This window comes from Dendropsophus ebraccatus, chromosome 5 (assembly GCF_027789765.1).
Source record: "Dendropsophus ebraccatus isolate aDenEbr1 chromosome 5, aDenEbr1.pat, whole genome shotgun sequence".
In the NCBI taxonomy this organism is placed as follows: domain Eukaryota; kingdom Metazoa; phylum Chordata; class Amphibia; order Anura; family Hylidae; genus Dendropsophus; species Dendropsophus ebraccatus.
The window spans coordinates 154,411,037-154,483,125 of record NC_091458.1 but is presented as its reverse complement, the minus strand read 5'-3'; the positions used below and the strand labels follow the sequence as shown (position 1 = coordinate 154,483,125).

Sequence of the window (72,089 nt, the reverse complement as noted above, 5' to 3'; positions counted from 1 at the left end):
CTGACTTCTTATGTCTCCTTAGTGTATGTGTCCATAATAAGACATTTAAATTTTGAACCCCGCAAAGATCACAGCATCGCAGAATATGTTGATGCTATGTAAGCAAGAGGAATAAATAATTAATTCTGTTGATGTACACAGATAAAACGAAGCACAATCTGATCTTACTATGCCATAACCAAGAATAATAAAAAGACAATTCCTACAATAAAAATTTAAACTAGTGAAAATAAAATATGATGAATGTTGTACGAGCTCATAATATGTTGTTTGCCCTTGAGACATATTTTATTGTCTACTATATAAGTGGATTTATAACCTGGAAATAAAGGATCATTTTCAGCATTATAGTTTCCTTATTGCTTCTCATTCCTCTGCTTTCAAAAAGTTATTTACTGTTGGTTACCACATGAGGACTAACAGCTCCCTTATAAACTTGCATAGAGATGAGCCAGCATGGTATTTGATCGAGTATCGAGTATCGGCGGCTGAGCGTAATGCATTTTCGTCTGACTGCGTCTTCGTATTCATGGAGACCCAACCTTCTGGAATAACAGAGGATGCTATCCAGAAGGTCCAATTGTGACATGTATACTTGAAACCACATGGGAGAGGGAGAATATATTTACCAGAGCAGTCTCCTAGCTGTCTTCACGATGGCAGCTGATTGACTTAATGGCAATAGTGAAGAGAGAGGGAAGACTGGAGCCGTAGGTATAATTTCCCTGCTCTCCTTCCAACCAAAAGAGCACATTCTGACCCATAGGAGGCTAACTTAACCCCCTTACGGGATAGACTGTTACTTTCAGATTAACCAGGTACCCTCTGCTCTGCCAAGGGGGGGGGGGGGGGCAACTGGTTAAATACTCAAGTCTCCCATTGATTTCAATGGGGCTTTTTACTCAAATTAAGTACACGCTCATCATCACTTGCAATCTACAGTACAAGTGATCTGTAGAAGTAATCTAAGTAAAGTACAAGTCTGCATCGGAGGTCTCAGATGGCATCAAATTTACCAAAAATTAGCTAACTTGCTGAGCTATTTGCTCTGGTAAAATTACAGATACCATGATGGAAACCGGATGGAGCCCATTTTCATTTTTTTTTTTTTTTATTCACTCCTTTATTAAATTTGACATAATTACATAAAATAAATAGACCAACCCCCCCCTCCCACACACACAATTATACAAAGACATGTAAACCCACTCACCCCCATTTTCATTTTGATGAAATAGATAGATAGAATAATAGATCAATTTTTCTATCTAGATTTGCTTTATTTTTATCCTAAGGACATGTGTAAGGGACCCCAGGCCCTCAAGAAACAGACAGACACTATGACCCCTAGTTCTAGGCCCCCCTAATACTGTCTCTGTCTACTTTCTGGTATTGCACTAGCCCACAAGCGATAAGTTGGCGGAAGTCCCTAAACTGGGTAAGTAAAACATAGAATGAGATGAGACAGACAAACACACTAAGGAATAATCAGGCAAGTAAAGGTCAAACCGGAAACAGCAGAACAGTAAAAAAAAACAGGAGGCAAAACGGAAGTCAGAAGTGCAGGCAAAGAGGTCAGAATACCAACCAGCTCAAGCTACAAGAGACTATAACAAGCAAGGTCCCAGAACACAAGTGGACTTATGGGATGTTAAGTCCCAGACCAGGGCGTGATTGGACCATCCCTCTGACATCCAGACCACACAGAGCAAAGACTGACAAGGAATGGAGATGAGTGGTGAAGGCAACTTGATGAGTAGTATAGTGCAACCTGTCATTCAAAATACATAAAGTGCTGGAATAAGATAGAGTTCAGACTGGTGCAAGGCAATAGAGATGAGCGAATCAGTCAGAAATTTGTTTAGCGAAGTTTGCAAATATTCGTGCGCACTTGCAAATCAACACAAACAAATTTTTATTAAAACAGGCAAACTATAGTAGCTACAATACTGGGACTATTACAGAGTAGCGATTTTTTTCAACACCTGTCAAAATGGGAAAATTTCAATTTAAAAAAATGGACAGTAGTGGAAATTGGAGGATCAGCGTCGTAATATCAATGTTCTCCCAGGACAGCCATGGATATTGGTAAATGAGCACCCAGCGAGGTATTAGGATTCACTGTGACTTGGTATAACGCACACCCAGCACCCAGTGACTTGGTATAATGTACACCCAGCACCCAGTGACTTGGTATAATGTACACCTAGCACCCAGTGACTTCCTATAATGTACACCCAGCACCCAGTGACTTCCTATAATGTACACCCAGCACCCAGTGACTTCCTATAATGCACACCCAGCACCCAGTGACTTGGTATAATATACACCCAGCACCCAGTGACTTAGTATAATATACACCCAGCACCCAGTGACTTCCTATAATGCACACCCAGCACCCAGTGACTTTCTATAATGCACACCCAGCACCCAGTGACTTCCTATAATGTACACCCAGCACCCAGTGACTTCCTATAATGCACACCCAGCACCCAGTGACTTGGTATAATATACACCCAGCACCCAGTGACTTTGTATAATATACACCCAGCACCCAGTGACTTCCTATAATGCACACCCAGCGACTTGGTATAATATACACCCAGCACCCAGTGACTTGGTATAATATACACCCAGCACCCAGTGACTTCCTATAATGTACACCCAGCACCCAGTGACTTCCTATAATGCACACCCAGCACCCAGTGACTTGGTATAATATACACCCAGCACCCAGTGACTTCCTATAATGCACACCCAGCACCCAGTGACTTGGTATAATATACACCCAGCACCCAGTGACTTCCTATAATGTACACCCAGCACCCAGTGACTTCCTATAATGCACACCCAGCACCCAGTGACTTGGTATAATATACACCCAGCACCCAGTGACTTCCTATAATGCACACCCAGCACCCAGTGACTTTCTATAATGCACACCCAGCACCCAGTGACTTCCTATAATGTACACCCAGCACCCAGTGACTTCCTATAATGTACACCCAGCACCCAGTGACTTCCTATAATGCACACCCAGCACCCAGTGACTTGGTATAATATACACCCAGCACCCAGTGACTTCCTATAATGCACACCCAGCACCCAGTGACTTGGTATAATATACACCCAGCACCCAGTGACTTTGTATAATATACACCCAGCACCCAGTGACTTCCTATAATGTACACCCAGCACCCAGTGACTTCCTATAATGCACACCCAGCACCCAGTGACTTGGTATAATATACACCCAGCACCCAGTGACTTCCTATAATGCACACCCAGCACCCAGTGACTTGGTATAATATACACCCAGCACCCAGTGACTTTGTATAATATACACCCAGCACCCAGTGACTTCCTATAATGCACACCCAGCACCCAGTGACTTCCTATAATGCACACCCAGCACCCAGTGACTTCCTATAATGCACACCCAGCACCCAGTGACTTGGTATAATGTACACCCAGCACCCAGTGACTTCCTATAATGTACACCCAGCACCCAGTGACTTCCTATAATGTACACCCAGCACCCAGTGACTTCCTATAATGCACACCCAGCACCCAGTGACTTCCTATAATGCACACCCAGCACCCAGTGACTTGGTATAATATACACCCAGCACCCAGTGACTTCCTATAATGCACACCCAGCACCCAGTGACTTGGTATAATATACACCCAGCACCCAGTGACTTTGTATAATATACACCCAGCACCCAGTGACTTCCTATAATGTACACCCAGCACCCAGTGACTTCCTATAATACACACCCAGCACCCAGTGACTTCCTATAATATACACCCAGCACCCAGTGACTTCCTATAATGCACACCCAGCACCCAGTGACTTGGTATAATATACACCCAGCACCCAGTGACTTTGTATAATATACACCCAGCACCCAGTGACTTTCTATAATGCACACCCAGCACCCAGTGACTTGGTATAATACACACCCAGCACCCAGTGACTTGGTATAATGTACACCTAGCACCCAGTGACTTCCTATAATGTACACCCAGCACCCAGTGACTTCCTATAATGTACACCCAGCACCCAGTGACTTGGTATAATATACACCCAGCACCCAGTGACTTGGTATAATATACACCCAGCACCCAGTGACTTGGTATAATGTACACCTAGCACCCAGTGACTTCCTATAATGTACACCCAGCACCCAGTGACTTCCTATAATGTACACCCAGCACCCAGTGACTTCCTATAATATACACCCAGCACCCAGTGACTTTGTATAATATACACCCAGCACCCAGTGACTTCCTATAATGTACACCCAGCACCCAGTGACTTCCTATAATGCACACCCAGCACCCAGTGACTTGGTATAATATACACCCAGCACCCAGTGACTTCCTATAATGCACACCCAGCACCCAGTGACTTGGTATAATGCACACCCAGCACCCAGTGACTTCCTATAATGCACACCCAGCACCCAGTGACTTCCTATAATGCACGCTCAGCACCCAGTGACTCGGTATAATGAACAATAGTCATCCAGTTACTTGGTATACTGCACAATGGCTTCACTGCTCCCACAGTAAACCACCCACAATCCACCCGCCTCTCCTCTCTGTCCCTATCTCTCTGTATTTGGGGAGGAGGAATCCTCTATCCGAGTATCACATCGGCAGTAATGTGTTGGAAAAGACTTCAGAAGAGAAGGATTTAGGGGTAGTGACATCAGACAGCCTTAAAATGAGTTACCAGTGCAACCAGGCAGTGGGGAATGCTAATCGTATGCTGGGGTGTATAGCTAGAGGTATAACCAGTAGGAAGAAGGAGATTGTGATCCCGCTGTATAGAGCTCTGGTGACATCACATCTGGAATACTGTGTCCAGTTCTGGAGACCTCATCTAAAAAAGGACATTGATAAAATTAAACGGGTCCAAAGACGGGATACAAAAATGGTGGAGGGTGTGAGGCATAAACCATATCAGGAAAGACTTAAAGATTTGAATCTGTATAGTCTGGAGGAAAGAAGGGATAGGGGGGATGTGATTGAAACCTTTAAGTATGTTACAGGACTAAGGCCTTATTCACACGTTCCGTAATTTACGGATCCGTATTTACGGATCCGAGTTAGTGCACATTGAAGTCTATTGGGCTATTCACACGATCAGTAGCAGAAATGGATAAAAATCAATCTGTAAAAAAAAAGGACATGTCCTTGTGCGGACCGGGTGCGGACCCATTTTTTTTTGCGGATCCTCTCATTGAAATCAATTGGTTGCGGATTGTTTACGGATTGTAACATGTTGGCATCCGTATTCCCGCAAAAAAATCCGGATGAAGTGCATTGAAAAGTAATGAGTAGTAAAAAAATGGAATTACGGAAATACGGATGGAATACGGATGGATTACGGATGGAATACGGATGTCCAATCCGCAATTTCTCACGGGTTGTTTCAGGACCAGAAAAAAATACTGAACGTGTGCATAAGGCCTAAATAAGGTTCAGGAGGGAAGTGTTTTTAGTAAAAAAAAACTGAGCTCAAGAACAAGAGGACACAGTGAGAGATTAGTTGGGGGAAAGATCAGAAGCAATGTGAGAAAATATTATTTTACTGAAAGAGTAGTAGATACCTGGAACAAACTTCCAGTAGAGGTGGTTGGTAAATCTACAATAACAGAATTTAAACACGCCTGGGATAGACATATATCTATCCTAAGATAATAAGAAAGAAAGTACTAAAAGGGCAGACTAGCTGGACCCAGTAGTCTTTTCCTGCCAACAATCTTCTATGTTTCTATGTATTTCTCCCCTCTTTGTCCCTATCTCTGTATTTCTGTCCTCTCCTCTCTGTCCCTATATCTCTCTGTATTTCTCTCCTCTTTGTCCCCATATCTCTGTATTTCTCTCCCTCCTCTCTGTCCCTATCTCTCTGTATTTCTCTCCTCTCCTCTCTGTCCCTATCTCTCTGTATTTCTCTCCCTCCTCTCCTCTCTGTCCCTATCTCTCTGTATTTCCCTCATCTCCTCTCTGTCCCTATCTCTCTGTATTTCCCTCATCTCCTCTCTGTCCCTATCTCTCTGTATTTCCCTCCTCTCCTCTCCTCTCTGTCCCTATCTCTCTGTATTTCCCTCCTCTCCTCTCTGTCCCTATCTCTCTGTATTTCCCTCCTCTCCTCTCTGTCCCTATCTCTCTGTATTTCCCTCCTCTCCTCTCTGTCCCTATCTCTCTGTATTTCCCTCTTCTCCTCTCCTTTCTGTCCCTATCTCTCTGTATTTCTCTCCTCTCTGTCCCTATCTCTCTGTATTTCTCTCCTCTCCTCTCTGTCCCTATATCTCTGTATTTCTCTCCCTCCTCTCCTCTCTGTCCCTATCTCTCTGTATTTCTCTCCTCTCTGTCCCTATCTCTCTGTATTTCTCTCCCTCCTCTCCTCTCTGTCCTTAGCTCTCTGTATCTCCCTCCTCTCCTCTCTGTCCCTATCTCTCTGTATTTCTCTCCTCTCCTCTCTGTCCCTATCTCTCTGTGTCTCCCTCCTCTCCTCTCTGTCCCTATCTCTCTGTATTTCTCTCCTCTCTGTCCCTATTTTTCTGTATTTCCCTCCTCTCCTCTCTGTCCCTATCTCTCTGTATTTCCCTCCTCTCCTCTCTGTCCCTATCTCTCTGTATTTCCCTCCTCTCCTCTCCTCTCCTCTCTGTCCCTATCTCTCTGTATTTCTCTCCTCTCTGTCCCTATCTCTCTGTATTTCTCTCCTCTCCTCTCTGTCCCTATATCTCTGTATTTCTCTCCCTCCTCTCCTCTCTGTCCCTATCTCTCTGTATTTCTCTGCTCTCTGTCCCTATCTCTCTGTATTTCTCTCCCTCCTCTCCTCTCTGTCCCTATCTCTCTATATTTCTCTCCTCTCTGTCCCTATCTCTCTGTATTTCTCTCCCTCCTCTCCTCTCTGTCCCTATCTCTCTGTATTTCTCTCCCTCCTCTCTGCCCCCATCTCTCTGTATTTCTCTCCTCTCCTCTCTGTCCCTATCTCTCTGTATCTCCCTCTCTCTCCTCTCTGTCCCTATCTCTCTGTATTTCCCTCCTCTCCTCTCTGTCCCTATCTCTCTGTATTTCCCTCCTCTCCTCTCTTTCCCTATCTCTCTGTATTTCTCTCCTCTCCTCTCTGTCCCTATCTCTCTGTATTTCCCTCCTCTCCTCTCTGTCCCTATCTCTCTGTATTTCCCTCTTCTCCTCTCCTCTCTGTCCCTATCTCTCTGTATTTCTCTCCTCTCTGTCCCTATCTCTCTGTATTTCTCTCCTCTCTGTCCCTATCTCTCTGTATTTCTCTTCTCTCCTCTCTGTCCCTATCTCTCTGTATTTCTCTCCTCTCCTCTCTGTCCCTATCTCTCTGTATTTCCCTCCTCTCCTCTCTGTCCCTATCTCTCTGTATTTCCCTCCTCTCCTCTCTGTCCCTATCTCTCTGTATTTCCCTCCTCTCCTCTCCTCTCCTCTCCTCTCTGTCCCTATCTCTCTGTATTTCTCTCCTCTCTGTCCCTATATCTCTGTATTTCTCTCCCTCCTCTCCTCTCTGTCCCTATCTCTCTGTATTTCTCTGCTCTCTGTCCCTATCTCTCTGTATTTCTCTCCCTTGTCTCCTCTCTGTCCTTAGCTCTCTGTATTCCTCTCCTCTCTGTCCCTATCTCTCTGTATTTCTCTCCCTCCTCTCTGCCCCCATCTCTCTGTATCTCCCTCCTCTCCTCTCTGTCCCTATCTCTCTGTATTTCTCTCCTCTCTGTCCCTATTTTTCTGTATTTCCCTCCTCTCCTCTCTGTCCCTATCTCTCTGTATTTCCCTCCTCTCCTCTCTGTCCCTATCTCTCTGTATTTCCCTCCTCTCCTCTCCTCTCTGTCCCTATCTCTCTGTATTTCTCTCCTCTCTGTCCCTATCTCTCTGTATTTCTCTCCTCTCCTCTCTGTCCCTATATCTCTGTATTTCTCTCCCTCCTCTCCTCTCTGTCCCTATCTCTCTGTATTTCTCTGCTCTCTGTCCCTATCTCTCTGTATTTCTCTCCCTCCTCTCCTCTCTGTCCCTATCTCTCTATATTTCTCTCCTCTCTGTCCCTATCTCTCTGTATTTCTCTCCCTCCTCTCCTCTCTGTCCCTATCTCTCTGTATTTCTCTCCCTCCTCTCTGCCCCCATCTCTCTGTATTTCTCTCCTCTCCTCTCTGTCCCTATCTCTCTGTATCTCCCTCCTCTCCTCTCTGTCCCTATCTCTCTGTATTTCCCTCCTCTCCTCTCTGTCCCTATCTCTCTGTATTTCCCTCCTCTCCTCTCCTCTCCTCTCTTTCCCTATCTCTCTGTATTTCTCTCCTCTCCTCTCTGTCCCTATCTCTCTGTATTTCCCTCCTCTCCTCTCTGTCCCTATCTCTCTGTATTTCCCTCTTCTCCTCTCCTCTCTGTCCCTATCTCTCTGTATTTCTCTCCTCTCTGTCCCTATCTCTCTGTATTTCTCTCCTCTCTGTCCCTATCTCTCTGTATTTCCCTCCTCTCCTCTCTGTCCCTATCTCTCTGTATTTCCCTCCTCTCCTCTCTGTCCCTATCTCTCTGTATTTCCCTCCTCTCCTCTCCTCTCCTCTCCTCTCTGTCCCTATCTCTCTGTATTTCTCTCCTCTCTGTCCCTATCTCTCTGTATTTCTCTCCTCTCCTCTCTGTCCCTATATCTCTGTATTTCTCTCCCTCCTCTCCTCTCTGTCCCTATCTCTCTGTATTTCTCTGCTCTCTGTCCCTATCTCTCTGTATTTCTCTCCCTCCTCTCCTCTCTGTCCCTATCTCTCTATATTTCTCTCCTCTCTGTCCCTATCTCTCTGTATTTCTCTCCCTCCTCTCCTCTCTGTCCCTATCTCTCTGTATTTCTCTCCCTCCTCTCTGCCCCCATCTCTCTGTATTTCTCTCCTCTCCTCTCTGTCCCTATCTCTCTGTATCTCCCTCCTCTCCTCTCTGTCCCTATCTCTCTGTATTTCCCTCCTCTCCTCTCCTCTCCTCTCTTTCCCTATCTCTCTGTATTTCTCTCCTCTCCTCTCTGTCCCTATCTCTCTGTATTTCCCTCCTCTCCTCTCTGTCCCTATCTCTCTGTATTTCCCTCTTCTCCTCTCCTCTCTGTCCCTATCTCTCTGTATTTCTCTCCTCTCTGTCCCTATCTCTCTGTATTTCTCTCCTCTCTGTCCCTATCTCTCTGTATTTCTCTTCTCTCCTCTCTGTCCCTATCTCTCTGTATTTCTCTCCTCTCCTCTCTGTCCCTATCTCTCTGTATTTCCCTCCTCTCCTCTCTGTCCCTATCTCTCTGTATTTCCCTCCTCTCCTCTCTGTCCCTATCTCTCTGTATTTCCCTCCTCTCCTCTCCTCTCCTCTCTGTCCCTATCTCTCTGTATTTCTCTCCTCTCTGTCCCTATATCTCTGTATTTCTCTCCCTCCTCTCCTCTCTGTCCCTATCTCTCTGTATTTCTCTGCTCTCTGTCCCTATCTCTCTGTATTTCTCTCCCTTCTCTCCTCTCTGTCCTTAGCTCTCTGTATTCCTCTCCTCTCTGTCCCTATCTCTCTGTATTTCTCTCCCTCCTCTCTGCCCCCATCTCTCTGTATTTCTCTCCTCTCCTCTCTGTCCCTATCTCTCTGTATCTCTCTCCTCTCCTCTCTGTCCCTATCTCTCTGTATTTCTCTCCTCTCCTCTCCTCTCTGTCCCTATCTCTCTGTATTTCTCTCTCTCCCTCCTCTCTGTCCCTATCTCTCCGTATCTCCCTCCTCTCCTCTCTGTCCCTATCTCTCTGTATTTCTCTCCTCTCCTCTCTGTCCCTATCTCTCTGTATTTCTCTCCTCTTCTCTCTGTCCCTATCTCTCTGTATTTCTCTCCTCTCCTCTCTGTCCCTATCTCTCTGTATTTCTCTACCTCCTCTCCCCTCTTTCCCTATCTCTCTCTGTATTCCTCTCCTCTCTGTCCCTATCTCTCTGTAGCAACCTGCTCTCCACAATACACAGCCGACTGGCCGCCTCCAGGAAGCCAATCACCTTATATAGAGGGGGAGGAGCTGACATCACAGTGGGGTTTGCAGCTGATTGGACAGGTGCTAGGATTTATGAATAATCTCTTGCTCCCGCCAAAAGACAGTTCTGTTTATTGAATTTGCGAAGCGAATCTGGCGAATCGCTACGAAGCTAATTTAATGCCTGATTTGCTGCGAATCGGAATTCGTCAGATTCGCTTCACTCATCTTTACAAGGAAACATACACACTGAATCATGGTCAACAGTACAGTCTCAGCCATACTTTACGGGCAGAGAACAGCACTAAGATTGTGGACATAACAGCATTTCTATATATAACATCAGATATTTAAGTAACTTGCAAGCTGGAGTTGTCCACCTTAAAGTATAACAAATGGTCCGTGAGTCATTTTGTAAATCAATAAACTAAATTCCCTCATAATATCAATGTTAAAGATTTCCATACATTTCAAATGGACATTGACTTGTCACAACAGTTTTGTACATTTAATGGGCACCTGTCGATATAACTTTCAAATTCTAAATCAACAGAGATGAGGTTCAGGTTGACAACTGGCTAGTTACTATTGATGTAAAGGGTATGCAGCGTGAATGCACCCCCCCCATACAAAAATTCCTAAATGCCGAATTTCGAAGAACTTTTTGTACACTGTTGAGTTATTTCACCAATATGCTAAAGTTTAGTATAGATCTTTTGGACAATATTGTTTGCGTATGGGTAGGGCATTTTTTTAAATATGCCCAGTGAGGGAGTGGTTGGAAACATAAGATCCACTTACCTCCTCTTCTCTAGCACTGATGCCTGCAGTCTGCTGCTCCAGACCCTGACCACTTACTAGTTGTGAGAAGGGACCTGGAACATGAGGTGGCAGGCCTACTCGGCCATGTTATTGTTTTCACCTAACCCCTGCCTATAAAAAAAAGGGTCCTGCCCGGAGTTCCCCTTTAACACCTAGACGATCCAGGATGTAACTGTACTAGGAGTTCAGAGGGGGGCCGCGCGGTCTGACCGCTGTGCCCGCTACTCAGGCATTTAGATGCAGCTTTCAAAGTTGACAGCTGCATCTAAATGCTTGTTTTTCCCCATACTTTGTGGTCTAGTGGCAGGACCGCCCCCCCCCCCCCACAATGAGATCGCTGAGGAGCGGTCCCTGCTTCCTATCCGGCTTTGGGTCTGCGTAATAATGGGGATGATTATGGCTTGGCAATCTATTGCTCTTGGCTGCAGAAGCCGAGAGCAATAGAACACTGATCTCATTAATCTATGCAGTATATCTATATTGCATAGATCTCAATGAGAGATCAGTGTAGTTATACTAGAAGTCCCCCAGGCGGAATAACCCTTACCCTAGGGGGACTTCTAGTGTGTGTGTGTGTGTGTTTTTTTTAATTAATAAAACATCCCCTCCCCTATTAAATGTCTGAATCACCCCCCTTTTCCCACTTTATAATTAAAAATAAATAAACAAACACGTTTGGTATCGCCACGTGCATATTCCCCTGAACTATTAAATTATCATATTTCTCATATTGCACGGTAAACGACGTAAGCGGTAAAAAATTGCAAAGTGCAAATCAAAAAGTCACATAAATGTAATCAAGGATCACCGATAGAAAGTACACATCATGCCACAAAAAATGACACCTTACTCAGCCCCATAGAACAAAGTTTAAAAGCGCGTAAGCATGATAATAGAGCAATTTTAAGGAACATATATATTTTTTAAAAGGTGGTGTCCCATCATGGGTGTTTCTAGTTTAGGCACCTGTCGTAAAAGTCCTGTACCGTAAACATGTTGCACAGCTGTAGTACATCAAGGGTTATTATTATCTTTTCTTTTTACCTATCTCTCTTATGTTTTATGCACTTTCTTCTCCACCACTCGCAGGAGCTGTTACACACACCCTGTAGGAAGTAGTCACATGGGGAGAGGAAGTGTAGGTCCACTTAAGTTAGTTATTTTCCGATTCTCAGTGGAGCAAGACAAACAGATCAGGCATCCCTGCTGAACTTAGCCAGGAGCCTGGTTCTGCCAGGTTCCCTGTTAGGAACAGACCAGCTTTGGTGTTAGCACCCACATATGGAAAACGCAGAAACTTTCTTTACTAAAACTACACTTATAGTCAAGATACAGTGCTAAACACTTAAAGGCGGACAATTCAGAAAACACCTCAACCCACACCGTAAACCTCTCTATAGAGTGCAGGGCAGTATCCTAGGACAGAGGAACTGACCCGGATAGAGTAAAGCAGCCATAGTCAAGGCCTACGTACTCTCTCTCGCAGCGCAGGTGACCCCGGGACACATTCAGACATTCTGCTCAACTCAGGTAACCAGAACTGGGGCTTGTGTCACCCATGTAGGGCGGGTAACCCAACAGAAGGTGTTTTTTAGCAGCAAAGGTCGAAACACGGGCACAAGTATTCTTCTTCCAAGTAATTCTCTTCACAAGTTCCAGCAGAGCTTACTACCAAATTGGGTTGGGGCTCTCCTAAAAACTCCTCTCTACTCTTCTGAACTCTCTACTCTACTCAACCAAACCAAACCAAACCAGCACTACTGTTCTACCTCAGCACTTCGGCATCTGTATCAGTCACCTATTATACTACAATTCTGTATTACAAGAGACTTATCAGTAAAGATCAGTTTATTTATTCAACTGGGACTCTGATCATTGCACCAGCACCCATATACATACAGGCTACACCGTCCTTGGGTCATTTTCCCCTTTCTGTGGGTGGTAGTACTGACAGTCTGGGTGAGTCATATCTCCACTCTGGACAACAGTGATAAGAGCCCAAGGGACCCATCAGAACCCGGGATGTCACCGACCATTTGGGGGTCAATACAGCCAGCCACCTAAACTAAAAGCAGGTACAACAGAATACCTGTGTGCTGAGTTAGCACTGGCATCACGACTATGCCACCATTGGCTGTATCTCAACCACCGATATAACATCATCCCGGCAGATGGGCACCACAAAAACTGGTGCACACACCACATAACCTGCAAGTGTTAGGATTTACCGTATACACTCTATCTGTTGTATACATGATATAGATATTTGAAATGGAAAAACAACTCTAAATTCATGAGGTTTTTAGTAAACCATTTGATCAAATAGAGTGTACCATCTCACCACATTAAGGTGACCTCAGAGAGATGGTCCAACACTAATGGCCTTTCTTGAGCCTACGAAACTTGGCATGCAGGATTCAACTAATCTCTATTTAAAACACCAACAGTAGGAGATGGAATGGGTGGAGTGCAAGCCCAAAGGAGGTAGCCACCCCCCCCCCCCCCCACATGAAAAGCTAAAAATGGCCAGCACTTCAATATCACTTTTCACGCTGTGCAGGGTGCACACTGCTGTTGCTAATATACAGACATGGTTTGCTAAGAAATTAATAAAAAAAAAAATTGAGCAGTATTGTGTATACAACAGGGGTGGAGTTGTTCTGTTTTTATCAGTATTTTAGCCACAGCAACATGCAACCTGCACAGTGTGAACAGTGGCATTGGAGTGCTGGCCATTTTTTGTGTTATATGTGCTTACCTTCTTTTGGCTCCCACTTCACCCATCTGCTGTGGGTGTTTTTAATAAAGATTAGTTGGGTCCCGCATGCCAACTTTTGAAGGCTTTGTATTATCTAAAGAAAGGCCAGTGTTAATGTAGGAACCATCTCTCTGAGGTTCACCTTAATAAGGGCTCCTATTGGTCTGTAGGTGAAAAATGCAAGTGCTATGGCCTTTTAAACACAAAGAGGAAAAAACAAAGGCACAAAAATGAAAAGTGGCTGAGGAGGGAAGGGGTTAATGAGCCAGTCTAACCCTGAGTTTATTCCAACTTGGAACCAATAAGAAAGCTGCATCGACATAAACCTGTTTGGAGGATCAGTCCACCAACCAATCTATAACTGCATGTAAATTAACTAAACTTTTTTTGTTATTTTATGTATCCTCCATTTATATATTCATGTCAAATCATAGCTTAGACCCATAAAGGGCACAGACACAGCAGGGCAGTCAACTGTACGGATGACTTTGTTTGGAATAAATAGAGAAAGTATCATAGGAAAGGTTATTCAGTGCCATGATGATAAAGAAATGGTGAAGGTCAGTCAAGGAATGGGAACAGAGACACCAGAAATAGAATATTATGCCATGGAGGAGGGGTACTATAATTAGGTGCTTTATGCAACTCAGCAAGAACAACATCCACTGTTCCATATGAGGGAATAGTACCGAGCCGACCTTGATCTCCTGACTCAATAACAGAACATTTTATAATACAAATTTCTAACCATTTACACTAATATGAAGGAGAAAAATTATTTAGAAAGATGAAAAGTGGATGTCGGATATTGTTGTAAATATCTGGGTGGGCACTGGATCTGGACAAGGCAGGCCATGTTTTATTCTTAGACAAACTTTGTACAACGTCAGAAGAAAACCAGAAGAACAAACCCTATGGCCACAATTTAATACTACATACACTAAACTGAAATCCAGAATTTTTTTTTATTGTCATTTTATTGTCATTACATGTTCTGAGTTTTTTTTTCATGATTTTGTACTGAGACCAACAAAGCAGTTCATCAACCCAAAAGAGGGTCATGTCCCAAATTTGTTTTTTGATGTCCCAACATATAATGGTTTTACCAATTTTACCAATGTGTTTAATAAGCAAAATAACTTTTTTTTTTTGCAATTTTGCCCCGTACTTTGCCCCTATAGTTGACAGCTCATTGCCTAGGTTTTCTCTTTAGAAGAGGTGGGGTCACTCGGTAGCTGGGACCTGGTGGAGCCCTGGGGTGGATAATTTACAGCTGTAATGTCTCCCTCTCAAATCCCAGGTGGCTCTAGGGCTTGTTCATTGTCCCTGGGGTCCTCTTAGGATGATCTTAATAGGAGACAGAGATGCAGCTCAGCATTGCTGCATCCCACTCTCTCCACAGCCCCCCCCCCCCATCACCACCACCACCACAGAAATGAGAGTGGGAGGCTGCTGTGATGAACTGAGGTAAGAAAACCCCTTTAAAGTGAATTTACCAGAAAAATGACTAAACAAAGATTTCCATACAACCCGATCGGCACAACCAAGCAGATTCATTCAGTGCTGTTCATTCCTCGGACCAAAAAGTGGTTCCCAAGATCTCCTCCATTTTATGCACTGAAGACAGGTCCAGCGATCCCAGCGCATCAATCGATGACGTGGCGAAATTTGATTCTGAAGGCAGGAGAGGGGGTATTGGTGCACTGAGGTGCTGGGTTCGCCTACAGTGCACCAAACTAGCACAGAATCTATATGGTAATAGACTTACTAGGTAGCCACACTGCTACTTTGTACTGCAAAGGTTTTATTGATGACATATGTATGCGGAATAGATGATATTCCAGGGAGAATGCTACACTATACAGAGCATCCAGTGTAGCATGACATAATCATTATCATTTTTATCTGATACATATTGAATTATGGAAACAAACACTTTGTTTTAAATTGGCGGCATACTGTAATGGACAGTCCAAATACAAGAAGGTGGATCGTCTGGATCACCGAGGAGTGCAGGCGTCTCCCCAAGTAGCAGAGTCAAAAGAGCTCCCAATTATCACCAGCACCTGCCATAGGGCAGGATGGACTTTGGTGCAGAAACTCCCAGGTCACTAACCTCAGAGAAGGACCTTGGAGACCACCGACTGAAGAACAGAAGGAGTGCTGGAGCCCGGGACTAGGTACTCTTGCTTTGTGGTAGAAGTGCAGGATACAACATTAGGAGGTAGTTCAGACTAAAGCTGAACTGGAACTGAGAATGGCCTGAGATCCAAATAGGTAGAAGATCACTTGGAAGTGGCGGATAGCTGGGGGCACAGACGGGTTTGCTGACTGACAAACAACAACAACTAAGCAAAGAGGTGAGAAGGTGGAGACTATATATATGCTCAGGAGAACATGCCAGAAGACTCCAGAGCCTGTGGGCTGAACTTATAAATACAGGTGGACAGGCACATGCCTGCCATTAGGGGGAGCCCAATTTTTTTTACCAGTACCAAAAAGGAAACATCCAACTAGAGTGGAACCCCTTCCCCAAGGGCAATAAAAAGCTTTCCGTTGTACTGTCAGTACCTCCTTTAGACTCTTTACTAGGTATAATACTGCGTATAGGTTTGCTATATCACTTTACTAAATAAGCAGAACAAGATTTTGTGAAAATCAAAGAATTTTATTCATGCAGTCAGCTGTAGACAAACAACTGCCACCACTGTGTTATACTCTTACAAAGAATGAAACCCCGCCAAGTGATTTCACCCTATATCATATTCTTACATAGGCACGCTATGAAACAGGTAATATTACAATAATACCATTAAGAAAGCATTTTGCTTACAATTTTGAAACATTACAGCTCATGTAATGTTAATAATCAGATACTAAAAAGATTCGCAGTCCTGGGTGGTGAAATGACACATGGTGTCACTTCCGAGGATTCTACATACTACCAAGTGCAAGGGTCAACACAGTAAAAATTTCAAAATTTTTTTTTTTTTAACAAAACAGAAAGAAAAGTTGGTCTTGTTACTAGAGAACTTATCGATCGCTTGACTTTTGAGTACCGCTTGCTGAAATAGTTGGATGGCGCCCTAGGGAGTCCGGAGAAACATGGATACAGCCATAGGCTATAATCTCTGTACAATTTTTCCTCTGGCTACATCTAACTTTTTCTGCCTGCTGTGGGTACTATAGGCAATTTTTTTCTGTATTGTCCGGCTATGTTCACACTACCAATTGAGACCCAACTGGCAGCCCCTGTCATCAGTTTCATCAGATTTAGAAAGAAGAAGAGCACAGCATGCTGCACCATTTTTCCAGTCAAAATGACGGACACCATCATGGATCCTTAGGGTACTATTACACGGAACGATAATCGGCCGAATCGGCCCTATCCGTCCGATTATCTTTCTGTGTAATAAACACAACAATCAGCCAATGGTCGTTGTCATCAGCTGACCATTGATATAGGTTCTGACCTATAATTGTTAGCCACCAACCGCGTACCGCTATTACGCGTAGCGGTGCGCGGTAGGTGGCCTGTCGGCGGCTGACGATTTGCGAAAGAAATACATTACCTATCCATGGTCCAGGGCTCCTCCTGCTCCTCTTCTCCCCGGGTCCCGCGCGCTGCAGCTTCAGAGCTGCAGCCAATCACAGGCTGGGAATGCTGTGGCCAGTGATTGGCTGAGTGGCCTGTCAGCTAAGACAGGCCGCTCTGAAGCTGCAGCGCGCGGGACCAGGGGAGAAGAGGAGCAGGAGGAGCCCTGGACCCGGGATTGGTAATGTATACCAGTTTAGCAAGGGCTGCAAGGACATCAGTAACAATGTCCATGTAGCCCTTGTTAAACAATTATCAGGCAATGTAATAGGCCCAGTAAACGAGCCCCGATCTAGCAGATCGGTGCTAGTTTACTGTTACTATTGGGCCTTCATCGGCCCATGTAATAGTACCCTTAGGCCCAACCCCTTTCTTCACTAACTTTCTAGATAAAATAAGTGTCAACCCCTTCACTAGACAGATGTAAAAACCAACCACTGGATTTTGCACTCAGTTACTGATACAATATGTATCAACATGTCAACTGCTCTGCGGCAATTGTTTAGGTTGTTTCCCCATTACAAGTATGTCATTCCATTTCCCATATCTATATATAGGTACATACATACTTATAGTCTGGCGTCACTTGTGCCGATGTATTAGCTTGCTTTATGCATATAAACTAATGATGCTAAAAGTACTGAATCCATAAATAAAGAATTCCACAGGAAAAGCAAGTCAAATCCAAACCCTAAACAGTATATGAGAATGAAACACAATAGCCCTCAATAGTAAAATATTCCCTAATATTAGCTCCTCAAAGCCATAACTATGTCTTGTGCAAATACATTACACACACACACACTAAAAAAAATCTGAATTCAGTAGGATGTTAAAAATCTAACAAATCTTAAACTGAGTCAATAAAAAGCACTGGCATGTCTGTGAAAAATATAAACGTAAGGTTAAAGAATGGCCCTATAGTGAACGAAACACACGTAAAACTGATCCATAGGGCTGTAAGTTTCTCTCTGAGAATTCCTGTCCTACATCATCCCTTTAAGTGTTCCTTTAAGCCACAGCTGTTGATACCACAGCCAAGTTACTTTGCATATGAAACATACAACGTTTCATTTCAGCTAAAATGTTTCAGGATATTAAAAAAAACAATTACAAACTAGACAAAAATCTACCCATATTTGATAAAAAAACAACGGTCTAACCTTATACATAATGTAATGTACCTTAGCAATAATTCGCAATTCACAGTATTATGAACCTAGATTCGAAGCAGGAGCTTCAACAGAGAATGGCGTTTTAAGTAAATCAACACACCATTATTTGTCACTCAATCGTTTCTCAAAAATAAGAATACTACATTTGTTTCATTACTTAAAGGGGAGCTTAAAGGGATCCTGTCACAAAGACAATGCTATCTAATCTATTGCCATCATGTTATAGAGCAGGAAGAGCTGAGCAGATTGATATATATCTTTGTGGGAAAAGATTTAGTATAACTTGTTGATGAAATCCCTGATCATTCTGTGATGAGGAGTCCAGTGGGCGGTGTCACTCAACAGATTTGACTCTTAAACAAGTTATACTGAATCTTTTACCATGAAGATATATATCAATCCACTCAGCTCCTTCTGCTCTATAACATGATGCAGATAGCTTAGGTAGCATTTTCATGGTGACAGGTTCCCTTTAAGTAGATAAGAGACTGGGCCATACAATCTGCCCCAAGGACAGTAAAGGCCCTATTCCACCAACAGATCTGACGACAGATTATCTGCCAAAGATTTTAAGGCAAACCCAGGAGTGGATTTGAAAAGAGGAGAAATCCAGTCTTTCCTTTATGACCTGTTCTCTGTTTATAGTCTGTTCCTGGGTTTGGCTTTAAATCTTTGGCAGATAATCTGTCGTCAGATCTGTTGGTGGAATAGGGCCTTTACGCATAGTTTACAGAAAGGTACCGTTGCATAAGTTGACTTTTTCAAGTTCCAATCAGGAACACTGTGGTTATACATCCCACATTATACATAAGGCTTCTTTCACAACCTATTTTGAGCCTTGTAATTCACTATTTCTGTTGCCAAAGTTTGTGGATCCACCAAGTGTGGAAACATAGTCATCACAGCATCTACTAGTGAGTGATGAAAGATGGCACAAAGTCTGGTGCGCACACCTAATCTCTCCCTGGCATGGTTGTCAGAGTTTTGCCATTGTTGGTTGATGTTAGGTGGAGCGGAGAAGAACGATGGATAATTACTGGAAGAATGAACAATGGGTCCTGGTGGTTCTGACCAAAAATCAAGTGAGTGGGGAGGTCGGTGCATATAGTCAACCGGCACGCTGTGATATGACTTATCCGGCACTTCTCTTCTGTACTTCTGATGTGATGATGAATTTAGGGAAGACCATGGAGACGATGAGCTATATGGGTAATAAGATGTTTCATGGCAACCATGTGGAACCAATGGCTGAGAATTATAGTGTTTATGTGGATCGCTATCTAAGTCAGGTCTATGCTGATGGCATGGCATCCGTTGACTACCGTTGCAATACTTTGCTTGCTCGTGAGGATGGTCGCAGAAACTGTTTGACACACTTGTCCATACACCCGAGTCACACGAGTTATAATCAAGAGAGTCCTTTGGGCAGACAGATTGCGGAAACCATTCAGGGGCTCCATTCCATTGGTTTAATTTATTCTTGTCCGATGTCCTAGCTTTCTGAGAAGATCCAGTTCTCTCTAAAGGAATTTTCAGCATAGAAGAGAGGTCTATATCCCCAGACGGCATCTCAGCAAGGGACGCTTTCCTTGTCTTTTTGTCTTCCGAATAACTATTGCTCTTAGTCGGAGACAGCCTCGCATTTTCACGCAGTTCATCGGCAACCGAACGCTGGGTTTGGTTCAATCTTTCTGGATGATAAAATTTACATTTCATTCCATAAGTACATTTTTTACCTGAAATAAAATTTGGTAAACAGTTTGTTAATATAGTGATAAATGGATTTTAATAAATGTAATAGTATGCAAAAATTTTTTAGATACCACATAAATGCTTATAAAAAGAACAAAAAAAACATACTAGTGCAGAACTGAAATAAGTCATTTAGAATGCCCCAGATATATTACAGTTATCTAAACTACTGTTTTATTGTGAGTACTCTGGCTCTTACAATCACGATGGCCTTTAAGAGAGGAATTAAGGGTGTGTTACAGAAAAAGACATGGCATTGATGTAGATTATCTGAGTGGATAGTGTGGTAGAGTAACTAATCAGAGGGAAAAAGTTGATCTTTGTACTTAGACATAGATAAACTGTGGCGTTATGAGCTGATATACTTATCTAGAAATTGACCACTTTTCTATAATTGTCTAACCCCTTCCCGACATATGACGTATTGGTACACCATAGAAGTCAATGACTTCCAGCATTATGCTGCACCAGTACGCCATAATGCGTAGGGGTTCTATGAAGTGAACTCAGGAACTGAGCTATCTTCATAGAGAGTAAGGACCCCACAGTTAATGACAGGCAACAGCGATCGTGTTGCTGCCAACCATTAACGCCTTAAACACCACCATGGTGACACTGCGTTGAGCAGAGTGCCGATAATACTATGCAATGGCATAGCAATGAACAGTATAAACAATCTAACGATTGCTTGTAATAGTCCTCTAGAGCAGTGATTTTCAACCTTTTTTGAGCCGCGGCACACTTTTTATACTTAAAAAATCCCGGGGCACACCACCAACCAAAATGGCACAAAATGACATATTATACATATAGTTAATAATATAGATTCTAAATGTATTTATACTCACTCAGTGTGAAACCTGGGCCTGTTTTCTTCTCCCCCATGCTTCTCTCCTGTGCTTCTCTCCCACATGCTTCTCTCCTGTGCTCTCCACCATACTTCTCCCCCCTACTTCTCACCTGTGCTTCTCTCCCCATGCTTCTCTCCCCCATGCTTCTCTCCTGTGCTTCTCTCCATCATACTTCTCCCCCCTGCTTCTCTCCTGTGCTTCTCTCCCCCATGCTTCTCTCCACCATACTTCTCTCCCCCTGCTTCTCTCCACCAAACTTATCTCCCCCCTGCTTCTTTCCGCTGTTTCTCTCCCCCATCCCCATGTTTCTCTCCCCCCTGCTTCTCTCCCCTGTTTCTCCCCTATCCCCAGGTTTCTCTCCCCCATTGTTTTCTCCTGTTTCATAGGGGCACCATAGTTTGGGGAACTTTCCCCACGGCACACCCGACCATGTGTCGCGGCACACTAGTGTGCCACGGCACACTGGTTGAAAATCACTGCTCTAGAGGGACTTAAAAAGTGTAAAAAGTAAAAAATTGTTTTAAAAATATATAACCCCCCAATAAAAGTCACCCCTCTTTATACATATTATAAAATAAATAAATTATAATTATATTAAAAAGGCTTAGGACAATTTTAAAATTTTTATTAAAAAAAAGGAGTTTTTAAGTATCAGAACAATACCAAAGCTATGTACACATGGGTATCGTAATTGGACCTACATAATCAAGATACCATGTTGGGTATACCATAACTGCATTACTGCGTAGAAATTAAACCGCCCAAATACTGCATTATTGTATTTTTTTTCAATGTCACCCAACAATGCATTTTTTTCTTCATTTCACTCTATAAGTTTATGGTTAAATGGTTAAAAGATTTTATTAAAAAGTACAATAAAAACTATGGCTCTAAGTAGGCAAGGAAAAATAAAAACGCAAAAATGAAAAATGGCTGGGTCATGAAGGAGCTAAAGACAAAAATTGCTATTGATTATTGATTTAACTAGAGATGAGCTAACCGGGTTCGGGTTCGAGTCGATCCGAACCCGAACGTTCGGTATTTGATTAGCTGGGGGCTGCTGAACTTGGATAAAGCTCAAAGGTTGTCTGGAAAACATGGATCCAGCCAATGACTATATCCATGTTTTCCACATAGCCTTAGGGCTTTATCCAACTTCAGCAGCCACCGCTAATCAAATGCCGAAAGTTTGTGTTCGGATTGACTTGAACATGCTCGAGGTTCGCTCATCTCTAGATTTAACTATAGCAGTCTAGCAAATCTGTAATCTGCTTAACTAGGTTGTTCAAGTCATAGTATCTGCTAGGAGCAAGAAATAAAGAAATTATGTTTTACCATAAGGACACTGTACTTTTTTGTTTTCTAGTCCAATAGGCCTTTTCCTTAGGAAATCATCCAGCGTTGGGCCTTTGCGTCCCATAGGATCATCGGGAGGCATAAATCTATAGGAATTAAAAGACAAATTCCCGAAAAAGTTAGCAGGAAGAAGACTTTAACTCTTAATTCAAATAATCTACTAAAATCTTTATTAAGTGCATATTTATTATCTACATTAAAAATTATATAAAGCTTTAAAAATAAGAAAATCATAAAAATTTGTAATTCATAAATAATAGAGCCCGAGCTATTACTACTTAAGGAGAAGCTATTGCTACTTAAGGAGAAATTATCTAATTATCTATTGTTGCACTGGGGGCGGGGCTAAGTTAGTTAGTGGGGGATGCCGAAGAGGCCGCATCAGGAAACCAGGGGAGCACAGAGAGGTAAGCATAAAATGTTAATTATGTTTACCAAGAGTGCAGCAATATATATAAAAAAATGTATTACCAGTAAATTCTGGATAACTCCTTCGAGTGATGGACGGTCGTAAGGATCAGTGGGGATCCCAGTGGTCGGACCCTCAAATCAAATCAAATGTACCACTAGGTACATCTCTTTGTGTTTTTTACATGAACAGACTGGCAATGGCACGGTGATGCTGTTACTGCAGTCCTTTCTTTGAGCTGTCCCTCATTCCTGTACATGGCGCCGGTTTATTGGACTAAAGCACTGGAGGTGGGCCCACCGGCCCCCAGTGTGACGATCTCCCCTCTCCTCTGTGACACGGCTCCTTTGATTTTAATGGAACTGCATAACAGAAGAGAGGGGGTCTCGTCATACTGGGGGCCAGCGGGCCCACCCGTAGTGCTTCATGCCCAGCCTGTGCTCGGTAATAGACCACAGCCATATGCGGGAACCAGGTGGTTCAAAAAAGGACAGTGGCAAAGGCATCCCTGTGACGGTGACGATCTGTTCATGTAAAAAACACCAAGCAACGTACCTAGTGATACATTTGCTTTAAACCATTGTAGTACTTATTAAAGTCCAACAGACTGTATCATGTTGCCTGTGCTACTAAAATGAATGTGGTTTAAAGTCTGCTCAAGAAGGGAGTTACAAACAACTTACAACTTACAGATCATTAACAAAGGAGTACATAAGAAGCCGCTCTTCTATGAACTTCTTCCATTCGGGTTTTTCACTCTGTAGGTCTCTGTAGGTATCATTTGAGACAATGACTCCATCACTTTTGTAGGCCAACTTGACAATAAATCTATCATCGTAGCACACCAGCCGTTTACCACCAACTCGCCGAGAAGGAGTGAAAACCAAAATCTTCTTCTTCTCAAGGTCAGCTAATATATGTTGATCTGAAGAAAACAATGATGTATTCATGGTTAGTATTTTCTTTTAGCTGTACAACATGTATCTTAGTACTTTGTAAGAAAGAAACATAACACAAATGAGATGAATGCTAACTTTTAGAAAATTATTTAGTATACTAGAGATATGCACTAGAGATGAGCGCAACTTGAGCATGCTGAGCATATTTCTGCATTTAAATACCAGTGGCTTAAAAAGTTGGATGCAGCCCTAAGGAGTCCGGAAAAACATAGATACAGCCATGTGGCAGTGGCAGCAGTCATATGATCCGGTTTAGGACCAGAATGGAGTCATTAACAACAAAAAAAGCTCTGGTAAAGATACTAACTATACTACATTGTACACCAAGTGGCTAAAAGGCCAGAAAAATATCAGTTTTGATGGGAGAGTTTATCAAAGAAAACTAAGCTGCAAATTTTGCACAAAATATGTAGCTTTAACACGATAAAAACTGGTTTATAGCCTTTATACATTCCCACCTTTGTGCCGAGATTAAGCGAATCTGTAACGTTGGAGACATTCCCGAAACTGCCGGTACTATCATGCTCAATCCAGGCCTGATCCTGGGGGCTGTTGGTCTCCTGACGCCGGTGTTTGGGCTAAAAACAACTTTTATTCTGGCAGTGTGATGTCAATGAGGCATCCATGCACTAGGCCTGTGGCATCTTTCTCCCTGCCCTTCTTCTGTCATCAAGCCTCCTGGGTGGATCTTCATCTTCGGCAGGCCTAGAAAGTGGATGTTCTAGGCCTTGCCTCATTAACTCGCCGAAATTTAAGTTATTTTTAGCCTGAATATTGGCTCCAAGAAGCAGACAGACCCCTGTTTGGGGGATGTTCAGTAGAGATTATCGGACATCGGGAACTCGAACCTTCTCGAACCTGCAGCATTTGGTTCCTGATGCCTTCCCATTCCGCGGGGAAGGAGGAGGTAATAGGCTGTATCCCGGAATTCCAGGCAGTACTCGGGCTGTCTCCTCCTTCCCCACGGAACGGGAAAGCATTGGGAATCAAATGCGGAAGGTACAAGAAGGTTCAAGTTTGCTCGAACCTGCAAAATTCCAATGTTCGATCATCTCTAATGTTCAGTGATAGAGATTCGCTTTACCAGAACCCTAATAACTTAATAGCGACAGAGCACAATTAGATGCATAGACCTAGAAGTTGATGTACAGTATACGTCACTGGCCACATATGGCTTCCATGGCTACAAGAATCTAGAATTAGAAAAGGTTACCTATTTGTACGTACCAGTAATGGGCATGTCAGATCTGGGCTGTTCCTTTCTGAATGATGGTACAAACACTGTTATATCTGTATGGCCTCTTTCCAGGAAAAAATTGACAGCGAGTAATATTCCACGACAGGAGAACACATCCTTGTTTCCATGACTGCAGAAGGGGAAAAAAAAATATGCTCATGTAATTCTCTGTGATGGACAAATAAAAAGTATCCTGCAGAAGATTCATTCTAAAGGAGAAACACCCCCATGAGCAATAAAGAACAATGTAGAAATAACTAATGTTGTGCAAATGTTGTATGGGATGAGGTGTCACAGGTGCGTCGTCATTGTCGTCCCGTGCTCCAGGTCGCCACCGCACCCGCTCCTCAGGTAGACGCTGGTGCCCACATGCTGGGGCCTGGTGATGCCCTCTGTACTAGAGTTAATCGAACCTGGGGAAGTCCTAGGTTTGTTGAACTCGAACATTCACGAACCTGCCGTATTTGATTGCTGATGCCTTCACGGTCCCTGGGGAAGGAGGAGAGTGCACGGGTACCACCTGTAATTCTGAGATTCAGCCTAGGTAATAGGAATTCCAGGCTGTACCCGGACAGTCTCCTCCTTCCCCACGGACCAGGAAGGCTTCAGCAATCAAATGCGGCAGGTTCGTGAATGTTCGAGTTCGATTGAACCTAGGATTTCCCCAGGTTCGATCAAGTCTACTCTCTACAGCCCCTTGAAGCACCTTACTTCTGCCCTGTACGTGTGTCCCCACCTTCTAGGGCGCGCGCATCACCTTTCGGTGATTTAAAAGGGCAGTAGACCCTTAATTGGTTAAATCACCTACACTCTCCTATAAAACCCTGCACCTCCCTGGCCCCTCTGTTGGAGACTGTCCTAGAGTGTGGTCCCAGCTCTCCTGTGATTCCTGCCAGTGATTCCTGCCTGTGGTCCCTGACGCCTGCCTGTATTTCCAGCCTGTGATTGCTGTCGAGCTATGAGTCCTGCTGTGTCCTAGCCTGCCTGCCTGCCTACATGTCTCCATCTGCACCTCGGCCGCCACCACTAGCAAGCCAAGCCGGGGGTAGGGACCTGGGGGCCGCCTGCCGCAGCAAGTCCATCCCACCTTGCAGTGGGCGCTGGTGAAGAACAGGGGCCCCTTAGACTCCACTCCCTGGTGCGGCTTATGCTATCGCTAGTGGTGGTACAGTGGATCTACGACTCCAGTTGTGACACTGCCAAAAATACTATTGAACCTTAGGTTTGGTAAAATAACTACACATTGCTCCACTTTATAGATGTTTTGATCTATGAATACCCCCCCCCCCCCAAATGACTAGTACCTATTTCTCTATCTGTTAGATATCTTTATTGGTACATTAACTGCAATGCATCTGACCGCTCCGGCTGAGAACGGTGAACAACTGTTTCATTAAAGGTCACTGAACAGGAAATCGACAGGAATTAAAATAACCCTCTTCTCGTATTACAGGCAACCTTCAGCGTGTCATTGAGCCATATTTTTAAAGGACAATTTCCTGGTTAAACAAGTGAGGTTTTCATAAACACCAAGTTTTCAGTTTTAACTGTTAACTATTTTCCGTCAAGAATCAATTGACTACGTTGTGCAGAACCTGCTGTATAGACTATGAAAATGTTATGTCATTCAGGGATGTATATGTATTATCTCAGACGTCTTAAAGAAAAGGATAATTTACATTTAGTTTAAACGTGTACTTATCTATCTATCTATCTATCTATTATCTATCTATTATCTATCTATCTACTATCTATCATCTATCTATCTATCTACTATCTATCTATCTCCTATCTATCTCCTATCTATCTATCTATCTATCTATCTATCTATCTATCTATCTATCTATCTCCTATCTATCTCTCTATCTATCTATTTATTATCTATCTCCTATCTATCTATCTATCTATCTATCTATCTATCTATCTATCTATCTATTATCTATCTATCTCCTATCTATCTATCTCCTATCTATCTCCTACCTATCTATCTATCTATCTCCTATCTATCTATCTATCTATCTATCTATCTATCTATTATCTATCTATCTATCTATCTATCTATCTATCTATTATCTATCTATTATCTATCTATCTATCTATTATCTATCTATCTATCTATCTATTTATTATCTATCTATTATCTATCTATCTCCTATCTATCTATCTATTATCTATCTATCTATCTATCTATCTATCTATCTATCTATCTATCTATCTATCTATCTATTATCTATCTATCTCCTATCTATCTATCTCCTATCTATCTATCTATCTATCTATCTCCTATCTATCTATCTATCTATCTATTATCTATCTATCTATCTATCTATCTATCTATCTATCTATCCATCTATTATCTATCTATCTATCTATCTATCTATCTATCTATCTATCTATCTATCTCATAGTGTGTTTCTGATAAGTACAACGTTCTACATCAGTCCAGGAGCTCAACAATCACATCTTTCATATACATAAGTGAGTATTTATTATATGAATGAAGCCTTTTTCAGTCCTTGAGTACTCGAATCGAGTAACCTCGCTACTGAAACCAAGGGGCTAACCAGGTGCCCCCTGCCCAGCAAAGCGAAGGGTGTCTGGTTCACTGATTTTTTATCATTCATTTTCTCGTTCTAATTTTTGTATTTTGTTTACACTTCCCTTCAAGGGACGAAATATACTAAAATTCGAACGAAAAAAATGTAATACCTGTCTGTATGTAATGTGTCTTGCAGTAACTCGAGCTCCACAAGGCGCTCATTCAAGTATAGAGTCCCCCCCCCCCCCCCCCCCCCCATGCTTGCACAAGCACCACGCTCAGTAGCGTATACTTGCTCAACACTAATATACATGAAAAGAAGAAAAGAATAAGTATGTGGTACATTTCCAATCACATCGGCTTTATGGATTCTGAGATTGTCCTATTTTTATTATATAGTACTCTCTTAGTACTGACAGCATAGATGAGCCAACTTATTCTAGCATTGTCCGGTGTCGTCATACAGAAATGAGTTCCTGGTAACTATAAGTAACACAGCACATAGGGTGCGGTCATTTTCTTGTTAATGCCTATTCTACCATTACATGTGTACTGAAAATAATGTATTCCTTCCCATTGTATTTATCTTTTGCCCAATTACACATGGCTTCTTGTACCAAGGTAGAGGATTCCAGGCAGTGATTAAAATTAATGCAATAAAAAGCTTTATGTTTGTGATGTTTAATGGAATTGAACAAATTTAATGAATATTACTAGGTTCTCTATGCCACCGAGCTGCGAAGACTTCACTGTACAGACCAGGGATACTTAGAGGGTAAACTATAGCAAAAATATAAGATTGCACAGAAATACAAAGGAAAGACACTTCTTCCTTCTTTTGGATCCATTTCTGGTTTTGGCTCAAAAACTCTCCACTAACAGAGCACAGTCAGGGTTAACTCAACCCCAGACGGTCACTTTCAGATTAACCAGGTACCCTCCGCTCTGCCAAGTTTGTGTGTGTGTGGGCCAGGTTAAATATTTGAATCTCCCATTGATTTCAATGGGGCTCATAACTCAAAAGTATTGTATTGCCCCCCAAAAGTTGAACAAATCACCAATATTCACTTATTACGGGAAATGCACATAAAGTGCTTTTTCCCCTGCACTTACTGCTGCATCAAGGCTTCACTTAAAATGGTGATGTCACTTCCTGGATAACATGGTGATGTCACTTCCTGGATAACATGATAGTAGTATTATATCTGTGCACACTATTGGGTGCAATTAGAACATCAGTAGATCATATTGTAATATTAATTGCACACCTGGTGTGCAATTAATATTACAATATGTTCCTGGATAACCTGGTGATGTCACGACCCGACTCCGAGAGCTGTGCGGGGTGTGGCTGCTGGAGAGGATGATGGCAGGGGGATGCTCAGTGTCCCTCCAGTGCCCTGTGTCCCTCAGTGTCACCCTGCCATTATCCTCTCCAGCAGCCACAGCCCGCACATCTCTGAGAGTCGGGGCATGACATCACCATGTTATCCAGGAAGTGACATCACCATGTTATCCAGGAAGTGACATCACCATGTTATCCAGGAAGTGACATCACCATGTTATCCAGGAAGTGACATCACCATTTTATTCAGGAAGTGACATCACCATGTTATCCAGGAAGTGACATCACCATGTTATCCAGGAAGTGACATCACCATGTTATCCAGGAAGTGACATCACCATATTATTCAGGAAGTGACATCACCATGTTATCCAGGAAGTGACATCACCATGTTATCCAGGAAGTGACATCACCATGTTATCCAGGAAGTGACATCACCATGTTATCCAGGAAGTGACATCACCATGTTATCCAGGAAGTGAAGCCTTGATGCAGTAGTAAGTACAGGGAAAAAAGCACTTTATTTGCATTTCCCGTAATAAATGTATATTAGTGATTTGTATAACTTTTAGTGGGCAATACAATACTTTAATAAAAAAATGTCACCGGACTTCTCCAAAACCGGACTTCAAGTGTTTTGGTGCTCGCTAATCTCTAGTTATTATCATTGAGGGACAGCTGATCTCATGGTTTTGGTATGATAAAAAATCCTGATTTGTCAGGCTCACATCGCCCTAAGTAACATGGGACGTGTGGCCAATGAATCATTAACGGGATATATTTTAGGGGTTACTATTAAAAGAAAAAAAGAAAAAAAAAGAAGAAAATCCTATATTTATTCTTACCCCCCCCCCTCCACACACACACCTCCACTGTTCTATAGGACCCCACAACAAAAAGCAAGGACCGATAATTGTTCATAGGTGGAAAATATTCTATGTGAATAAAATAAACTAAATCCAAGTGAATGGGCTAAGCTGCAATACCTGATGGAACCTATAGTCAAGGGTGGTGCTGTTTCTGGGAAAATATTTGACCCTTTTTAGCATCTAATAAAAACTGGAACACGTGTGGCCGTAAGCAGATGATATTCAATAAAGGAGATGACGTCTACAAGAGTTGTTTCTGTATCATAGAAGATACCATCCTTAGCCATAGATACATTTATATACTGGGAATACAATGTATCTTTATGTAAGGGCTTTTAAATGTACAACAACTTCCTGGTTACACGGTGAAATATGTGTAGTATTTACCCAAGGCTAAAAGGTGTTAGTGTCGGAGATAAGAGGCTCCAAATTTGCAAATGCAGAGAAAATTCCCAGGAGGAGGAAAGAGAGCGAATATTTACATACAGTAGATTTGCATAGGACTGGTAGTGAGCTGTCCAGGCAGGCAGGCAGGCAGCTCTCCGAGCATGTGAATCACTAAGGAACAATGTAGCAGATTAAGCATACAGGAAGCAGCAGGGTGGAAATTCCCAGCTGTCTACCTGACACTACATTAAACCTTGTACTTAGTTCCGGAGTGCCGTCAAACACGTTTCTTTCACTGGATACAATAAACAGTCCCCTCGTAACCAAGCACAATATCTTATTCTACTTTCCTCATTTGGTTCCTGGTTAGAATTTATACCTTGATGGACATGAAAAAACTAATGTTCCGAAAAAAGTTACATGGGAGCTATAGAATATGATTATATATATATATATATATATATATATATATATATATATATATATTATACATTATTATTCTTATATATACATAATATATATATATATATATATATATATATATATATATATATATATATATATATATATATATACACATACAACCACATACAACCAACAGTGGAAAGGCAAAAAGAAAGAAAAAATTAAAGGGGTACTCTGGAGATTTTTTCCCCTCCGAATAAACTAGTGTCAAAGAGCTGTTCAGATTTGTATATTACTTCTATTAAAACATTTTTTTTTCCAGTCTTCCAGTACTTATCAGCTGCTGTAGGTCCTGCAGTAAGTGGTGTATTCTCTCCAGTCTGACACAGTGCTCTCTGTTGCCATCTCTGTCCATGTCAGGAACTGTCCAGCAAATCCCCATAGAAAACCTCTCCTGCTCTGGACAGTTCCTGACATGGACAGAGATGTCAGCAGAGAGCACTTTGTCAGACTGGAGAGAATACACCACTTACTGCAGGACATACAGCTGCTGATAAGTATGGGAAGACTTGAGATTTTTAAAGTGTCACTGTCATTTGTTGTTGTTTTTTTTTTTTTTACAGAAATCAATAGTACATGTGATTTTAAGAAACTATGTAATTGGGTTTATTAGGCAAATATGCCATTATCTGCATTCAGAAGACTTTCCCCAGGTCCCCCCCCCCTTCTTTCTCTCATTCATTGCTCATTATCAAATCAAATCTCAACTCTTTTACACCAGTCGAGCCCTGTGTAATCGATGGAGGGCGAAGGGATCAGATTAGTCGCCGGCAGAGAGCTGAGAACAAAGGATTACACAGTGGGAGCTGTGGGAAAGCTGGTATTCAGAGATCAGAAAGGTCAGTGCTGACTTCAGAGAAGATAGCCCGGTGATGTAGCGGTAAATTAACTCTTTGTTGTCCTGTTTTGGTGTCTCATCTCCCTCCACCCCTCTCTTCTCCATAAGAGAACTATGTAGAGCTTCAAACTGCTTTTTCATGATAAAAATGCATTTTTCTGCTAATAAACCCAATTACAAAATTTCTTAAAATCGCCCGTACCGCACTTTAAATAAATGTAATTTATAAATCTGTATAACTTTCTGACACTAGTTTAATTTAAAACAATGAATAGCCCTACGTTTAGGAAAAACTACTGAATGATGATCTATGAAGTTTAGTTCGGGAATTCTCTACCCTTAAAGGAAACTTTTTTTTTAATGATCATCTATTATGACACCTATTTCCCAGTACTTATAGATAGACATCACAGGAGAAACCACTGACACAGTCACCTCCGTGTTTCATCACGAAAGATGACATCTCTATATATTATATCAGCACGTGGGCATTCTCCATCAGTGCTGGGACCAGTCTTTGTTCGCTTATGTTTATTGCTACATAACTTTATATGAACAGGTATCTATGGCGAACGTTACAATGTACTCTATAGACTGGTTTCCATATTGGACCATAGTATAGCCCCGAGGCCTTGCAGCTCTGAGCTCCTCCTCAGCTTTATCTGGTGCAAAGTCTGTGGTTTAAAGGAAAAGTTTTGTGTCATTTTTAAAATATGGGTCAAGAGGTTTGTGTCTTCTACTGTTACAATTCTCTGAAATAGGTTTCAAAACCCAGTGAACAATCCCCTTGTAAAACAGGAAATGAATCAGCAGAGCCCTGCTTACGAATGGCAAAACCAGAGCTTTTTTTATTTTAATCACTAGTGTTTTGCATTGAATTGAACCTGAACCGCAGCAGTTGGATGCCGCGCGCTGTGCAGCTCTGCCCTAATTTCCTAGCATAGAGAAGTAAACCTGAAAAACACCGCTCATATACAAGGGAAATAAAATAGGGCTTGACAAAAAAATGCTGCACACTACTTTATTCTATTAAAGGAGAACTCTGCTCTGGTGCCGGTATCCCGCCGCTCTGGTCCCCCACATTCTGGCCAATCTGGGTCTGAGTGGGGACCCGGGACGTGACGTGTCAAACCTCCTTAGCCAGTCAGTTGCTTTAGCAGGGTCCCAACTGGCTGAGCAGGCCTAAGAAGGCCCCCACTCGGACCCAGAAAGAGCTGGGACCTGGGGCTGGCGCTGCGGAATACCAGCATCAGCACTGTAGCGGAGTTGGTGGGAGCTTGTTACTTCTTTCATCCTCCCTAGCACTCTCCAAAAAATCACTCCGGCCTGGAGTTCTCCTTTAAAATCATAGGAACCATAGGAAAAAAGTATTGACTATGTTAATCACATTTTGTTCCACTATAAGGCTATGTTCACACGGCTGGTCTCAGAAAAGATCATCCCGGCTGGTTCAGTACCGGCTGGATGATGTTTAGCGCCGCAGAGTTCAAATGCGGGCGAATCCGAGCGCGCCCGCATCAGAACTCCCCACTGCACACAATGGAGCGTGTGGTCGCAGTCGCACTGACAGGGTTTTCTGCGGCCGCTATTCAATGAATAGTGGCCGCAGAAAACTGACATATCAGTTTTCTACGCTGCCGCTAGGGGTCCATGTGTATACACTCTGGCCGGGATTGCTTCAGGCTGCAGCACTATGTAAGTGCCGCAGGAATCACGACCGTTGAATAAACGGTCGTGATTTCTTCTGCACTTACGTAGTGTGAACATAGCCTAATGGTGTTATACATAAAGGATGTACTATGATGAAAGAAATAACAATAACCATGGCAAAGTTATACACAATATTTTGTACACTTGCCAAATGGGGGCGTTATATTACCTTGCAGCCTGGATTTGCCACTGCAGGGCTACATACACGCTCGACTTATTGCCCACTGACCATTGCCTCCTTTTAGTACATCGTCTACTAGCATTTCACTAGCAAGCTCTCTGCTGGCCATCAGTAAAGGGATACATTCTGGTTTGGATACAGAGGCTTAAAAACGTGTCCGACTAACAGAAGTACCCAGGTCATTACGAGAGAGCTTGGATACAGTAAAGGGGGTATCACATTTGGGCTATCTACTTTGCCAGCGTGGAGTTACTGTTACCTAAGTAGGCGGCTGGTGTAGTCAGCAGCGGAAATAAAGCATTACATAGTATAAATTATACAACTGTCAGGGTGATTCACGGCCACATGATTTCCTCCTCCTCCTGACAGGGTTATCCCTATGTAATCTCCATGGACAGTAATAGAGCGTAAGGACGACTTTTTTTTTAACAAGATTTTAGGAGAAACAAATCGTCTTTCTCAATAAAGTTAGAGGTTGTCTGGGAAAAATGAATACTTACCAGGCTGCCGGGAAGTGTTGGACTGGCCCACTAGAGCACTGGAGGATCCTCCGGTGGGCCCCTGGCTTTAGAACCTGCACTAACGTAGGTTTCTCACTAGTTCTTTATTGGTGGGCCCCCAGGGTCTTTTCCTCTGGTGGGCCCCAGATACCCCAGTCCGACACTGCTGTCGGTTACATACTTACTTGTCTGCCGGATCTTGGGCTGCCCGATCCGCACCGCTTCCTGTGTTTTCAGAACATTCGATGGCGATGCGCTCCCACGGGAAACAGAGTCTATACCGATGGGCAATTTCCGTCGAGAATGCAACATCATTGTAAGGTATAAAAATACAGGAATCTGTGCAGAGCGGGCAGCCTGGGATTTGGCAGTGGCGGGCTATAAGATAAGTTAGTATGTATTACAAACATGACCTCACAGCCCCGGCAGCCTGGTAAGTATTCATTTTTCCCGGACACAGGATAAAGGAAAACATAAAAAAATAAATAAAACAAACCTCATTGCCACATTGCTTCCATCGATAACAATTGGCCGCAAGTTGTTACTGTCATTGTCCTCTGTTGAAGCTACATTTGCCCTTGTGTTTGAGCCTCCTCGTGGGACTAAAACAATACTTGGCTCCTCTGGCACAACTTCCTTTTCCGGGTTGGCTCCATGTTTTACTAATTCTCCCAATACAGTATTTGTATCCGATCCTCTACCAAGATTCTGCAGTACAGCATGGATCTCATCCGAAGAATAGCCTAACTTCCGGAAGAAGTCCACTCTCATCTGCATCTCGGACTGGTCAGAAAGGTCGGGTGAACTGGACTTTTCTGGTGAGGAGTCACCTCTTGTGCCGCTGACGGGTTCCCCTCTGGCCACACCATTTATGCTTCGAAATCCTGAGTCAAAGGTTTCAACATCAGGCAAAAAACTAGCAAAATCAAAAGGAAGGCTATCCATGTTGTAGTCCTCAGTTCAGTACGCCGTGATGACCTCCAGCTTTAACTACAAGCAGAAAATAAATCATTAACTTTTAGGTTAACTTCTATTAACTAAACATTTCAGAACACACTTCCTCCATTAAAGTAACTCCGGAACGTTCCAGTAAAACAAATAATAAATTACTTATGGCAAAGGCGTTAAAGCATTTCCGAACATATAGGAGGTTAACATTTCAGGAAACATAGGATAAAGTAATGCTGATAGGAGTATATTCAATTTAAAGAGGTTATCAAGGATTAGAAAAACAGAGCCCCCCCCCCCCCTTGTCATCAGGTTTCGTATGTTTTTACAATGTAAAGGAGAAATAAAAGTTTTTAAATCAACTAGTAGCAGAAAGTTATACAGATTTATAAATTACTTCTATATAGAAAACTAAAGTCTTTCAATACTTATCAGCTGCTGTATGTCCAGCAGGAAGTAATGTATTATTTTTAATATGACACAGTGCTCTCTGCTGCCACCTTTGTCTGAGACATGTACTGTCCAGAGCTGTAGCAAATGCTCATAAAAAAAAACTTCTCCTTCTCTGGACAGTTCCTGACATAGACAGAGGTGACAGCAGAGAACACTGTGTCATAGTAGAATACACCACTTCCTGCAGTACATACAGCAGCCGATAAGTACTGGAAGACTTGAGATTTTTAACTAGAGGTAATTTATATAACATTTTGACACCGGTTGATTTGAAAAAAATAAAAAAAAATTATAATTCTCCAGAAAAAACTCCATTCACTTTAATGGAACTTAACTGAAATACCCCCAAACTGAGTGGCACTGTTTTTGGAAGATAGTTACGCTTTAACTTTCAAATTCACATAAATGTGGTTAGACTTCTGCTTTTCATCTATTTATTACACTCAATAATAAAGTTATGAGAGTAAGTAAGAAGAAGTAGAGCGTTAGGCAAGATGAGAGGAAGAAGATCCAGCGATCTTCCTCTACATGACATCAGGTCACCAAACTTCTTACGTAGGTACTCGGGTATTTCACCGAGAAACAAATCTTCTCTCCGTCAATGAAGCTTTATGTTTGTAACTATTAACGTTACAATGTTACATAAATACTTTGTGCTGACACCCACATCTGTAACATTGACGCACTACGGATGGACCTGGTTATGTAGTATTATCTAAGCAACAATGTGTAGTTATATAAACAAAAAGGATTACTAGGACATAGTAACAGTAATAAAAAACTAAAAGCTAAACAGAATAAAAATTATACAGAGAGAACATACTATCTACCTAGACATATGTCCAAAATGGTTACATGAGTAAGGGTTAAACAACAGTAAGAAAGGAAAGGGTAAAAGAAGAAAAGTTACGTGTTGTAGATTAAGTTAGTAAAAAGTTCTAGCAGTAATTAAAGGGTTAAATCTATAGAACTTACCAGAAGATTCAGATGCGACAAACAGAAGAGAAGAGTTGTAGGAGCCCGCAGTGTAAGAGTGGCAGGGCAGGCCTGTCTGTGACATTTCTTCTCTGTGTTTCTAAGTTATACAGGAAGCGAGTACAGTCAGTGGGGCGTGGAGATGTGGGTGGCATAATGACATAGCTGGAGCTGCAACTCGGATTTAAAGCTACAGTCACTCAGTGTAAGAGGAGATGTCAGGCAGCTCAGAAATGACGGCTCATACCTATCCTGTCTCTGTATCTTAGATGGCTAGAAAGTTTTATACTTCTCTGTGCACTGGAGCTTGTAGTACTATAATAAGGTTAGCAAAGTAGAGCTGTAATGTAGTGTTAGGTAACATGTTGATATATATATATATATATATATATATATATATATATATATATATAGAGAGAGAGAGAGAGAGAGAGAGAGGTCTTGGATTATGAGCACAATTCGTTCCGGGTCTGTGCTTGTAATCCAAATACACTCTTAAGCCAAAGCAAAACTTCCCATAAGAAATCACTGATATGCAGAAAATTGGTTCCACCCCCCCCCCCCCCCCCCCAAATAATGATTTTTTTTATGCTGAATAACATGCAGAACAAATGAAACAAACATTTAGAAACAGCTGAATATGTGATATATAAGTTACTGTACAGAATAGCGATCAGCACGTGTTGTATAATGTATAGTAAATGTATAACCCTGATAACACTGCAGCTGGATATGTGATATATAAGTTACTGTACAGTATAGCAGCATGTGGTATATAATGTATAGTAACTGTATAACCCTGATAACACAGCAGCTGGATATGTGATATATAAGTTACTGTACAGTATAGCAGCATGTGGTATATAATTTATAGTAACTGTATAACCCTGATAACACAGCAGCTGGATATGTGATATATAAGTTACTGTACAGTATAGCAGCATGTGGTATATAATGTATAGTAACTGTATAACCCTGATAGCACAGCAGCTGGATATGTGATATATATGTTACTGTACAGTATAGCAGCATGTGGTATATAATGTATAGTAACTGTATAACCCTGATAACACAGCAGCTGGATATGTGATATATAAGTTACTGTATAGTATAGCAATCAGCATGTGGTGTATAATGTATAGTAACTGTATAACCCTGATAACACAGCAGCTGGGTATGTGATATATAAGTTACTGTACAGTATAGCAATCAGCATGTGGAGTATAATGTATAGTAACTGTATACCCTGATAACACTGCAGCTGGATATGTGATATATAAGTTACTGTACAGTATAGCAGCATGTGGAGTATAATGTATAGTAACTGTATAACCCTGATAACACAGCAGCAGTTTGTAGATACAGGATGGAACTGCAGATCCCCATAATGGAGAGGATGGGAAACACAAGGGCTGACAGAGACTGCAGGGAGCAGGAAGGAATGAGCAGGACAGATGTGGGTACATACAGCAGCGCTCTCTGTCCGGGGAGAGAGGGGTTACAGCTATGGAGAGATTACCTCCACAGTCCTGTCCTCTGATGTAAGCCCCAGCTTGAAGTGGATCTGCTATGATTTGGAAGGTGAGGGAGACTTCCTGGGTGAGAGTACAGGGCTGTAGACCCCGCTATGCAGAGTATTCCAGTATTTTGGTGCTCGGTCATCTCTGGTATATAGAGAGCTTTTTTTTTTTATTTCCTTGTTCTTTAGCATTAGTGGAATACATATAGATAGGGACACATGAAGCTTCCTCCATTAAGTAGTTCCACTCAATCTGAACCAGTCCTCTGGAATGTTGTAGTCATTAGTAAAGTCATTAAGGCAGAAACACCGGTTAAAAAAACAAACAAACAAACAAACAGGTTCTCCCATTGTAAGTGTTTAGGAGTCATTCAAGGCAAAGTGTTCCTAGCGGCAGGCAGGGGTGAGAGGACTGAATCGTCATGTCTTTCCACAGTCAATGGAAGAACAGATTTTTACGGGTGGCTCCCACTTTGCAGATGAACCCAGCCATGTTATGGAAGGGCTTCTGAATTAGCACCTTGTTGGAATACTTACCTGTTCTGACACACGGCACTTCCTGTATAAGGCTATGTTCACACTACGTAAAACTACGGCCGTAGTTCTCGCCGCAGAACTATGGCCGTAGTTTTGCAGTGTGTAACATAGCGTTATGTGCAATGGGATGCCGGCCGGAGCGTACACATATCGTATACGCTCCGGGCCGGGATCCCGTGTAGCGCCGGAAAAAACTGACAGGTCAGTTTTCTGCGGCCAGAATTCAGTGAATTCCGTCCGCAGAAAGTCCTGTCAGTTCACACAGTGAAGCGAGCGGCTCCGGCACGCTCGCTTCACTGTCGGCTATGGGAAGCTCTGATGCGGGCGCGCGCTGATGCGCCCACATGAGCGCTCCGCGGCCGGACGGATCATCCGGCCCTGTACTTAAGTACCAACTGCGATGAGCATTACCAGGGGGCAGATTAATATGGGCTGTTTTCTCCAACCTAATGCTCTTCAGGTTGCAGAAACACAACTCTTATCATGTCCTGTTGACAGTTTATGATGGGAGTTGTACTTTTGCAACATCTGGAGAATTACAGATGGGAAATAATGATTAGTGGACAATTGTACATTAACTTAGAGAGGACAGTGGTATAGTACATTAGCGGGGACAGTGGTACAGGACATTAGAGAGGACAGTGGGACAGGACATTAGAGGGGACAGTGGGACAGTACATTAGAGAGGACAGTGGGACAGGACATTAGAGGGGACAGTGGGACAGTACATTAGAGGGGGCAGTGGTACAGGACATTAGAGAGGACAGTGGTACAGTTTATTAGAGAGGACAGTGGCACAGTACAGTACATGAGAGGACAGTGGTACATTACATTAGAGGGGACTGTGGTACAGTACATTAGAGGAGACAATGGTACAGTACATTAGAGAGGGCAGTGGTACAGTACATTAGAGGACAGTGGTACAGTACATTAGAGAGGACAGTGGTACATTACATTAGGGGGCCCAGTGGTACAGTACATTAGAGGGGACAGTGATACAGTACATTAGAGGGGGCAGTGGTACAGTACATTAGAGGGGGCAGTGGTACAGTACATTAGAGGGGACAGTGGTACAGCACATTAGAGGACAGTGGTACAGTACATTAGAGAGGAAAGTGGTACAGTACATTAGAGGGGATAGTGGTACAGTACATTAAAGGGGACAGTTGTAAGGTACATTCTAGAACAGTAGTACAGTACATTAGAGAGGACAGTTGTATGGTACATTCTATGACAGTGGCACAGTACATTAGAGGGGACAGTGGTACAGTACATTAGAGGGGACAGTGGTATAGTACATTAGAGAGGACAGTGGTACAGTACATTAGAGAGGGCAGTGGTACAGTACATTAGAGGAGACAGTGGTACAGTACATTAGAGGACAGTGGTACAGTAGATTAGAGAGGACAGTGGTACAGTACATTAGAGGACAGTGGTACAGTACATTAAAGAGGACAGTGGTACAATACATTAGAGGGGATAGTGGTATAGTACATTAAAGGGGACAGTTGTACGGTTCATTCTAGAACAGTAGTACAGTACATTAGAGAGGACAGTTGTATGGTACATTCTATGACAGTGGTACAGTACATTAGAGGGGACAGTTGTACAGTACATTAGAGAGGACAGTGGTACAGTACATTAGAGAGGACAGTGGTACAGTACATTAGAGAACAGTGGTACAGTACATTAGAGGACAGTAGTACAGTACATTAGAGGGGATAGTGGTACAATACATTAATAGGGACAGTTGTACGGTACATTCTAGAACAGTTGTACAGTACATTAGAGAGGACAGTTGTATGGTACATTCTATGACAGTGGTACAGTAAATTAGAGGGGACAGTGGTACAGTACATTAGAGGACAGTGGTACAGTAGATTAGAGGACAGTGGTACAGTACATTAGAGAGGACAGTGGCACAGTACATTAGAGAGGGCAGTGGTACAGTACATTAGAGGACAGTGGTACAGTACATTAGAGGACAGTGGTACAGTACATAGAGGACAGTGGTACAGTACATTAGAGGGGATAGTGGTACAGTACATTAGAGGGGACAGTGGTACAGTACATTAGAGGACAGTGGTACAGTACATTAGAGGACAGTGGTACAGTACATTAGAGAGGGCAGTGGTACAGTACATTAGAGGGGACAGTGGTACAGTACATTAGAGGACAGTGGTACAGTACATTAGAGAGGGCAGTGGTACAGTACATTAGAGAGGGCAGTGGTACAGTACATTAGAGGACAGTGGTACAGTACATTAGAGGGGGCAGTGGTACAGTACATTAGAGGACAGTAGTACAGCACATTAGAGGACAGTGGTACAGTACATTAATAGGGACAGTTGTACGGTACATTCTAGAACAGTTGTACAGTACATTAGAGAGGACAGTTGTATGGTACATTCTATCACAGTGGTACAGTAAATTAGAGGGGACAGTGGTACAGTACATTAGAGGGGACAGTGGTACAGTACATTAGAGGACAGTGGTACAGTACATTAGAGGACAGTGGTACAGTACATTAGAGAGGGCAGTGGTACAGTACATTAGAGGGGACAGTGGTACAGTACATTAGAGGACAGTGGTACAGTACATTAGAGAGGGCAGTGGTACAGTACATTAGAGAGGGCAGTGGTACAGTACATTAGAGGACAGTGGTACAGTACATTAGAGGGGGCAGTGGTACAGTACATTAGAGGACAGTAGTACAGCACATTAGAGGACAGTGGTACAGTACATTAATAGGGACAGTTGTACGGTACATTCTAGAACAGTTGTACAGTACATTAGAGAGGACAGTTGTATGGTACATTCTATCACAGTGGTACAGTAAATTAGAGGGGACAGTGGTACAGTACATTAGAGGACAGTGGTACAGTAGATTAGAGGACAGTGGTACAGTACATTAGAAATGACAGTGGTACAGTACATTAGAGGGGACAATGGTACAGTACATTAGAGAGGACAGTGGTGCGGTACATTGTAGGACAGTGGTAAAGTACATTAGAGGGATCAGTGGTACAGTACATTGAAGAGGAAAGTGCTACAGTAAATTAGAGTAAAGTTCCATAGTTCATTTGGGCATGGGGGGACAACAATAGGTGAGAGTGGTATAGATAATGCTATGGTTGCACACTCCATTAGGAGCAGTGACATTGTTCATTAGGCCCAAGCTTACATTTTGCCCCAAGGCCTATAAGCCTTTAGCTACGCCCCTGAGGTGAGCAGCATCAGTGACTGTGCATGTATACACTTTATTTAGCAGTCTGACCCCACTGATCAGCTAGTTATAAGTATCCAAAGCATAGGTTATAACTTTTATTCTTACTCTATAACCCTTTTAACAGCCTTTAAATTGTTATTTGTAGGAAGCATTAAATAAATATTATATTGGAGTCAGGAAGCTCTCATGGAAGCGTCCACACACTCTGTTTCTTTACTTGCTATTTGCTTAGTGATAATGTCAGGATGGATGTGTACCCTGACCCTAAGCTGTGACAAGAATTCATGACTTGTCAATCCATCACAAACCCCACCCTGCACTGTAAGGAATACCTATCACTACACCCCAGTGCGGCTCACAGTCACTATAGAATTTTCATAAACCCAATGCCCTTAATGTGTTCTAGAAACCACATTACCATCTCCTACACAATTGAATATTAATGTTATAGTTGACACCTACTCAACAACAATTTGGGGCAAAAGATATATTAAGATGCACTCCAAATGTATACACATTTTCCATATTTACTACGTTTGACCTCTTTCAGGTCAACTTTGACAGTTTTGATACACATTAAAATAAATGGATGGTGTAAAATGTACAAAAAAAACCCCCAATAAAAATGCAACCTATTGTTTTATGCAAAACGAAGTAAATGGATGGTAAGTTCCCTATTACACAGGACGATTATTGCATGGAAAACCGTTATATCGTTCGAATTCAAACAATAATCATCCTGTTTAATTGAAGGCAACGATCCCCTTAGGGTCCCAATAGACAAATCGATTTTTAACGGTTAGCGATTAACGATCGCAAACGAGATCGTTTATCGTTAACCTGAAATCGTTCACCATATTACACAGAACCATAGTCGTTAGTTACGAGCGTTACAATGATCGTTACTATGATTGTTTACTCCATTTTGATCCCGGCAAAAGAAGGAATAATGTGCAATTACACTGAACGATTAGTGAACGAATGTGGAATTACAGCGGACAAGGAGAGAAAGGAGCGCCGCACCTCACACCTACTGTATGGCTGACATTAATGCCTCTCGGCTACATTTAAAAACCAACGCCAGGATGTTCGTATATAATTTGATCAAACCATATTGCCTCTTGTACCACGTGCAGGTCCCCTGGCCCACACGAGTCTCTACACTAACTCCACACTGTGTCAGTCAGCGACCGCCAACCCCGCAAAACGAGCGCAAACAGGGAAGGGGGGCCATAAAATGGCCCTGCAACCCCACTGTCACAGGACCAAACCCCAAGGGCTTCCCAAAACCCAGCAGGCACCGCCGGCGGAGAAAGAGGTCACCAGGCAACACAAGTGTGAACATGGTCTTATCACTCACCATAGCTCCTGCAGGTAGAATAGGAAAGATAGGAGGTACTTGACATGTGTGCACAGGTGCCTCCTGCTGATTGGGGTCACATGGATCTTACAAAGAGGAGTGCCAACTGCTCAGAAAAGGGAGAAAAGTAAAATACGACATGGAGAGAAAGGAGCTGTTGTACCTCACACCTATGGCTGACACCAATGCTTCTCGCCTACATTTAAAAACCAACGCCAGGATGTTGGTATATAATTTGATCAAACCATATTGCCTCATGTACCACGTGCAGGTCCCCTGGTTCACATGAGTCCCTACACTAACTCAACACTGTGTCAGCCAGCGACTGCCAACCCTGCAAAGTGAGCGCAAACAGGGAAGAGAGGCCATAGAATGGCCCTGCAACCCCACTGTCACAGGACCAATCCCCAAGGGCCCTTACACAGATCGTAAGGTGTTTTATAAGTTGTTTAAAATATTTTGTGCCAAATGCAGTAATAAATACCTCCTCCAGTGTCTGTACTGTGACCTATTTCATTTGCTGCATACATTTATGTTTAATCTTTTTCAACCACATGTACAATAGAAATAATAATAATAATAACATTTTTTTTTGCCAATTTAGATGTTTCCTTCTCCCATCGTAAAGCACTATACTAGATATTCATAGTGAGATGAAAAAGTAGTCAGCCACTGATTTAAATTAGCACTAAAAAAAACAGTAATAATAATAATAATATACAAAAAAAAAAAATCTTTGGACTCTTTACTTCCTCACCATATATCTAGCCACCAGTTATGACACAGCAGGACATAAGAATAACAGCCGCTCCTCCAGTTCTGCAATATAGGCATTCCTGCGTGACACCACAGAGGCCATTATTATACTATGACTTTAGGGTAGTCCTGACCTTTTCTGAAGGATTTCCCAGCTCACACTGGCTCCGCACTGCTGTCACTATGATCTGCGGAGAGTAAAGGCTATTTATTCACATTAGTTTGCCTATGAAACGCGGCAGACATTGCTTTGCAGTCTAATAATCTGTCAGGTACTGTATGTGGCTTCTCACACTTGAGAGGGGTTATCTGCTTCCTAGAAGCCAGAGCCACTCTTAAAGGTAAAAACAAAACAAAACAATGTTTAAAAAAAAAACTGGTGTCATACAGATTTGTAAATTACCTCTATTTAAAATAAATCAATTCTTCCAGTACTTACCAGATGCTGTATGTCCTTCAGGTGGATTCTTCAGTTTGACACAGTGCTCTCTGCTGCCACCTCTGTCCATATCAGGAACTGTCCAGAGCAGGAGAGGTTTTCTATAGGGATTTGCACTGGGGGACAAGGAAATAGTCAGCAAGCCGGGTGATCAGCAAGAGAGTCAGGGGGGATGAGATGACGAGGGATGAGATGGCAATCGTAGCCGGACAGGCAGGGGAACTGCAGTGGGTAGCTTCCCAAAAAGAGTAAATTCTCGTCTCGACACCAACAGATCTTGAGGATAAGGGGCCGTGACCCTTTCTTCCTTAGTATTAAAGTGGGTCCCTGGGATCAGTCCCCTACCAATCTTGAAATGATAGCATATCCTAGTGATATGGCACAATTTACGGGATGACAATACCTCATCATCCCCTTAAGGAACAGGCCAGGTTTGGCCTTAAGGAATTGACTACAAATGCCCATAAACTGTGTCCCTCAAAGAATTCAAATCAGTATTTAGGAACTCTATTAACCGTTTATGTGTTTTGCCGGTATTAAGGTAGTGGAGGGGATTATATCCGGTAATAACTGGGTAACAGATAGATTTTATGGAATTGTGAAGCCAGGTGAATATTGGTGATTATAGTGTGAAGCCAAGTGATTATTGGGGTAAAACAATAAGTTGTATTGCTGGAGTACCACTTTAAGCAATGTTCACACAGTGTATGAACTTTGGTCGTTGTTTGACAGGACTAAAGGCCCCGCAGGGTTGATGAGAGTCCTACTGCTGCCACTGTACCTCCAGTTCTGTGTGCTAGGCCCCACAGGGTCGAAGTGAGTCCTACTGCTTTAATTGCCACCTTCTGGTCTAGGTGCTACGCCTCGCAGGGTTAAAGAGAGACCTACTGCTGCCATTGCATCTCCAGGTCTGTGTGCTAGGCCCTGCAGGGTCAAAGAGAGCCCTACCGCTGCAGCTGGTGCATTCCCATGTCTGTGTGCTAGGCCCCACAATATTAAAGAGAGTCCTACCCAGAGCAGCTGCTGCACCTCCATGTCTGTGTGCTAGGCCCCACAGAGGAGAAAAGAGTCCTACTGCTGCCGCTGCACCTCCAGATCAGAGAGTCCTACTGCTGCCGCTGCACCTCCAGGTCAGAGAGTCCTACTGCTGCCGCTGCACCTCCAGGTCAGAGGGTCCTACTGCTGCCGCTGCACCACCAGATCAGAGAGTCCTACTGCTGCCGCTGCACCTCCAGATCAGAGAGTCCTACTGCTGCCGCTGCACTTCCAGGTCAGAGAGTCCTACTGCTGCCGCTGCACCTCCAGGTCAGAGGGTCCTACTGCTGCCGCTGCACCACCAGATCAGAGAGTCCTACTGCTGCCGCTGCACCTCCAGATCAGAGAGTCCTACTGCTGCCGCTACACCTCCAGGTCAGAGAGGCCTACTGCTGCAGCTGAACCTCCAGGTCAGAGAGGCCTACTGCTGCAGCTGCACCTCCAGGTCAGAGAGGCCTACTGCTGCCGCAGCACCTCCGGGTAAGAGAGGCCTACTGCTGCAGCTGCACCTCCAGGTCAAAGAGTCGTACTGCTTCCGTTGTACTTCCACCTCCAGGTCTCTGGGCTAGCCCCCACAGGGTCAAAGAGAGTCCTACTACTGCCACTCCCACCTCCAGTCTATGTGCTAGGCCTTGCTGGGTCAAAAGGGATGCTACTGCCATTGCTGCCACTTACAGGTGTCTGTTCCTGGCCCCTATAGGTCTAATAGATTGCCCTTGTTGGTGCTGCCACTTTAGAATGTCTACTGCTGTCCATTTTCCGCTGCTTATCCACCAACATCCACTGTTGTCCAGAGAGAAACTGTAAGAATACACCGCTGATCCACCAACGTTACTTTCCTCGAGTTACTGCTTAAGGTTTTGCCCTGAGTTGTTGCTAAAGTCACAGCACAGGTGCAAATTGGTGATACAACGTAGTGCAGATAAAGGTGCAGAGGGGCTAGCAGTGCACCTGGAAAGAAGTCATGCATCTATTGCACCAAAGCAAATAATTTTAATATTGTAGAAAATGCTTACTTCTCTGGAACACACAATCACAAAGGCTTAAAGAAGGTATTATGTACAGTATGACAATCCTTATTAGGCACTACTAGCAGTTTCTATGGACGAGGGTCTTACAAGAAATGTGTAAAATATGTATCTGATTGTGCTTCTTAATAGTATCCCAACACTACACTATGAGGCTATGTTCACAAAACGTATTTTTTCTATCAATCACGGCCGTTGTTGCAAATTGCAACAACAGCTGTGATTAATAGAAAAGATACATTGCATTGAAGTCAGAGGGAATCCTGGCCGGAGTGTATACACATAGTATATGCTCCAGGATTCCAAGCAGCCGCACAAAAAAATGACTGTCAGTTTTGTGCAGCCACTATTCATTGAATAGCAGCTGTACAACACTGACAGTTCACACAATGAAAAGTGCAGCGCCGGCCGCACTCTCCATTGTGGGCTATGGGGATTGGGAGTCCTGGTCCTGGAGTCTCTGTTGCACACATTAAACCTCCAGAATGCACACTTTCCAAGACATAGAACCAGTTTTTATGGTCAGGAAATACTGATCAGGAAATCTTTTAAGAGGCTTCAGGAAATCATCAGTATTTCCTGACTGTAAAAACTGAAGAGGAAAAACAAAAAACAATACTCACCTGCTGCACGGCTGCAGTGGTGCTTTCCTCTGGCTTCTACCTCTTTCTTCCTGCACATGATTGATGTCTCTTGTGCACCACAGCTCTGGTGGTGGTGGTGTTGGTGGTGAGGGGGAATTTGGAGAGGGGCCTCTTGTGGCCATAGGCATAATACTGTCTCTTGCTATAAGAGTGGTTTACAGGACGGAGAAGCATCAAACATCAGGAACCTGTAAAACACAGCACTGCATTTGACTGTATGTGCTCCGGATTAGTAGTGCATACAGTTAAAGGGCCAGATGCAGCACCCAGTGGTTCTTGCCCAGGTGCTGATGCCGGCACCAACATCTGTTTTTTGGACATTTTCGGAATGTGCATCCAGAGCTGTCCGGAATAAATGTTGCACAAGTCATGTACGTTTTCGGTGCAAATTGACTACGGCACACTTAAGGGACATTTATTTGTTCCTTGATTATGGTCCATGCACAGAAGATGTGCTCTGAACCGGAACGTGGAACTCCCGGCATCATGATTTATATTATGAATAGGTTTAAATCTTGGTACTACTATACTGACATGCTGTATAAACCTAACAGGAGTCATGATATATCGTATATAAAGGAGCACTATTTCCCAATAACATTTGACGTTAAATGATTGGATACCCTTAGTGCAGGTTTGTTACAGACAAAACATAGCAGAATTGTTGCAAAAATTTCTGGCGGTCTGTTCCATAAATGTGAATAGAGTAGTGTCTAAAATATGTGCATAGATTTCTGCAAGCCTCAATCAGATGAATAGAACAATTGCATTCAGTTACGTGGCCCCCTATAGGCACTATCTCCTACTGCAGCTCATCTACCTTGACTTGCATAGGGCTAAACTGCTGTATAGGACTTAGCCATGAAATGAGTGGTGCAGTTTCTAGAAAAAGCAGATCACTTTATTCTAATCTTCTGCAATCTCTTTGACAACAATTAACAGTAGGTTCGCGAATCCCAGTAGACGCTAAACTCCTCTAAGGGCCCTATTCCACCGGACGATTATCGTTCAGATTATCGTTCAATCGTTCGAATCTAAACGATAATCGTTCGGTTGAAATGCAGTTAACGATTAACGACCGAACGAGAAATCGTTGATCGCTTTATAAGACCTGGGCCTATCTTTATCGTTGCTCGTTCGCAAAACGTTCGCAAATCGTTCGCATTGAATAAGACGTCGTTCGGTCGTTCGCAGTAGATACGAACGCATTAGCGAAGAAACAGCGGAGAAAAAACTATCGCAAATACGATCATAAGTAACGATTATCGTTCCATGGAAATGAGTGAACGTTTTCAGGTCTTTCGCAATAGCGGTCGTTTGAGATCGTTAACGATTATGCAAACGATAATTGTCTGGTGGAATAGGGCCCTTAGTGTTGCCGGTGTTCTCACTCTCTAAAGTGTCACCGCCTTCATGATACTCAGTGCTATAAACTTTGCTTGTTAGGAGCACTGGGGGCGTTCTTCGGCCCTATAGAGCACCATTTGGCCTACCTTCCACCTCTGATGTTCATTCCTACTTCGGCATATGCATAAGCAGGCAGGTGGAAACATGCATTAGGATATGTGCGCATCGGATGCAGTAGATGGGCCAAACAGTGCTCTAGAGGGATGAGGAACACCCCCAGTGCCCCCAGGAACACCCCCATTGCCCCCAGGAACACCCCCAGTGCTCCTAACAAGCAAAGTTACATATTTTTAAAGCATTGAATATTGTAAAAATGGCGGCACTACACACTACATGCAATTTGCAACAACGCCCGTGATTTATGCTAAACATACGTTGTATTTGAAAGAATGGAATCCTGGCGGGAGTGTATACACACAGTACCACAGTACCGGCCGGGATGATCTTCAGTAAGTCCGGCCGTTCGGTGACTCGGCCAGGTCACAAAACGGCCGGGGTTATACGCAATGTGAACATGGCCTAAGACAATGGTAAGAGGAGTTCAGCGGTTCCTGGGAACTATCAGCAGGTTCATATGCTTGAACCTGCATTTAATATAGTAACAAATAACATAATCGGTGGTGGATATTAGTTCCTCATTTCTGTACAATTCTTTCAGCTTTAACAATTTAAAACTTGAATGCTTTGCAACATATTTCCATGTTCTAGCAAGCAGTATACTTAAAGTACAGTTTTGAGAGAATTGACACATACATTACAGCAGAATATGTTATGGTGCCTGAGGCGGTAGAAACATAGCAATAACCAATGGGTAACTGCAGGAAGCATGAATGAAATGCAAACCACTGATTATTGTGTGAAGAAAACAAGGAAGCAGACGATATTATTTACTTGGAGAACACAATGTCCTTCATTGGTTTATTATTTACATAATGCATGCTAAATTTGGCTAGTAAAGGGAGTATATATATATATATATATATATTTTTTTTTTTTTTTCTTTTCTTTTCTTAGTTATAAGTATACAGTTCCTCGTTTTAACCCATTGGTGATTCACCCAGTTTGTACTAATTAAAAAAAAAAATGCACTCTTTCAAAAGGATAAAGGGGATGAATGATTCCCTGGAATAATGGAAAACTATTGCAAATAACTCTACAACAGCAGCATAAGAATTCTCTTAGTTGTCCCTGACCAGGCCTCCTTTGTGCACCAATATAATAATAGGTTTTGTTCACTGTGTGCCCTTATGTATTAGTTAAACCTACCTCTATGCCTCCATATACTATTAGGACCTCCTTGGTGCCACATGCAGTATTAGGTCCCCCCTGTGCCCCATAAAGTATTAGGCTCCCTCTGTGCTGATACATAAATCGAGTAGAGTGAGAGTAAGGGTACAGGGGAAATTACCTTAAAAGTGCATTTTGGGGACAGAAGTACACCAGCTCCTCCCTTGGAATATGGGCGGTGTCAGGTTATTGAAGACATGTTTCAGCAGGTTGGAAAATTTAGTAACTCAGTGATGAACAAAATAGAACAGCTTTTCTGTACAGTCTCTTAATAACACAAAACACTTTTGTAGAAATAGATAAATCTTTGAATAGACTTTTGTGCTTAAACTCAGTTGTGCTGAGGAGATGCTTGAAAATGTAGAGTATAGTAGAGGTAGTTGCAGCAGTGCTTGAAAGTTTAGAGTGGAGTAGCGTAGAGGAGAGAGGTTTGTCAAGGGATTCCTAACCCAATATAGTACTGTGCTCTTCTGGAAATTTAGAAGAATACTTGAAAGTGAGAAGTTTACTTGTACCCATTTTTAGACTATGGTCTGACCACCTTCTGCCCAACAGTGTCGAGGTACTCATCCTAATAGGGTGATACAAGTCCCAGCCTTGGTTACCTGGGTGAAGCCAAGTGTCCATGGTTTCCCGGTTTACTTGCACTGCGAGATAAAATACACAGACCTTCTGGTTGGATACTGCTCTGCACATTTTAGACTGGTTCAAGGCGTGGGCTAGGTTGATTCCTGACTTTTCTTCCTCTTGTAGTGTCTAGCACTGCATAGTAGGTATAAGATAAGTACTGAAAGAACTGGTTGTCTCTAGTTGCATCTGCACACGTGTGTCTCACCAACTCACTCCACACACTAAACTGAACTGTACCGGAAAATGGTTTTGGCAGAGCAAAGCCCTGGCTTGGCTGCAGCAGGGACGTCTGCTCTGTGTGTCCTCTTCCCACGAGAATCTGGATAAGACTGACGCTACACCTCCTCCCACCAAATAACTTCCTACAGGGGATGTGTTATCTACCCTGTGAGTGGTGAAAAGGAATGTGTGCAAGGAAAAGAAGAAGAGTGATAGGCTAGAAAGAAAGAGCATCTCCCATTGAACAATAAAAGTACATAAGAAACAGTAACCCTTTGTCAGCTTCAGCCGTGCAAAATATAGGAGCATACATATAAAATACCGACATCTTGCGGTGAAACCATAAAATACCTTCATCACCACTTAACCAGGAGAAAAAAAATTTGCGACAGGTGTAAGAAACACTAAACACCCGTGGTGGGACACCTCAGGAACCACAAGCAGTCCTGAGTAGTAAGACCAAGTTAATGGAAGGAAAGGATACCAGACCCTCCTCGTACCTCCTCACTATACACTAGAATGGTCTGATCTGGATCACTTCCTCTTTGCAAAGAATAGCGCTGGGATACAGCGGCTCCTCCCATACATCAGAACCTTCTGTGATTAAAATGTGGTTGTGTCAGGTCGTGAAAGATAGCAGCCCCTATGGTCTGTATAGTGATCTAATTGTGTCAGCCCTATATGCAAGTGGACTGTCACTGATATTGAGGCTGGCCAAACTGGAATCCCTAGGGGGAAAGTGAAGTTAAAGAAAATATCCACCTCCCGTGTAAGGTGAAGGGACAACTGGTAGGCTGCAAGTCACAATGTAAACTTAATCGGTGGCAAGAGATGTAGTAACCATATGGTATATGCCCTTCCTGGGACTCAAACACATGAATGTTAAAAGGTTGTAGGTGTAGTCCCTGGTGTTCCTGTATTGTATGACTCAGGGCAGATGAACCACAGAGTCCAGGATAAACTTACTGGTGACGATACATACTTAGCACAAGTTTGAAATAAGTGGTTTGCACTTGAGTGTGATGGCCAACTCCCTCTGAAATACATGGGTGATAGATTTTGGATAGGTTAAACTAGAGGACAGCCTCTTAGGTAGGTTTTAAGTTAGAATACTTTGTAGAGTTGATAGGAGGCTACCAGAGGGACTTGACCAGACAGTGTAGAACTCCATCAGGGTCACCTTAATAGAAGAAACCCATACTCACTGTTTAGAGAATACCACTGAAAGACTTCCTGATGAATACTTTGTAGAATGTGGTCACCCCGGGTTAGTTCCTTCTGAGGGTAGTTGCCCCTCTTAGGGTTTTAGCAACACATGCTGGTGGGTAGAAACTTGTGAAGAAAGGAACAGTCGCTATATGGCTCCAATTCTGGTCCTTGCGGTGACATCAACATATGGCAAAAGCCTTACAAACTCAACATCCAGTTATACCATTTTATGGGAAAGGGTTAATATACAGGACAGTGAACTCTGTAAATTTACCCCAGTAATTGTGTTCTATTTCCAGGTATTAAACAAAAGATTTGTCCTCCTGACCCTATTTGCCTGTGGAACAATTGCCAGACAACAGGTCACCCTGCCAGGAACATGGAGCTGCTGTTGAGCAGCTTAACATTGAACACATATCTATTTCAAGGAACTGGATCTTACATAAGATCTGGGTTAGTTTGGTATAGTGGGTGTTACACATGTGATCGGTCAAATATCTGATCAATATTTTTCTACAGATTATTCATCTATTTTTTACCAGTTTCACAAACTATTCATAAATTTGTGAATACAATATCTGCAGAATATTCTGAGAATATTCGCAAAAAATTGTGCAAAAAAAAAAAATCACATCTGAAAAATATTCGCCTTTCAAATGTTGGTTCTTAAATAGAACTTTGACCAAAAGATGGGCGAAAAATCCAATTATTCACCTAAAAATAGGCGCAAAGCCCTTGATAAATGTATCCCTATATGTCTACTACAGTGTCTTCTAACCTTTTCCACCTTAGGGCACCCCTTCCAAATAATGTTCAATGCTTCATGCCGGGCTGGTGCTTGGGAGTAAACTGGCATCATGCGCAGAAACCCGGCTGCGGTACAAAGAAAGGACTGTGGCATCTTGCGCCAGTCTATTCATGTAAAAAAAAAATGAAGCGATGAACCTAGTGGTAAATTCCCTTTAAAGGTGAAAAGGTGATGTCTTCTTTAATCTGGGTAGTCCACCTTTTCTTCTCTGTCTGGCCCAGACCACCACTTTTCTAGCAACTTTCTTCCTATTTCCCCACCTGTAGTAATTCCGCTCTTTGGTGGGTTGGTAGGCAGATACGGAGGCATAGTTAGGCCTTCTCCATTAGTTATATAGGTTACTACAGTATTTAGTTTGCCTCAATAGGTAGATGCCCCCCCTCTATGTAGGTGCAAGCAATATGTAGTTTACTTTAGTAAGCCCCTCCTCCAGGGACAGGTAGTAAAAAGAAACAAAAAACCCCCCTAAAAACGCAAGAAAAAAAAAGCACAATATTGTAGGAAATGGTAAACATGCAGGAAAAATTCCACTCAAAGGCTATGTTCACACAATGTTTTTTCAGCACCGTTTAAAATGACGTCCGTCATTTTGAGTCTAAAATAACGGACGTTATTTAGCTCTCTGGCCTCCCCTTGACTGGTGTTGGTACATTATACTAGTTTGGGGTTACTAATTGGCCTTTGGATGCGGCTTCATTGATAACTCAATTGAATTTAATAGTAAAAATGGAGAAAGAACGGTGACAAAAGAAAAACTGTGTGTGAACAAGTAATAAAAAACGTCCGCTGTTTGCAAAAGACGTCCAAAAATAATGATCATGTTCATTATTTTGACGTCCGCGGTAAAAATGTCCATTATTTAATAGATTGTGTGCATTGGACGTCTGTCTTCCCATTGACTTTAATGGATTGCAGTCAGTTAATTAGCGGCAATAACGGACGTTTTTTTAAATATAAAAATCGTCCGCCTTTTCTCTTTTCTCATTCACAAGTCCTAAGCAAATCTTTACTGTGCTATGAAGTTTCCTCTAAAACTCAGCACAAAGTGTATCAGGCTTTCGGGAAAGTGGTAGCCTAAAGGAAGGACAGTGATTGCTTTCTGAATCTAACTCAGTCACCCTCCCGGCCAGTTATTCTGTCTCTTAGTTGGTTGAAAACCAATAAAAGTATTTTATTAGGATATCTTGTGCATTATGCAATCCAATAACATGGAAAAAACCCCATTTACCTTTCCAATGTCCTACAGTACTAAATACAGCTGAGATTTCAAAGAATATTACTTGTTAGTGTGTTTGCTTTGTATACCTGGTTTCACCTATGAGTTGCACACAGTTGGCCGTCACTTTGGTTATAGACCTATTAGCACTATCCCTATCATTGTTCTAACTCTAACAGGATGTTATATATTACAAATATTTGTGGAAGTGTAGTTGATAATCAGTAGTTCATACCTGCAAAAATGGTCAGTGTAGGAGCTGGTTTGTAAATAGCTACAAAAAAAAAAAAACATCAAGTATTCAATAAAGGGGTACTCCAGCGAAAGTTTTTTTTTTATTTTTCTTTCAAGTTAACTGGTGTCAGAAAGTGGCAGATATTTGAAATTTACTTCTATTAAAAAATCTCCAGTCTTCCAGTACTTATCCCCTGCTGTATGTCATGCAGGAAGTTGTGTAATCTTTTCAGTCTGATACAGTGCTCTCTGCTGCCACCCCTGTCCATGTCAGGAACTGTCCAGAGCAATAGCAAATCCCCTTAGAAAACATTTCCTGCTCTACAGACTGGAAAGAATATATCACTTCCTGCAGGACATATAGCAGTTGATAAGAATTTTTTTAATAGGAGTAAATTACAAATCTCTGTCACTTTCTGGCACCAGTTGATTTAAAAAAACACACACATATATATATATATATATATATATATATATATATATATATATATATATTTACATTTATATTATACATACGGCCAAACTGTGCTGTCTCTGTTAAAGGAAAAAAAATAGATCAAACACAGGAAGTTTCAGTGTCAGGTTGGAACTATGAGACACAGGACAAGTGGGGCCCTGACACCGCCACCTGCCCCGCTGTCTCTGCCTTTGGAGTAGTCATCTCCTTAACAGGCCAGCCCCAACCTGATGACTGGCACTATGATTGAATACGTGAAACACAAAGATGGAGTCAAAACCAAAGCCAAGTCAAAACCAAACAGTCATAGCAGTACCAAGTCAGGAGACCAAGGGGGTAGTCAGAAAGCCAATCCAAGTGATCAGGAAACCAGGAATAACATAGGATATAACATAGAACACTAGCTTAGTCACACTCAAACAAGGCTCTATGGTAGGCAATGGAGGGAGTAGGCTTATGGAGTCCCAGCCCCAGGGCGTGATTAGGGCAGAGACTCCAGCCCTCAGCCCCCTAACAGAGCTGACTGGCAGTGCCGGCCTCCAGTCAGCATTACTATAGTGGCAATCACCTAAGCCATTCGTCTGGGGGTGGGGGGCAGGGAACACTGTCGGTGCTCCCAGGCGCTGACCATAGAATGCGAGCACCCCCAAGATTCTCTGCTACTAAATGTGGATGCGTAGCAACTACACAAGCTTAAAGGAAACCTGGCAGCCGGGATGCGGGCGCCTGACCCCTCCCCCCCCCGGTGCAGCCCCGGATACTTACCCTTTCCTGTAAGTCCTGCTCCTGGACCTGGTCCCGGGACAGAGATCTCGGCGCCCGAAGCTGAGTGCGCGCTAAATGCTAATCAGCAGAGATGAGTCTGATGCCCATAGAGAATGAATGGAGCCGTTATTCTCTATGGGCATCAGACTCATCTCTGCAGCACACGCGCACCGCTTCCATCGGGGATATTTTCGTCCCAGGACCGGGTCCAGGAGCGGGACTTGCAGGAAAGGGTAAGTATCTGGGGCTGAACCGGGGGGTGGGTGGGCTCTGCGGCTGCATCCCGGGTGACAGCTTTCCTTTAATGCATGCTCTGGAATGGCTGTCAATCAATACCGAGCCATGTCTGTGAGTTCGCAAAGGACTGGGACTTCCTGTGATTTGTCTCTTTTTTTTAGAACAGGAAAAAAAAAGGCAAAATATCAGCACAGTTTGACAGGAAGGGAAACATTTAATTGTCATATTTATATAGTTGACTTATAGGGCTGTTACTGTGCAAGCGAGATGTGGTGAGTGCAGACAGACATCACTACTTATGCATATATGAATATGCATAAGCAGGAAGTTATATATGAGCCGGGGTCGGGTGGGGGTCATAAATAAATTTATTAAAGAGAATACAATTCAATACTGACCCCTGTGGTACCCCACTAGTATCAGTGACCCGATCACCACATGTAACCAGCCTATCTTTGCTAACACTTACCCACATTTCCTGCCAGCCTAAGCACCCTCGTCTTATGTAACAAACCTTTATACAGCACAGTAATAAAATAATTGGTAGAAAATTAAGATATATTGACATCTAGTTCTTAGCCCAGTCCAGGTTTAAGCCTACCTGCCCATAAATGCGGATCAGGTAATTTGACATGACTGATCCCTCATCGACTCATGATGACATGGAGTTACACATTTATTTCCATAGAGATTTGCCAGTATTGGATGCTGTGCCAGTCTTTTATTATTTCCCCTGTTGATACCAGGGTGTTACCACTAGCTGGTTCGTTCCTTACACAGTCTTAGGCTATGTTCACACAACATATATTTTAGTAAAATCACGTCCTTTGTACAATGGCCGGGATTATTACACAAATATACATTACCTCTCCGTCTATGGGATCCCGGCCGGAGCGTATACACAGGGTGTACGCTCCAACCAGGATCTCTAGCGGCGCCGCAAACAACTGACATTGAATAGCGGCTGCAGAAACCCATGTCAGTGCACACTGTGGAGCGAGCATCTCCGGCCGCTCGCTCCATAGTGTGCAGTGGAGAGTTCTGATGTGGGTGTGCATGGATGCGACCACATCAGAACCCTGCGGCCGAAAAGATCATCCGTCTGGTACTGCAGTATCGGCCAGGATGATCTTTTCAGAGACTGGCCGTTCCATGACCCGGCCAGGTCACGGAAAGGCCGGTCTCTAACATAGTCTGCACATAGCTTTACTCTGCAATGCAATCAGTACTAGCAGTATAAGGAGAACAGGTTATTAAGGGATAAAACAAAATTGGTTTTACGATTTTTCAACTGTAAATGTGTTGAAAAAAATCTAAGGGGGCAATAGCACGCTCTGTAGATCGCGGGTGCTACGTGGTGTGAAGCTGCAGGCCGGCATGGGGAGCTGCTGGCATTATGTGTCATTATGATGCTGGAAGCTCCGAACCCGTTCAAATCTTCCTGCTACTGTACTGACACAGGATAGATTGGGCTGGTGCACGTGAAGAAACCAGCGCTGATCGCAGGAACCGGTAGTGTAAAAAAAAATTAAATAAAAATCACTACTCAAACTGGCACATTTCCTTTAATCCTGTCAATGTAGTGCGTACTGTATATGGCCTCTGGCACGACTCAAGCAAGGTCAACAGTTGTCATAGAAACCCATCAGCACCCAGCGATTATATTGCCAAGGGTTACCTGCATGGAGACCCCCAGAGTTGTTACGTGCAGGTAACAGGTTAAAAAGGTTTCTCCAGTTCTGGCAATTAGTGCGGGTGCCTGGTAATCCCGACAGGGAAGAACCGCGCTGGGCTGCTAGGCTGTGACCATGAAAAGGTGAGCATAAAACTACTAAGCAACCACTGTAAGGGCGGTCACTAAGGGGTTATTTAGTTATTGTTCCCGATCTCTGACTTTTACCCCTCCAATTCTAGTTGCCAGGTATTGTGTACGGTGCCAGAATGATTTAGTAATACAGCTACACAGCAAGATTTAATGATCCTCTCCAGATAGCTATGAGAAGTGTTCAGGTGCTAGGTGTTCTCTGCTATGGTAGCTGTGGAAAGTACCTGTAAATCTTTTTAACTTATGCCTCATAACCCTTGTTGAGATACAACATGTTATGCAAGGGAAAAAACAAAACAACTGCTGTATCTGGGTATAAACACATGTACAGTATCCTCCCACGGCCCGGGAACATACTTCAATGGTTCCCTCTTCTGGCTTGCTTCGGGGGCTTCCAGTGTCCCCCTGCACTCAGCCAATCCGTGGGGCAGGGCACATGGCTGATTGTCGGGAGATGCCGGGAGCCCCTGAAGCAAGCCAGAACAGGGGCCCGGTAAAGTATGTACCCAGGCCGCTGACAATTCTGCTGCGAGTATGTTATCCCTTTGAAGTGAATGGGAAAGTATCAACAGCAAATTTTGCAGCTAGAAATCCACTGTGGGTACTGTTTGTGTGTTTGTACCCTAAATGCCAGATTTTTGTTGTTGTTGTATATAACAAATAATACAGCCATAACATTGGCATTGACTAATTCCACTATACTGTCATATCATAAATACTCTATACAAGAACCAATATTGCCCCATACAGTGAGCATCTAGAAGTAGATAAATGCTCTGCCCAAGCGCTCTGCACACAATATAGGGGAATACAATACAGTTACATCCAGTGACTCACAGGAGAATTTTCTCTGATTGGAGTTGTTCACTTTTTCTTTTCTTTTTCATCTAGCTTGGGCCATCATAAAGACGTCTCCCAGACAAACATTTTAGGCTCCTTGCTCCAAAGACTCTCCTGCATGATGATCGGCAAATATGCAGGAAGAGGAAGATGCCATTGTCTTGAGTATCGTGAGATGCTCGTCCGAGTAACGAGCACCATTGAGTACCCTAATACTCGAACGAGTACCAAGCTCAGACGAGCATGCTCGCTCATCTCTTATCTTCATTCTTCTATTCAGAAGATTGCAGAAAACACTGATCCCTGCTATGCTCTACCATAGCAGTGATTATAGTGAACAATCTAATGCATGTATGTAAAAGTCCCCTAGGGGGACTTAAAAAGTTTAAATAAATAAATGTTTTTAAAAATGTGCCAAAGCCCCCGCCCCAATAAAATTCTTAAGTCTAAATCTTATAAATAAAATACATAAATACATTTAGATTGTGAGCCCTAATGGGGCAAAGACTGAAAATGGAAAAAAAAAACCAAAAACAACTATGTAAAGTGCTGCGGAATCAGTTGGCGCTTTACAAATAAAATCATTATTATTACATAAAAATAAAAAATGAATTAACATATTATGTCACAGCATGTATAATTGTCCGATCTATTAAAATGAAACAATATTGTTCCCGCACGGTGAACGGCATGAACAAAAAGAGTTTACAGAAAGCCAGGATTTTTATTTTTTACAATATATATATATATATATATATATATATATATATATACAAAGTGGTGCCTTGGATAACGAGCATAATTCGTTCCGGGACCGTGCTTGTAATCCAAATCCACTCTTAAACCAAAGCAAGTTTTCCCATAAGAAATCACTGATATGCAGACAATTGGTTCCACACCCCAAAAATAAATATCTATTATTCTGAATAACATGTCAAACTAATGAAACAAACATTCAGAAACAGCAGAATATGTGATATTATAAATTATTGTACAGTAATGGAGAGGATGAGAAACACAAGGGCTGACAGAGGCTGCAGGGAGCATGAAGGAATGAGCAGGGCAGATGTGGGCACATACATGCAGCACTCTCTGTCCAGGGAGAGAGGGGTTACAGCTATGAACAGATTACCTTCACAGTCCTGTCCCCTGATGCAAGCCCCAGCCTGAAGTGGATCTGCTATGATTTGGAAGGTGAGGGAGACTTCCTGGGTCAGAGTACAGGGCTGTAGACCCCGCTATGCAGACCATACCCCTCCTCCACTTCCCCTCTCACCCAGTACAGGGAGCTCTTACACCAAAGCAATGCTCTTACACCAAGTCACCATTTTGAAAAACTGTGAGCTCTTAAACCAAAACGCTCTTAAACTAAGTTACTCTTAAACCAAGGTACCACTATATATATATATATATATATATATATATATATATATATATATATATATATATATAATAAAAAGTGATCAATTCATCCGGTTGACACAAATGTGATAACAATGAAAACTAGAGATTGTGCCGCAAAAAATGATGCCTTATATAGTACATAGGTGATGCCCCATAGGTGAAAAAATAAAAGTTATAAGAGTTACAATAGGGGCATTTTTTAACAAATATCTATTTGCTAAAAAAAGTTAGTAAAAATAGTAAAACATTAGAAAAGCTATATAAACCTGCATATGTATTTACGTCAACACGGATCCCCCCAAAATTTGCGGAATTACATCTTCATGGGAATTTCACCCCATAAATGATATTACTGAGTTTCCGTCATACAAGTGCTGGTAAATTGAAAGGCACCATTACAAAGTACACTTGTTTTTTTTGGGAAAAAAAATAAAAGAGTTATAGCTCTTAGAAGACGAGGAGGAAAAAACAAAAATGCAAAAATGAGAATTGGCGCGGTCATTAAGGGGTAAATTATGAGATGTTGGCGGGAAAAAAACAAAACAAAAAAGATTAGGAGAAATCCACTAATATTTATAAAATACCTGCTAAAAAGTATAAAATTATAAGTAGAGATGAACACAACTGGAGCATGCTGGAGTCCGATCGTTCAGCATTGGATTACTGGTGTCTGCAGCCCTAAGGCTGCCTGAAAAACATGGATAGAGCCATGGGCCATAAACTGTATCCATGTTTTCCTGTACACCCTAGTAGTAGTCATGAGCGAACATGGTCCTAATTGTTGTTATGTTCGTACGAACATGATGCTAATTGTTCGTGTTTGCCGATCGTGAGCAATTTGTTAGATGACCGGAATGGTTATTACTAGAGATGAGCGAACCTGGAGCATGCTGGAGTCCATCCGAACCCGAACGTTCGGCATTTGATTAGCGGTGGCTGCTGAACTTGGATAAAGCCCTAAGGCTATGTGGAAAACATGGATATAGTCATTGGCTGTATCCATGTTTTCCAGGCAACCTTAGAGCTTTATCCAAGTTCAGCAGCCCCAGCTAATCAAATACCGAACGTTCAGGTTCGGATGGACTCGAACCCGAACCCGGTTCACTCATCTCTAGTTATTACGATCATTTTCGAACATACGCAACTGTGTAATTTACCCTTTGCACCTGATAATCTGTACGCATCTGTATGTTCGCAGAACACAAATCGATCACAATTTTTTTTTTTTACTTTCGAGATCGAGATTTTTGCTCATCACTACTTCCTAGGGCTGCATCCACGTTCTTCAGCCACCGGTATTCAAATGGTATTCATCTCTATTACAGATCACACAAGTTCTATGTATTCTCCAGACTGTAGTAGTTTTATCCAGTGTCTTTCTTTCAGTTCAGTTACAGCTGCGTGCTTCATGTTGCCAGTGATACACGCTTTCATGTAATATAACGCCCAGTCATTTATTGTCTTATATGACATTTCACTGTACCACACCCAGTCATAAGGAAACAAGTCACTATTCATCTCTTCCCCTTAGAGAGTTTTTTTTCCCCAGTTACCTTGTTGGCAGGGTTGCCTGGGAAGGTACAGAGTTGGCACCCAGTACTTATCATTAGCCAGAGCAATTACAGCTACATTCACGGGGATAACCCTGCTATTTGCATACAGAGGAGTTTCCCTTCTCATACCTTGTGAATCAGCTATGCTTCTGCTCACGGAATTTTTTTAATTTTTTTATTTTTTATCTACCTTGTGGATGTACTGTACACACTTTAAATTGGATTAGAACTGAAGGTGTGAATGTCGCCTTAGGCTATGTTTGCACGTCTTTTTAAGGTGGGAAAAAAATAGCCGTTAATAATGATTATGATCGTTAGGTGTGGCCGTCATTCTAAAATAATAAATGTTATTATAAGAACAACGGATGTTATCTCACCTATAAAGACGTTGGGGAAACATAGCCTCGTACTTTTTCTTTCTTTTGTCCCCTTGTTTGGGCTTTACAAAAACTGCTTTTTCTTTATAAATGCTTAAAATGTAAAAAAATAAATAAATAGAAAAAAACCTGTATTGCAATTTTTTATATACCACTGTGATTTACGTTCAAGCACTGGTTAGAGCAAACCATACACGTTCACTCGCCATAAGAATTTCGCCCTGATTCCCCCATACACATGTAAACCCATCTTGGCTCAATGTTCATGCGTTTTCAGTGAGGAGAGGTGTGAGAAAGCTGTGGCCAGACACATCAAGTGGCAACTAATCTCTAAAAAAAGAAAAAAGGATCAGGCACTGGAATTTAACATACCCTTTTTTCCAGTAGAGTAGGTAGAGTAGGAAGGCTCCCATACATTGGATAGTACCAAAATTGGCTGACTTGGGCAACTTTTCCCCAATGTGTATGGGGGGCCTTAAAAATGCAGAGGTAATTATTCATGGACAAGGTTGTCTTGTGGCTACAATATAAAATGCATAGATGTGACATCATAAACTTACCACAGGATAGGCTATCAGTAATTGGTTAACGGGGTGCTGATCAGCTGTTCGGTGCCCACTCTACAGTGCGAATGGAAGCAGTTGCCTCTGTTCCCTGCAGAACACCACTGTACTGCATCTTCTACTTCTATTAAAGGGGTATTCCAAAAAATAACTTGTCCCCTATCCACAGCATAGGGGACAAGTGAGAGATCATGGGGGGATGTCCAACCTCTGAACTTCCCACGATCTCCGTATCAGCACTCGCAGCTCTCGGCAGGTGATCACAGCTGATCGGCAGGGGAGCCACCAATCAAGTATGGATAGCCTATCCTGTGGATAGTCTATCAATTATTTTATTCTGCAAAATGCAATGTAGCTGGCCTATCAGTCATAAAGGCAATGCATGTAAAGGGGGAAAAGTCCCAGCGCCCAGCACCAGGGTAACAATCAGCATACAGGGAAGTGCCTTCTATTTAACCTTAGCCCTTTATCAAAAGAACGGTGATATAAAAACAATCAATAGGAACCTATAAAACTAAAGCGTGTGTAAATCAATGGTCAGTTATGTAATAGGAAAAACTAAGTAACAGATGAAATTTCAAGCTTAGACAAACATTGCTGCTTTCTACAAGAAACAGCACCACTCCAACATCCCTGGCTTTGGGGCCAGGCCGGGGCTCAGCTTCAGAATGACGCTCATCCTGGCTCAGCAATCAGTGTATCTTATAATAGAGGACTGATCTGATGGATCAGTGTTCTGTTATATACAGAGCATTGATCTCAATGGAAGATCAGTGCTGTGTATAAAGAAGTCTCCCAGGGGGCTTCTAATTCCTGTAAGTGGGAAAAAAGTGTTTTTATTAATAAAAAAATCCCATCCCCTTTTCCCATTTTATAAATAAAAATAAATAAACAAACATATTTGGTATCGCCGCGTGCATAATCGCCCAAACTATTAAATGATCACATTTCTGATCTCGCACGGTAGACGGCATAAGCGCCAAAAAATTCCAAAGTGCAAAATTGTGCATTTTGGTCGCATCAAATCCATAAAAATTGTGATAAAAAGTGATAAAAAAAATCGCATATATGCAGGTAAGTTACCGATAGAACGTACAGCTCATGGCTCAAAAAATGACACCTTACACATCCCCATAGAGCATATTGTAATCGTATCAACTTGAGGAACATATATAACATGTAAGTTTTACCATAGGGCGCATGGGGTGAACACAAAACCACCCCAAATAAAAAATATTGCATTTTACTTTCAATTTCACTGCACATATAATTTTTCTTTCTGGTTTCGCAGCATATTTTATGCAATAATTAAGACTGCCATTGCAAAGTACAATAAGTGTAGCAAAAAAATAAGGGCTCAAGTGGGTCTGTAGGTGAAAAATTGCAAGCACTGTGGCCTTTTAAACACGAGGAGGAAAAAACAAAAATGAAAATTGGCCCAGGAGGGAAGGGGTTAAAGAGGAACCTATTCAGAAACTGGGTACTCAGTTGTAAGCTCTTACCACTTTAGCTTGGTGGCGACATACTTGAGAAAATACCTGTATCTGGGGCTATGAAGTTTGGCCTATTTCTGGTCAAGGGCACAGAGGGACACAAATCCAGGAATTCAGGCCCCACCTTGTGGGTAAACCTATCTGCCAGGGCAACCGCTTAAGGACCTAGCAAGTTTGCAGCAGGGTTCTCGGCTTCAGTTGCTCTTACCTAACTGCTGACTAATTTGGCTCCTGTATTGGTTATCAGGGCTCTAGAAGTAGAAGAAATAGAAAATACCCACCCAGCATGGAAAGATCATTAATCCTCATCTATAGTAGCCTCTCCACAGGTTTCTCTAGCCCAGCATGGCTATCACAGGAACACTTGTGGAAATAATCAGGAACTGGTATTTCTGAAGCGGACCTAAAATTAACGTACTGAAACAGCTAAAGGATTGCAGACATTTAGCTCTTTTAGTAAGATACAGCTCTCTGCTCATCTCTACTTACCTGTCCACACTCCCCTAGTGTCCTCACTCCTCGGTCTTAAGTGCCTCCCACAATTCTGAGATAAGAGTGACAGCCTGCTCAGCCAATCATTTACTGACTGAGATGGGATGACCTGCTTAGTGCTTGGATCAATGGTGTAATGTGTAACGGAGAAACGTTTTATTTGCACCCCATGAGACATTTTTTCATTGGATACTAATATTTGCATGTATCCCCTAGGTGTACGACCAGCTAGGACTATTTTTAGTTCATTGAAGGCATTTAGAATTCTGCATGTTCACTTGCTGGAGTGTACTTTTCTCCATCTCTACAGCTCCACTCCCCTCTAATCTAGTGAGAGTTTCCTCTGATGACCCAGGGTCCTAGTGCTGGCTTGCAGGTTGTGTAATGACAAAGCAAAGTGCTTCATTATCTCTGCAATCCGCTCATCTGCTGGCTTCCTTTTAACTGACTGCTGCACCATGTCACCCCTCCCCGGGTGCTGGGAAAAGAAGGATACAGCCCTGGGGAAGTTGAAAAAAGTTTCCCAGGACTTCCAGGCACCCAGGGAGAAGCAACAGTCTGTTAAAAGGCAGCAGCTGATGAGAGGATTGCAGAAATAAGTGCTTTGCTTCCTTATTACTGTAAATTCGCTCATCTCTACTCATGAGTAGCACTCCTGCAAAAAGCAGCCAATAGTAGTGTTCCAACGTCACTTTATTTGTAATAATTTGTAATAATAATTTGTAATCACTGAGCTCAAGGAGATCAGCGACAAAAAAAACAGTGGAGTACTCACTCAAGAGTCTCCACTGATACATTGCCCCCTATAAATTTAAATATGCAAAAAAGGGGTCCGTGGAGCATCAGTTACGAGTCTTGAAACATGGGAATAGCCAGATATCTCTCCAGAGAAGGAAAGACTGTTGCCAAGGGGTGCCTCCCAGTGGGAAGCTCACCAAACCACCCTGATACGTAGCCCCTTAAGTCCCACTCGATTGCGAGTATTGGAACATAAATAGGGAAATATCAGGGTGTCCCCTTTTTTGTCAAAGTCTAACTCTGTGGCGACTATTGCGACGTGACAAGGGTACCAAGGCTAGCTATCCATCCGCAGACAGCTGTTTCGGGGTATTTGCCCCTCATCAGTGTGGAGCAGGATTCTGGCTACCATTGGCAATAAAAGATAGACCAACAAAACTCAGCAATCACTGAGCTCAGGGAGATCAGCGACAAAAAAACAACAGAGTGCTCAATCAAGAGTCTCCACTGATACATTGCCCCCTATAAATTTAAATATGCAAGAAACTATTATTGCTAATAACAACTAAAATCCGTGAGAAAACTGTTAACTATACTAGAGATTAGACAATTCTTTTATTACAAGCAAATATTTTGTTATAACATTAAAAATCTAAATCAATGGGCGATGTGGTATAAAGCAAGTTTGCAATTTAAATTATTAAAATTATTTTTTTAAATTTTAGTTATGGCAACATAAAGTAGACATATTGCAAAGGTGAATTCAAATTTATATGATTACCTTCCAAATTCCAGAGTTTTAAAAAACAAAATGCTACTTTTTCAGGTAGACCTTGTTAGTCCAGTCATTAAGGTGTTAATCCTGGAGTTTTATTATTTTGAATTTTCACTTTCGGGCTTTGGAACTAATTATAAGTGTCCCTTAGATTATGGTCTCCACACAATCTCGACAACACTGTATACATGAATGATAACCAGAAAGCAGTATGCAGTACATAACATTGTACACTAGGTGGCACTGCAGTTACACTGTGAATAAAATTCTGATACGATTGCAGTATTTTATTTAATAAACATAGTCATTCTCTGTCTGCTGCAATATACTGGAAAATTACATATAATTCAAGGAATTCATTTATTGAAAATAAAGTGTATCTTTTTCACCTTAGTTTAAAACGTAACCTATTACTATAATAAACAAAAGATAATCAAATCCGACACACTGCATATTGAAAACACTAAACATTGCATCCATAGGGCATTATTTAACATTTCATTCTAAACGCATTAGGATTCATGGATATGGCTTTATTATGGCCCCACAGAGGTCCTTAGGTCTGGTGTATCTCTGTTTACACTTTATGGACAGAAGTACTAGGATGACACCTGCACAACGACACAAGGCTGGTTCCAGCCAAGGTGTGCATCTTGGCAAGTGCTGGGCTTCTGCTCCTAAGGGAGCCAATCAGGTTCTGGGTACTGTGTTTAACCCTTTCATTGTAAGTGTACATAAAGTTAAATGCAGCGCTCTGAGCAACAGACTCCTGCCCTCCCTGACTCTTGTGGATACCGACCTCTCTCACCTTTAACTCTCTTTTTAAGCCTAAAGTTCAGACACCCATCACTGACCTCTGTGCTGAAGAGTCCTGGCCTAATACTTCAAATAAAAAATTGACACTGACATCGCCTCCCAGCCCCAAAGTCCCATAGATCCCATTCCCTCTCCCACATCCAGTGGCAGAAGAAGAAGCTCCTCCAAGCTCCTCTCCTCCTCTTCTTGTATTACTACCTGCCCTAGTGACCCTGTTCCCTCACACCTCCTCCAGTCAATCTCTCCCCTGTCACTACTCACCTTAATAAAATATTCAACCTCTCCCTCTTCTCTGGGCTCTTTCCCTCCTCCTTCAAACATTCTGTAATAACCCCAGTGGCATAGCTACTATAGAGGCAGAATAGGCAGCTGCTATGGGGCCCGTGGGGGAGGGAGGCCCCAGGGATGCACAGGAAAGATCCTTCTGCTTAACCCCTTATGTACTGCAGTGTGTAAGTGACCCAGTGTTTACTTACATGCTACAAAATAAAAAGAGAGTTAATATGCAGAGTACAAGGAGATCTCTGCTTCATTTCTCTGGTAACCCCTGACCTCGGCAGCTGCAATCAAGTAGGAAAATGAACCAGAGGTCAGGGGTTATCAGTGCACGATCAGTGAAGCAGAGAGCTCCTTGTCAACTCTTTTTTGTGTTGCAGCATGTTAGTGAACTTTGGGTCACTTACACACTGCAGTATATATGGGGTTAAACAGAAGGTAATCGGCACCTTTATCTATGTGTTTAACCATAAAAGCTCCTAATTATAGCTAAATACAGTGGATTGACAGAGCAAGTAGCCATTGGTTCTCTGCTCTGCCAGTCACTTTTGCAGCTGCAGGCTGGATTCTCCCTCTGGTCCCTCTGCTCTCCAAACTCCTGGAACGTCTGGTCTACTCTCGCCTAACCTGCTATTTCTCCGATAACTCTCTTCATGACTCCCTACAGTCTGGCTTCCGATCCCTTCACTCCACTGAAACTGCTCACAAGGTGTCAAACAACCTTGTCATGATCGCGCCTGAAAAGGCATCAGTGCCACCCTCTGCTGCAAAGTTTCGACCTCTGCGCCAAAGACTGCGCTTTTGGCCATGATCCATTCCTTGCTGCTTTCTTGGTCCTGTCCTTCTGTGTGTCTTTGTGACTTTGCCTTGTCTGCTGTCATTGTACCTTGTTTGTTTGTCCTGTGTCTTGTCTGTGTTCACACTTATTTGAGTGCAGGGATCGTCGCCCAGTTGCGGACTGGTTGTTTAGGACCTGCACTACAAGTAGGTAGGGAGAGTGTGGGGGGTCTTAGCTATAGGGCCCACTTGTCCTGTGTGTCTTTGTCCCAGGGGCCCTAACAAACCTCCTGGCAAAGTCACAAGGAAACTACTCCTTCCTGATTTTCCTGGATCTCTCACTGTAGACTACCAGCTCCTCCTCTCCATGCTCAGCTCTCTTGGCCTCAAGGACTCTGTTCTCTCCTGGTTTTCTTCCTACCTCTCTGACTGCTCTTTCGGTGTATCCTTCTCTTGCTCTACTTCTTCTCCTTTACCTCTTACTGTTGGGGTTCCCCAGGGAAAGGTCCTTGATCACCTCCTCTTCTCCTTCTATACAGCCCCATCGGACAGACCATCAGCAGCAGTTTTGGTCTTCAATACCATCTTTACGCTGATGACACCCTACTATTCACCTTTTCCTGTGATATCACCCCTGCATTCCTACAGAACACCAGTGACTGTCTATCAACTCTCCCTAATATTATGACCTCTCTATTTCTCAAACTCAATTTTTCTAAGGAGAACTTCTTGTATTCCCTCCCTCTAAATAACCTAAGCCTGACATCAGCTGCAACATACTTGCATCACTCATATGCATCAAGCTCAATGTCTTGGGCTTATGCTAGACTCTGATCTATGTTTTATTCCCTATATTCAAGCTCTCCAGCACTTTCTAAAAACATTGCCAGAAGCTGCCTATTTCTTACCATTGATACAGCTCAGACTCTTACTGTCACCCTGATCCATACTAACATTAAAAATGTCAATCAAGTTCAACCTATAGAAACCCTAAAGTGTTGATCCAGGGGAAGGCCAAAACCCCTATGAGGCAGATGACAATTGCCCCATCACAGGGAGAAAATTCCTTCCCGACTCCAATGGCGATCAGCATAATCCCTGGATGACCGTATGACCAGAGATCTAATACCTATAGCTTGTAATATTATATTTTTCAAGAAAAGCATCCATTGAACTTATTTAATGAATAATGATGAGCGAACATTTAAATATTCGTATATTCGATATTCGTTCGAATATCTCCCTGATATTCAACTATTCAATCCTATTAAAGTCTATGGGAACAAGTATTCGATTATTGAAAAACATCTATTCGACCACTTAGAGGTTCACAAAGTCCACAATGACACCTCAGCAAATGATGCCAACACCACTGGAAGGCAACTGGGACAGCAGGGGAAGCATCTAACACCCCAAAATCGCAGTATAAATTGGCTCTTAACATTCGCTTACACATGCGTATAAACGTACGATATGTATACGAGTTATGTACGTCTAAAACGTAGCGTACGAAATTCATGCGACGCTTTCATGACTCATTCATGCGCCCATCGCAGTGTGCACGGCACAAGACTGAGGCAATATGGCAGAGAGAGCTGCTCCATTTACTAGACCAGAATTGAAGGTGATGGTACAGTTCTTTGATGATAGGGACTAGGATTTATGTCAAGGAAGTGTGCGAAACCCCAACCAGCATAAATCGAAAACTATTCGCAAAGTTAGGCGTGCCCTTCGGACAGAGCTAAATGTGTATAAGACCAGAGGGCAAATTCAGAGGAAATGGTATCAGCAGCACAAAGCACTTGGTGAGCAGAGTGCTTGCACTACCCTTTGTATTTATGTATAACGTAGCAGCACGTATCACTGGATGAACACACGTACTACTCTTTTTTTTTACAGTAGCACAGCAGCCTGCCTGCATTACTCTTTAATATTTATCCTTTAGCCCTTTTTTTTTTACTTTTTTTAATACACATTTTAAGTCCCCCTGGGGGACTTTTACATCCAATCATTAGATTGCATACACTGTTCATTGCTATACCATAGGCTTAGCATTGATCAGTGTTATTGGCGATCTGCTCATTGTGCCTGGCTGTGGCAGACTCAATGAGCAGAGAGCCAATTGGACTGCACATAGGAAGGTAAGAGACCTCCGGCGGTCCAGCACAGCGATCGGGACCCCCACAGTCCCGCAACCAGCCCCCACATGCTATGAAGCACACTCTGCTCCGGAGCGTGCTTCATAGCGCTGCAGTAGCTTATGATGTACGGATGGTGGCCGTGATGTATTGGCCGTGATGTATTGGTACGTCCAGGATCCTCTAGGGCAGGGGTACTCAACAACTTTCAGTGAGGGTCCACTTACCGGGGTCTATTGTCAGGCTAAGGTCCGAGCTGAACATCAGTAGGAAACGTGTTTTGTTACTTTTCACAAATGTTGTTCAACTATTTACATACAGAATTGCTGCTTATTAGTGGGAAAACTGCCCTAGTAGTATATAGCCCCCCCTGTTGCTCCCCCAGTAGTATATAGCCCCCCTGTGAGCTCTCCCCCAGTAGTATATAGCCCTGTGCACTCTCTCCCTGTAGTATATAGCCCCCTGTGCACTCTCCCCCTGTAGTATATAGCCCCCTGTGCGCTCTCGCCCCGTAGTATATAGCCCCCCTGTGCTCTCCTCCTGTAGTGTATAGCCCCCTGTGCGCTCTCCCTCAGTAGTATATAGCCACCTGTGTGCTCTAGCCCTGTAGTATATAGCCACTCTGTGTGCTCTCCCCCAGTAGTATACAGCCCCCCTGTGTGCTCTCCCCCTCCCATATAGCCCCCCTATATTTCCCCCAATAGTATATAGCCCCCCTGTGCGCTCTCCCCCTCCCATATAGCCCCCTGTGCGCTCTCCCCTGTAGTATATAGCCCCCTGTGCGCTCTCCCCCTCCCATATAGCCCCCTGTGCGCTCTCCCCTGTAGTATATAGCCCCCCTGTGCACTCTCCCCCTCCCATAAAGTCCCGGGGATTCCCCAGCAGAGCGCGCACCAGTGACCTCAATGTACGCCGGCGGCCTGCACCAGTGTACACTGAGGTCACTGGTGCGGGCTCTGCTGGGGAATCCCCGGGACGTCCCCAGAGAGCGCATATCAGCTGGCGGCCAGGCCGACACCGCCCCCAGCTCCACAGGCGTACTGAAATCTAAGGACAGTACGCCTATGGGGGGTGGGCAGTGTGGTGGGGGAGCGGGAAACATTGGGGCCGTCCCGGGACGGAGGGACATTACTGTCCTGCTGGATCCGGACAGCTGGCCTCCCGGACCGCGGTCCGCCAGTTGGGGACCCCTACTCTAGGGGTTAAGGGGGCACAGTGCATCATACCTCATTAAAAGGGGCACAGTGCATGCATTATATCTCATTAAGGGGGCAAGCTGCGATAAAAATTATTTTGTTTAGGAAATATTGTTTAGCCACTGTCAGAACAAGCAGTGATAGCAACCACCGCTCGCTGTGCAAAGGGCTGCTGCGCTCTGCTATAGTTACCGGCAGCTTTCTCCCAAGTACCGTATATTCTAATAGGAATAGACAGTACATAGAGAAGGGATGGAACCCTGCTGTGTAGTGCTGTGCAGCAGTCTTTAATGAGAGCAGGGGACCAGGAACTGCAGGGCTTAGACAACCCTGCAGTTACCAACACAAACATTGCAGTTTATGCCATAGGCTCCCCTCTGCTGTGGATACATAAAGAAAAACATAAACATTTATTTATTTTAAGTTCTTTTACAAAGTAATAAAACTTTATTAAAGCAAAGCATAAAAACTTCCGTTCCCTTCAATGTAAGGCAGTATTAGATTTAAAATGCAGCTGTGTTTTATATCTATTTTACTGGCGTCTTTTACCTTTATTTTACTGTGTGTGAGCATAGCCTAAATAGCTCACTACTTTTCTAATTGACTACTAGACTATTCATTCTATTCAGTATTGTTGTTCTTAGTTCTATTATAGTCATTTTGGTAAATTGTTATTGATAGCAAATCTACAGCTTATTCTATACAAACAGTATATGCAGTAGAGTGGTTACATAGAATTTTCCTTTTTCTGTAACTGTTTTTTTTTTTTTTTTATATGTATGTATGATGTGAAAAAATGTAATCTACATGTGCAATAACCCTGGCACTTTGGATGCATTGGGCATTTAGACAATCTTTTACCTACTGAGAGCCTGACTCTGTTACGCTAATAACTAGTCTGTCTTGTTAAGTGAGATCCAAGCAATATAATTTACTGAATATAAAACATAATGATAAAGTAATACCCATTATTAGCAGTGTAGGCGTGATAGATATAGTTTCATTACATGCATATTATATGACAAGGTTGTGTGGCAGTGGGGAAAGTATAGGAAGAATAGTCTTTTAGATGTCATTACACTACTTGTACAGGACTAAGAGGATGGACAGTGTATGGAGGGTCAAGCTGAAACATAAAGCACACAAGTCTATTATCTTCATAAATATATTTAGTGGTACAAAGATCTGTAAAACACTGGATAGAAATGTTGTATGAAAAGAACCAACACTTCTTAAAGAGGATGTACCATCAGGTACATTCTCTTTAAAATTAGCCGGTGCTGCGGTCCTTTTTTTGAACCACGGCACTGTTCCCACGTACAACGCCATTCTATTCATGGTTACCAGGCCGGGTTGAAGCACTGATGGCGGGCTGGCCTGCTCCCAGTGGGAGGAAACCCCCGCCCCTCCATGATGTCGCTCAATGGTACATCCTCCTTAAGCAAGGTTCATGTAGTATTTTGGTCAGTTTTTGTCAGAATTTTTAAAATCAGATGAAAATCCTGGCACTGTTCACACTATCATGGTTTATGGAACCGAATAAAATTATATGATGAAGAAAGTGGTGAGTGCAGGGATTTTCATCTGATTTACCGTGTTGGGACTACGCTCTTTTCCTAGTGCACCACCTGCTTATACGGAGCGCCGCTCTGATCCTTTTCCACTTTGTCAGAATTTTGGACAGTATTTTA

At 42.8% G+C, this 72,089-nt stretch overlaps 1 protein-coding gene across 1 annotated transcript; it reads right to left on the bottom strand.

Moving 5' to 3' along the window:
• Positions 1-16,222: 16,222 nt before the first annotated feature.
• Positions 16,223-36,219, bottom strand: ZC3H12A (zinc finger CCCH-type containing 12A). Its single transcript, XM_069971678.1, has 6 exons — positions 36,120-36,219; positions 34,240-34,733; positions 24,900-25,039; positions 23,404-23,638; positions 22,284-22,390; positions 16,223-20,081 (listed from the first exon to the last, which is right to left on the bottom strand). The coding sequence occupies exons 2-6, from the start codon at positions 34,686-34,688 to the stop codon at positions 19,165-19,167; spliced, it is 1,848 nt and encodes a 615-aa protein (XP_069827779.1). The 5' UTR covers positions 34,689-34,733; positions 36,120-36,219; the 3' UTR covers positions 16,223-19,164.
• Positions 36,220-72,089: the final 35,870 nt, after the last annotated feature.

What these genes read in the sequence shown, in the direction of transcription:
- ZC3H12A (XM_069971678.1), bottom strand. Translation starts at nt 34,688, where the DNA reads ATGGATAGCCTTCCTTTTGATTTTGCTAGTTTTTTGCCTGATGTTGAA. An exon ending in ATCTGACATGCCCATTACTG is followed by an intron (nt 23,639 to 24,899) that starts GTACGTACAAAT and finishes TGTTTTCTTCAG; the next exon opens with ATCAACATATATTAGCTGAC. An exon ending in TACTCCTTTGTTAATGATCT is followed by an intron (nt 22,391 to 23,403) that starts GTAAGTTGTAAG and finishes TAATTCCTATAG; the next exon opens with ATTTATGCCTCCCGATGATC.